Source organism: Mirounga leonina, unplaced genomic scaffold, assembly GCF_011800145.1.
Source record: "Mirounga leonina isolate KUSES-001 unplaced genomic scaffold, KU_Mleo_1.0 Mir_418, whole genome shotgun sequence".
Lineage (NCBI taxonomy): Eukaryota > Metazoa > Chordata > Mammalia > Carnivora > Phocidae > Mirounga > Mirounga leonina.
In genome coordinates this window covers 13,456,879-13,528,503 of record NW_023270739.1, presented here as the reverse complement: position 1 = coordinate 13,528,503, position 71,625 = coordinate 13,456,879, and the positions used below count along the sequence as shown (strand labels likewise).

Below are 71,625 nucleotides of genomic sequence, written 5' to 3'. Positions count from 1 at the left end.
TCTTTCTTTCTTTCTTTCTTTCTTTCTTTCTTTCTTTCTTTCTTTCTAAGATTTTATTTACTTGACACACACACACACACACACTCACACAGAGGGAGAGGGAGAGGGAGAGAGCGAGCACAAGCAGGGGGAGCTGCAGGCAGAGGGAGAAGCAGGCTCTCCTGAGCAGGGAGCCCGATGTGGGGCTTGATCCCACATGACCTGAGCCAAAGGTATCCACCCAGGTGCCCCCAGGTCCCTGCTTCTAATTGCAGAGTCTGAATTGATCTCATGTATGTTCCTGGCAATCTATGGAGGATATGAATAGGTGGAAATCACTTCCAATTTATTGTGCAGGGAAATTGAGGCCGTGATCTCTAACAGCTGATGAGAGCTCACTGGATGGCAAGAGAGGCTCAGATACCAGTACTGTGCATTTCGTGGGGACATGGGACTCCCAAGGGGTAATTTCTTCCAATTCCTTTTTTCTTCTTGGCTATATATTTCAAAAGCAAGCGCTAGGGAGACTAAGGAGAGAGAAGTCAGGCAATGGTGCTTGATCTTCCCTGCACAAAATGGCTGTGACCAATCTCTGATCTGGTAGTCTAACTCCTTTATCAACAAGCACTGTGTGTACTAACTCCGTGACTCAGTGAGTATTTATTTGCTCAGCATCCATCGGAGAAATAATAGTTCAAGTTTCTCAAGAGCTCACCATGTGTTGGCTAAGCTCTGGGAATGTAAAGTCAGATAAAACCTTGACCTTGCAGAATTTCTATTTTAGTGGGGGCATGGGGAGAGGGGGAATAAACAAGACATAATGATACAATGTGGTGAAGAGTGTGCCTAAGGTATAAAGGGAGAAAGAATTATTTCTTACCGGGAGGACAGGAGCAGATTTGCCAAGGAGGTGACATTTGATGGGCCTTGAAGGTGGGGTGTGAAGAAGCAGATGGGGGATGGAGGAGAGAGAGGAAGGAGTGCCATCCAGGGGCAGATGTGTGAGCCAAGGTGAGCTGTTGAAAGCCGGAATGGAGTGCTCAGAACACAGTGCTCAGGAAGAGGAGTGGCTGCAGATGGGTTTACAAAGCGGGTAGGGTCAGATGATAAAAAGGCTTTGTTTGGATGCCCACTAGAGAGCTTAGCCTTGGTCTCTTGGCAGTGAGGGGCCAAGATGGGATGCAAAGGAGGGAGTGATGTGCTCAGGTGTGTTGGGAACAGAAGGACCCCGTGGTGGCAGCGTGGGTGTGGCTGCTTCCTCCCGTGGAAAGCCCCTGGACTTCTCCATCTGGTTGGCACTGTTCATATTTAAAGATTCAGCTCCAGTGTCCTTTCCTGTAGGGAGCCCTCCCTGATCTCCCTGCTCTGGAGGGAACATGGATCACAGCACCCGGGGCACGGAATCGCACATTCGTCTCCCTGCTCGCCTGAGCGTTGTTGGGAAGTGGCCTCTCTCCTCTGCTTCTCCGTGGGGTCGGCACCCGGCACAGTCCCCAGCCTTTCACGGTTGCTCGCTAGAAATGTTTATTGTCAAATGAAGGAGAATGAGCATCCCTGCCTTTGTAATTGCTGAAGCTGTGATAGCTAGTAAGTACCATTGATTGAATGCTTACTCTTTGTGAGGCACTTTGTGATCTCCTTCAATTCCCATACAATTATTCGATAACAGTGGCAATAACATTTCTGTTACTACTAATCCTATCACTGCTACAACAACAGCTCCTACTACTGAAATCACATATGGCTCTTACCATGTACCAAATACTGCTATGATTTACATATATTAACTCATTTGATTCTCATAGCAACCTTCTGATGCAGGTACCATTATTCCTTATTTTTTTACAAATAAGGAAACTGAGACAGAGAGTGAGGAAGTAACTGACTAGTAAGTGATGAATTAGATTTGGACCCAGGCAGTCCGGCTTTAGAATCTGGGTGCTGTCTGTTGATTAGATTGCATGGCTTCAGGCTATTCAGTGATAAATGTTAGGAATTGACCCCGTATCTGTCTGGCTCCAGACTCCTAAGGCTTCAATTCCCTGCCCTGTTCCACTGCAAACATAATGTGAGTATTCACCGGGGTTATTACTAAGGCATCCAGAAAATTAAATGTCTGCAGAATTAAACAAAGCATCATAGGGAGAAGTCTGATTCATGGTGGGATTAGAAGCAACCAGTTGTGGGCGTGGCTGGGCAAACTCAAGGTGGGTGGATGGAGAGTTGGTAAGAAATTGGGAATGCAACTTTGATCTAGGAAATTTCCAGCATGAGGCACTGTATCTGAATCACTGTTTAAGATCTTCCAGCTAGGAACCACTATATTAGTTTTATATTAGTTTAATACAAACTTTTTTTGGTCATCTGTTGAAGCATTTAAGATCAGAAAGTGATGTCCTCATTATCTATCTGAATCCTGGCAGATTTTCTCTACTAAAAGAGCTTGAACTTGGAAATCACTTCCTTTAGAAATCCCTTTGATTCCAGACACAGGAGTCCAAATTCCATGTGCTTTAGCTAATGATTAAATGCCTCCTTTTCACCTTCCAGTTCTCTCCCTTTTTTCCAAGCAATTTAATCTTAGCCATTCATGTATATTGTTTAGTTAGTCATGGCAACGAGGCCATTTGATTGACCAATTAGCAACTAAATTTAGATGTGATATTGACAGTCCAGCTGTGTTGGCCACAGTTTTGAGATCCTAGAATAAGGGTTTGACTGATCTTTGTGAATTGACAATGCACTTGGAAATGATGGTGTGGTAACCAAAGAAGTTTCCTTGGTGTGTGAGAATACATCATTTTGGCTTTCAAATATATGTATAAGGCAATCACAGGAATGAAAATGTAGCTCAACTGGTTTCAGCGAAAGCAGCTTGTGAAAAACATAATCCAGAGGGGAGAGGAATTCCTTTTGAAGAAAAGGACTTTTCAAGAAAGATGTAGTTTTCAGAATTTCAATATCAAGCTTCCTTTTATTTTCCTGTTTAGAGAAACAAATATGTAATTGTTAACATCCCACTTTTAAAACTGAATTTATAAAATGACAGTCTGTTGCAATGAAGACTTCATATATACACATCTAAACCATCACTCCCGGTTTTCCCTAAGACTTGATTGTATTTCCTAATTTAAAATATGTGATCTTAAGTGTAATTCAAGTGAAAGAGCATTTACAAGTTTAACATTAAATTTGTAAATGAATATATAACATTGAAAGAGTCTTTCAAGCCATCAAAGATTATTTGGCCATGTTTCAAATCTTCAAAAATAATAAGTTAAAAAAATACAAAGGGGCTCCTGGGTGGCTCAGTCAGTTAAATGTCTGCCTTTGGCTTAGGTCATGATCTCAGGGTCCTGGGATCAAGCCCCACATTGGGCTCCCTGCTCAGAGGGGAGTCTGCTTCTCCCTCTGCCTGCCACTCCCCCTGCTCCTGTTCTCTCTCGCGCGTGCAAATAAATAAATAAAATCTTGTTTAAAAATACACAAAGTGGTGCCTGGGTGGCTCCGTTGGTTAAGCGACTGCCTTCGGCTCAGGTCATGATCCCAAGGTCCTGGGATCAAGCCCTGCATCAGGCTCCCTGCTCAGTGGGAAGCCTGCTTCTCCCTCTCCCACTCCCCCTGCTTGTGTTCCCTCTCTCGCTGTCTCTCTCTCTCTGTCAATTAAATAAATAAATAAAATCTTAAAAAAAAAACCAACACAAACAAAGACAATTTCAGGCAAATCATTTCCTGCTCAGGGTCTGAATTCCCGATTGAGTTCTCACCAATTCATCATCCCCTCCACACAGGTCAACAGATGTCTTTCACATTCTGAATGTTCAGATATCCAAAGAAAATGCTCTCAGTTGCCCCAAGGAAATGAGGATATTTCAATAGTTTGCTTCAGAGAAAAGGACATGACATTATTTCTTTTACATGCACATTAGACTTCATCATGGTGCTGATTCGGTACCAAGCAACAGGTTTGTCACTTGCCTGCTGTAAATCTTTTCCTGGTTCCTCCTCATTATTGTAAATAACCACTGACTTCTGAATAAAGCCTTTTATCCTAGACCTCAGTTAGAACTAGTTAGTCTCTAAGTTCATGGGAGCGCAAAACAATGTACAAGCTTTGATAATGTAAGAATACTCTGGAATAAGCCCAAATTTAAAATGCAGTAACCTCTCCATTTGTATGAAATATCCAGAATAGGCAAGTGTGTAGAGACAGGAAGCAGATTAGCGGTTGCCAGGGGCTGGGCATGAGGGTAGGGAACGGGGAGGGACTGCTCACCAGTGCAAGATTTCCTTTTGGGGTGAGGAGAACAGCTTGGAATGAGATCGTGGGGCTGGAAAGGCTAAATGCCACTGAATTAAACAGTTTAAAATGGTTTATTTGTGCCATGTGAATTTTACATAATTTTTTTAAAAAAGGTAATACATCAAGTTGTGAGAGCAGGCAGTGATGAGTGGTGAGAGAAAAGGGTGCTTTACAAGGAAATTGAAATCACACGCCTACTTTTGGCTTCTGTCCCCATCTCCCTTTAAAAACAGCAAACTAATTAGATGTCAGTCTAAAGAAAAGGAAGTGGGTACATTGTGTGAGCCCTACCATGGGGTCCCACCAGAAGGGCACCAGACATTTCCTGGGGTCCATTCTTGTTCTGAAATCCTAGGAAATATGCTGAGCACACCTCCACTCTTGAGGGCTCTGCAGGTTCCTGGGTTTCAAGCCCCAAGTCTTGGTGCCCTGAGGTGGCCATATATGAGTGAATCACAAAGCCAGGAAACTTAAGAGTCCAGATCCTTCCTTTCCTCAGTGTCACCTTAAATATCACCATGACCACCTAGGCATCTTCTCTACTTGTGTTTTTAATCTTGATCTGTTGTGTGGATGAATATCTTCATTTACCCCAACTGATGATTTTGGGGCATCTTTTTGATTTGGGGATTTTTTTTTTAAGGTCTGTCTCCTTCTCCTGAAGGTCAGCTCCACAGTGGTATGGATGGATGCTCACACATACTCCTGGGGCCCTGCTTTGGTCCAAACACTGAGTGAGGTGCTGGAGAAGCAATTAAGCCAAACCAGGCCTGGTCTCTGTGCTAATGAACAAATTCTAGTGAAAGAGACAGATGTTAAGCCAAGAATCACGTAGAAACCTAAGACTGCAACTGTCACAGCTGTTCGGAGGACCTAGAGGCTCTGTAATAGGGACATTTAACCTTGTCAGGGAGGCGAGGCAGGCTTCTCTGACGAAGTAATACTTGAGTAAAGCTTGAAAGCCAAGAAGAATTAATTAGGCAAAGAGGATAGAGACCGTTCCAGGCAGTGAGAGGAGCTAGTGCAAAGACCCAGTGGTGGCAGGGACAGGAGGAGAACAAGAAAACAAAGAATGGATGGAGAACAAAAGCAGAAGTGGATAGAGGTCAGAGCAGGCGAGGCCCTGTAGGCCAGCTTTAGGATTTTTTGTGTTTATTGTGAGAGTAGTGGGAAGCTCTTGAAGATTCTAAGGAAGATGGGAAGGGTTGACTTGATCAGAATTACATTCTGAAAAGGACTCTAGTGCAAGGAATGGAGAGGGAAGAGAAGCCGGCCTTGATGCCTGGCTAAGGTCTGGCTTCCCGTTTCCTCACTCTTAGCCCGGCAGTCTGGACAGAGAGATGGGGGTGGTGTAGGCTTGCCAATCAAACTGTCGAACCCTTTTGTCCTCAATGACTGGTTCATGGAGGAACAGGGGATGGAAAGCTGGCTCAGTCAGCGTGACTAGGGGGCTTTCTCTTTGGCCTTGAACCCAAGCACACAGGAAGAGCTGCTACAGCTGTCTTGCCACTGTGATGTGAAGAGTCTGATGCTACCAGGGCCGCCAAATGGGACCTGAGAATGAGGTCACACTGAGAGATGGTGCGAAGCTGAGTCCCACTGGCTTTCAGTATCTTGTCGAAGCACGGCTAAGTTGTCCTTGCTTATGTACTTTTGATTGCATGAGCCAATGTTTCTGGTTTTGCATTTGCCACCGTACCCCCAAAGACTGAGAGGGCCGATGGGCAATTAGGGGAGCATGGAAGCCGTCTCCATGTGCCCATGCCCCTCTGCTGCTTTAGGACTGTGCAAGAGAACAGGAACTCCTGATTCGACTACTCCTGCCAAGCAGAGGTGGCATCCGAGGCGGAGCGGGAAAGAAATGGCCCCATTGCCTGGGAAGATGTATTTTTGGGTATCTGAAATTCCAATCTAGTTAGGAGAGTTTGTGTAAATTTACCCTTCCCTGTGCTGGAAAGGGTACTTTTGTCTTTAAGGTTCCTAGTAAAGTTCCTGTTGGAAGCTTGGGGCTACTCTGGCTGATGTAAAGGGGAAAGGGAGGGAGCCAGGGCACCAGAAAGGTCAGAAAGCCCTGGAAGCTGCAGGATGGAAAAGGAGAGGTGTGGCATCCACTGAGGCCAAGCTTCATCTCCAGGGAGACAAGTCTGTGGCCATGCCCAGGGAGAGATGTGATCATCCTTCTCTCCCACCCAGGATGGGCGCACCCTGCTAAGTACCTTCCAGCACTGCCTCCCCAGCCAGCAACTCTGGGCTTCTCAGCCAACTCTCTAGATTTCAGAGGCAAAGCCACCTCCCAAATCGGATGGTTATTTGAGACCCAAAGGTTGGCCTTCCTCAATCTTTCCTTCTCCCAAAGGAGGAGGAGTACCTGCAAGGGAGGATGAGAGTCAGGGAGATGCCATTGGCTCAGTCTGTCTTTCAGGATGAAAGAGGCAGAACGGTATCATCGAGAGAGTGGAACAGGAAATGAAAAGCTCTGGGTTTAAGTTCTAACTCTGATAACAAATAATGGAATGGGGAGCTAGCTCTCTGCTCTGTTTCCTCACTCTCGAATGAAAGCATTGGTTTTGGTGTCCTTAAATCAAATGTTAAACATGTTAGGGTGGATAACTGCCTTTAAAGAACTCAGGAAGTGAACCCTCTCTCAAGTTTTGGGGAGATCTCCTGCTGTTTTAGTCACGATGGGAAGCAGAGCTCCCCACTTCTCTCTCAGCTGAAGGGAGTGACGCCCTGGAGGTTTTATGAGGATTAAATGAGATAATTCATCAAAGGAGTCAGCATTGTGCCTGACTCATGGGAAGAGCTCAAAACATTCATAATTATTGTTTTCTGAAAGATGATGCAAATTGTCTTGAAAAACCAGCCCTGGGATTAATAATGGTTGTTGAGCTAAAAAATGTTTTTATGATTCTGTCTCTTACTTTTCTCTGTTTATACTCACACAAAGACATTTACTTGCTCCCCTAGTGCAGTAACAAAGCAGAGTGTAGGACACCATCCCTGTCCTCAAGGAGCTAACAGTTTAATCAGAGACATACGACTTATACGTATTCAACGGTGTCTGTTAAAAAACGTCATTTGTAGGTTGAATAATAGCACATGCCAGAAAAAAAGGTGTTGAAACATGTTCAAATGTTATACATGGAGAATGGCAGGGGAAGTCCCAATACATTGCAGAGCATTTCAGGGTAACTCTCTCCAAGAGCAATCAACATCAATAGTAAAAATATGGATGCATTTAAAAAAGAAATTCATTTGGTAACAAAAAGTTCTCAATGATTTATGGATTAATAAGTAACAGAAGTTACAAAGAATTTATATCTGAACAACAGTGAAATTAATGAAATATCAAAATTTTGGATGCAACCTAAACTGTATTGAGAAGAAAAGAAAGGAAGGAAAGAAGGAAGGTAGGAAGGAAGGAAGAAAGAAAGAAAGAAAGGAAGGAAGAAAAAAGACTTAAAGGAGTTTGGTGTTTAAGAAAGTATACAAGTAAGAGAGTAATCTCAAAGAAATTAGAAGAAAATCATAAAGATAAGGGCTGAAAATAAATAGAACACAAAATAAAAAGAGATGGTCAAAAAAATTAAAAATGGATTCCAAAACTCCAATAAAACGGACAACTCTATAGCAGAGCTAATCAAGAAAGAAAACGTGCAAATAAACACTATAGGAAGGCAGAAGGGGGCACAACCACAGATAAAAAAGAGATAAAAATCACCACGAGTAAATACTGTGGTCAATTTTATGGCATTTGAAATTAAATTAACATTAAAAATGTCTGTCACTGCAGACACAGCTCTGTGTTATGATCCATTATGAAACGCTGTGCTCTGCTTTTATATGTTATGGTATGTTATGACAACACATCTCAGTGGCTTAAACACAACAACATCTCAGTGGCTTAACCCAACAAAAGTTTCTTTTTTCCCCATGCTTTAGGTCTGGTGCGACTTAGGGATCCAGGCTGATGGAAGTTGCAACTCTTCCACATGTGCTTCCAGGGTCCTGGAAACTGGAGAATCTAGAACTTTCAGTCAAGAGCTGTTTCTTGTGTGGAGGGCTTGGTGATGCCCACCTCAGATCTCCCTTTGAGAGAACCTGCTCTGAGGAGTGGAGTTGGTTGACAGCCCCCAGCTGTGGGCACTTTGGGTCTGCTGCTGTGTTCCAGCTGAGGCCAAGCTCTCTCTGGGCAGCTCACAGCCCAGCCACGTTACTAGGGCCTGGCCATCTCTGCCCAACAAGGGGCTACCCCACAAGCAGTCCGCATTTGAAGTTCTCTTTGGCCTTGGCCAAGACTTTTTCAGAGCGGCATTATAGTCCGAGCTTCTTCCTACCCACTCCTCTTTATATATCCCTCTTCTTACTTGTCTGATGGGTGTCAGACCTGCAAGGCAGCCTGAAGGCTTTCCCTGCCTACTCCTGATCCCGCTCCCCTGGATCCTTCAGGCAGTACCCATAACAAATCTCTTGTACACCTATCTCCTAACTCTCGGCAGATGGGAACTCACAGAGCCTCTGAGTCATATGTCACTTTTGTTCACATTTCACTGGTCAAAGCCAGTCATAGGTCTGTGCCCATCTCCAAGGGGGTACGAAGCCTAATCCAGAAGAGAACTCATCCAGAAGAGAGAGTACAAAGGGGCATGTATGTACTATGACTATGAATATCTGGTTAAACAGCTATTAATTACTCCCCCTTTCCTCCCAGGGCAGAGCCCCAGTTTTGTTCAGGTGTCTACCCTGCACTCCCTGTCATGACTCAGGGGTAAATTGTAACTTATCAGAGCCAATTACTACTTTTTTTACCTTCCCAGTGGTTGGATCAGGAAAAGTCGTATGATCCAAATCCTGGCCAAAGAAATGGGAGAGGAAGTGTTCCCAGTGCCTCTCAGCTTTAAAAAAGGGACCTGAAGTGGGGGGAAAAAAACATCCCCCTTTTGTTGCTGAGTTCTGTTGTGTGTGGATGAGCTACCCAGAGCTGAGGCAGCCATCTTGCAGCATGTCAACAGGGAAAAGGAGAAAAACAAAAATAAAGCTCAGGCTGCCAAACCTTTTGTGGGGAACCCTTTATGGAAGAAAAACCATGAAAGCTGAGACTTATTTAGCTCCATGTTCTCCTGTGTCTTGCTTTCTTTTCCTTGCCAGATCAATTTCAGTCATGAATATCTTCTCTCTCCCTCACACCACCACATCAGTTCTTGTTTGAAGAATGAAAACAACAGCTCAGTGGTGTGATTTAACTGGCACAGAGAAAGAAGCCAAAACTGACCAGTCAGGAAATGAGACACGCATTAATGATTTTCTTTTGACTCATTGTTTTTGAAAACACCCAAATGCAATTAACTGTTGTTTATAAAAATAAAATAAATTCCTAAAAAAGAAAAAGGAGATGCTAGACTTCTTTCACTTCACATCAGGGAGAGGACTGATATTTATAAGGCACTTACTAGGAAGTTTATTAGGAACTTTGCATACATTGTCTCATCAAATGACTTTGCATTGCCCTTTGAATAAAATTTTAACTCCTCACAAAGCCCATCGTACCCAGTGTATCTGGCTTATCTCCCCAACTACCCTCCTCCATCTTTGCTCTAGTCCTGCCATCCTGGCCTTTTTTTCTGCTTGAGATGGGGCAGCGAGCAAGGTACATGTTCCTACCTCAGGGCTCTTGCACTTGCCATTTCCTCTGCCTGGGATGCTCTTTGCTTGGCCTTCACATGTTTGATTTCTTCTCATCAATCACACCTCAGCTAAAATATCCATTCTTTAGAGAGGTCTTCCTTGATGATCCTACCTAGAACAGCACCTCTCCCTCTACCCCTATTTCAGTGCCCCGCTTTATTTTGTTTCCATCACACTTATAGTATCTAAAGTGATCTTTTGTTTGATTTTGATCTGTCTCCTCCCACTAGATTTTTCCTCTGTACCTTGCTCGCTGCCCCATCTCAAGCATTTAGAAAAGTGGTTAGCACAAAGCAAACACTCAATGGTGTTTGTTGAAAGAATGAATAGATAACACACTCTATAACCTTATAAGGCAGAGTACATATCATTTACAAGGGTCAATGTCCTCCCACCAAAGACCACCAGGAACATGCTGGTAGCTGGGCAAGTTGGGCTTATTGCTTTTGCAGTGAAAGAGCATGCACACCACAAGGAACCATGAGGTATCTCAGTAATGGGATGTTAGAAAAGATTCTATAGGATTTGGGTTCAAGTTAGGTGGTTATGGTTGGGGTTTAAGAAAGCAGGGCTTCTTTTTTTCTGGATTGGGTATTGTCAGGAAGGAGGGACAGTTCTATGGTGGGATATTCTTAATAAATTTCATCTATGAGGCAGGAAGTCTGGGTTGGGGCCAAAACTGTAACTGGTAAAAAAGTAGCAGATTATTCATGTTAGCCAGGATTGAGTGATGCTGTGTTTGTGGTTTGCCAGTGACCCTGTTCTTGTCATACTCAGACAAGATTACTGAGTGGTCTTATTTTTGGTCTCACTTCCTCAGAGTTAGAGAGTGGCCCTGAGATTGGTGTTCTGTGTAACTGTGTTTAACAGAAGAACCCAAAGGCCTCGCTGTGTCAGGCCACTGACTGGATGTCAGGCTTTGTTTTTCTCTTTCGTCCAAGTGTCCTAGGACTGGAGTCCAGCATCAGCACAGAAGTAAGCAAGAGTATTTCCTTTGGTTACTTGATAGTCCTCCCCTTTTACTCTCCCCCGCCTAATTCTGGATTTGTAAGGAGGGAGCCACTGAACCAGGATGGTGGAGGCCAAGGTAGAGAAGCAGGGCTTCTAGAAGTCAGACAACTCAGAAACACCCTTATTTGCCCAAGAATTAATTCCCATCTCACAACACACCCAGGTATATCTAATTTTCAAAGGAGGGATGGTGTATCCTGAATGAGAAAATTACCCCATGCTCTCCATTGCCTCGAAGGTCATGCTCAACAGTCCATCAGGGCCTCGGTTCTAGCTCAAGGTTTTCTCTAAATACGATTGTTTTGTTTTAGAAAATCTTTTAACCAGGATCCCAGCATCCTCTGGGCTCCTGTGGCACCCTGTATTCCTTGGTTAACATCCCTGCTATATTGTAATTAATTTGTTTATAAGCTGTCTGCCTGGTTAGACTGGCTCCTTACATGTTTGTATCACTGGAACTTAATTTTAACAAAGGACTTGGCACAGGCTAGGCTCTCTATAAATATTAAATGGATTTAAAATGGAGATTTAATTCCTGGCTTGAATTCATCTCACAAAACACTTACCGAGTCTGTACTATGAGCCAGGAGGATGCTATGATAAATCAGTCCTTACCTTCAGGGAATAATTATTCAATTCTAATAGGACTTAAGAACAAGAATAGCTGGCATTTATTTGGGATCAGGCACTGTGTTAGGTGTTTACATGTGCTTCAGTTATTCCCGCCATCTCACAGGTAAAACAACTGATACACTGACGGGTTAAGTAACTTTGCTGAGGTCACACAATTATTAAGGGGCAGAGCAGGGATTGTGACTCAGTCTGACTCCAGTAACACTTGCCCAAATATTGGGTTGAAAGGTGCCAAGTGAATTCACAGTTCTGTCATTAAGTGAGTGAAGGCCCTGCAGGCTATCAGAATTGCAGCAAATGCAATGAAAGTGGAGTAGGCTGATATGACCGGCCTGGGGAAGACTTCATGCTCTTTCCTAGTCAAAGTGTGTTGGGGAACAGAGCTCCATTAGCTCTCTGTTAAAGAAGAAATGGGATTTCGGTGTTGACTTCAGACCTGAATATCATCATTCAATAACATTTATTGGGCGCCCACTGTATGCAAAATAGGTGTTTCTGCCGCTTGCCCTCCTGCCCACATCCTGAAGCAGGGAAGGGAAGTGGGGAAGAAAAGGCAAAGAGGGCGTGGAGGTGGGTAGGTGAGCATCCTCGGCCCTGCTGCCTCGCCCCGCTGCCCGCGCCGGCCACGCCCCCAGCCTCGCCCTCGCCCCCAAACCCACTTTAAACTCCCGCCCCCTCTTCACGACGACCAATGCCCGGCCGGAGAGCCCGAAGGAGGCCGGGGATTGGGCGTCGCCGCGGTTGCCGAGGTGACGGGTGGGTCCGGCGGGGACCCCGACCGCGGCTAGGGCGAGGGGTGCCGGGCGGCTTCCGGCCCGGCCCGCGCCGGCCAGCAGCGCCCTGGCCCGCACCCCCCGGCGGCGGGAGGGGAGGCCCCGCGTGTCCCCCGGCCCCGCGCGCCCCCCGCCGGCCTCCGGTCCGGGGCGCGCCGCCCTCCGCCTCCGTCTCCGCCCCCAGGACCGGCGGCCGCCAGCTCCCGAGCGCTGCCTCCCCGGCCAGCGGCGCGATGGGCTGCGGGAACTCCACCGCCACCAGCGCGGGCGCCGGCCGAGGTGAGCGGGGGCGCGGGCCGGGGACTCGGGGGCGGCGGGGAGGTCTGCCGGGCGGGCGGCCGCTGCGGGAGAGGCCAGGGGAGAGGCGGCGGGGCGCGGCGGGGACCCGCGGGAGGGAGGGCGCGCAACCCCCTCTCCTCGTCCCCGTTTTCGGGACGGGGCGGGGGCGGGTGGGCCAGGCCGCCCACTTTTTGGAGGGACCCGAAGCGGGGCATTTCCCCCGAGCGGGGGCGGTCACGCCCGGACGAGGGGAGCCTGCAGGGCGATCCTGCGGAGGGTGCGCGCGGAGGACGCGCGGCGGGGCTCCCCTGCAGCGGGTAGCCCGGTGCCCTCCGGGGGGTGAGGATTCCTGGCGGTGGCCAGCATCCGCTCCCTCACCCCCCACGCTCGCCCCGCAGACCCGCCGCCAGCCCGTCGGAACCCTGAAGCTGCAACGGGAAAGTGCGGCAGAGCAATTCAGGACTTTTTTTGGTGGTGGTGGTGGTGTGAGTGGGGTTGGGAAAAACTGCGAGCCGGGCTCTGAAAATTCATCGGAGTCTGTCCTGATACCTGAGAGCGGCTGGGTTGCTCGTAGGATTTCTCTGAGAAGCTGCAGTATTAAGGATGCTTTAGATTAAGTGTGACAGAGCTTTAATATTAGCAGTGATCTGTTCATATATTTTTCATTAGAAAAATATATTAAAACTTCTTTTATACCACTTCATTTTGTTGATTGGCAGGCGAGATCTTCTAGATTCCCCCAGTCAGCCAGGCTTTGTGTCAAGTGACTTATTACCAAACTCAATCTTCTCTTTTAACCCAGCTCGTGTCTCCCGATTTAAGAATCTGGATCTGTTTTGAGTAATATCTGCTGGCCTCTTTTAGGATCCCTTTGGATAAAGAACTCCCATCCCCACCTGCAGACGGAAACAGCTGTCCGATGCTGCAGTATTTCCTAGCAGACTGGGGTGGATGCCCTCTCAATAACTTCGTGACCTTGGGCCTTCTCTTCTCTTAACCCAGACATCTGTGGAAGATGGCGCTTGAGATTCAAGCCTTTTTCGTTTATTTATTTTAAAGTTTATTTTGACGTTTACTTCGTGGGATCAGATGTAGAAATCTGCTCTGTGAATTGGCCAAGTTTGTTTTTCCTCTTTGTCTGTAACTACACATGGAATATTCTGTTTTCCCCGAGAAGACACTAAAATATGTGGGATTCTAGTCCTAGAGCTGTGAATGAACCCAGGTAATGATTCACTGTAAAGTTGATCTCTGAAAGATAATCTTTACCATCTTAAATGAAATTCTCCTCCTTGGGATATGCAGGGAGCCACCAGAGAACAAATCTTTTCCGTTCATATAACCGTGAGACAGGTTAGTTATCCTAGTTGGCGTCTTATGCCAACAAGGGCAAACGAGATTCTGAGAATGGCCAGAAAGCTCTGCATGGAAACCTGGAACAGTATCCAGGCCACATCCTGCACCAGGCGTTGTGTCTCTCAATCTAACAGGCACTGGGGTCCTATGCAATCCACTGCATGGGCACCCTCTCTTTAAAAAGGCTAAGAACAGTTATCCACATTAAAAAAAAATCATAGTAAGGATTTGTAACATTTCCTTTCAAATGGAGCTAGGTTACTTCATTAACATTTTTATTTATTGATGAAATGCCTGTCAGATTTAGGGATAGGCGGGAGGGGCACTGTTGCTAAAACAGAGTGATGATAAGGTAATTTGGAAATGGTAATGTCAGAAAATGGGAAAATCTGATTCTCCTTACAGATATTTAGTTGACCTTTTTTTTTTTTTGCTGAGGTGCACATCCCTTGCTACGTAAAAGGAGGTATAGTTATATTGAAAAAACCACTCCAAGTGCACGCCTTCTTGTTGAGCAGCCTGTTTTGTTTATGAAGGACAGTTCACGGCAGAGCATGTTGTTGTCTCCTCTAGCTTGCACTTTGCTAAAAATTGCTTTTTGTTCAGGGAAGCACCAGATAGAGAGTGCAGACTGTAAAACATTAAGGAGGGAACATGATGAGTAGGGACTTATTGAATCACCTCTTTGATGGATCTGCCCTAGTCTTTGAGAAGTCATTCCCCAAACATGTCCTTGCTAGAGTCCAGCTGGCTAGCTTTGGGATTTGGTCATTGTTGTTTTGAAATTTTTCTGTCAGCTGGTGGTAGGACTTTAGTTTCAGAAAGGAAATAGTAAGATGAAGAAAAATAAACCACAGGGCAAAGGTATTTGAATATTTTTTCGTTGTGAACTTTGACATCAGCATCAAATATGCTATTGACCAAGTTGCGAACTTGTGGTCCCGAACCCAAGTGGCATGAAATAAATGCATTAAGTAGATGTCCCGGGGGTGCCCCCCCAGATGACTCAGTTCGTCACTGAGTGACTTTTGGTTTCGGCTCAGGTCATGATCTCAGGGTCCTGGGATTGAGCCCCGCATTGGGCTCCATGCTCAGTGTGGGGTCTGCTTATCCCTCTCCCTCTGCTCCTTCCCCTCCTCCCCCCCACCATAAATAAACACAAAATCTTAAAAAAAAATAGATGTTGTTTCTGTCCTCCAGGTACTTTACAGTGCCCAACTCCTGAAATGTCCCAGGATCATACAATTCAATAGTTATACTTAAGCTTTTCAGCAATCAACCAGTCCACCCATCCAGCCAGCCATAGATACATAAATAACAAAGTACAGAGAGAAGGTGGGAAGGGTGCTGAACTTGGAGCCTGGAGAGTGAGGCTCAAGCTTGACTTCGGCTTTATGCTGGTTGCGTTGCTATGGGCATTTCATTTCACATTTCTGAGTTACAGAGTGAAAACACTGTGTAAACTGTAATTATTATAGAATAGTGGAATATTACCATGTCGAAGGTGAAATGGCTTTCACTGATCATTTTTCTAGAAGAACATGGCAAATCTACTTCCAAAGGGTGCATTAGCACATTATAATAATACCCTTAAACCTGAAATCTCCATTATAAGCCCTGTTTTACTCTGTAAGTAATGAGGTAAAACGAGATAATTGCCCTCTCCCTGAGCTATCTGAACAACTGCCTTTCTTGGCTTTTGTCTAGAGAAATTGGTTAATATGACAAACTGATATTTAGTAGTGTGCTTGAGTAAATTGGATTCTGTATGTCCAAGAGGTAGAAAAACTGATGTGCAGTAAAATGATCAAACAGCCATAGAAATCAGCCTCTAGATCACTCAGGCTCTAAATAATTCCAGTTAGATTTCTCCTAAAGATTTCTAACTGTAAGCTTGCACCCAGTCCACCTCTCCATGCAGAGCACTGCACTTCACTAGGAACTTATAAGGCAAGGCTTGGGCATCCAGCAGTGGGTGGTTGAACGAAATCAAACTTTCATGCTCTTGAGAAGCTGATAGTCTAGGTAGGAAGATTAACCATTGGAGAACAATAGCAAGGCAAAGTATGATAGAATACATGTGAACATCCAAGTGCCCAGGAGATGTTGAATAATATAGTTTAATCACAGGTGGCTTCGGGGAGGAGTTGAGCTGTCAGTCCAGATGGGGTCATGAGAACAATTTCATTTGCACGAGAGCTTTCTCCATTTTCATGTTTTAGTAAGGTCACTCTCTCAACATAGGAATTTGATTTCCCCAACCTAGAACTGTATTAGGAGGACTTCTTCTATTTTCCATTCAGTGAAGATTTACTGTATTTGTCCTGCATAGAGTCTAGCCCCTAAACTATAGAGAAACATCTGGATTAAATAATCCATTTTAAAAGTGTTGCATTTTCTATAAGGCAGGGAGCTCTTGATCTGTTTCTCTCTGCTCTCCAGCCCCACCTCTCTCTCTCAGCAGATTCTCTGTCCCCTCGTTTTTCCTTGAACATGGTTTTTAACTAGGCAGAGAAATGAGCAGCCCTGCGGTTGAGCTAATGATCTGAACAGGTCGGCCATTCCCTTTTATACACTTATACATATAGATGGGTAAGCAAGTCTGTAATGTAAGCCAGGCAATCTCTTTTCAGGTAAACCAGAAAATCCCTTAAAATGTTTGGATGGTTCCAAATATTTACAATAGCCTGTGTCAATACAGGCTAAGGCTGTAGAAATTCTTTGCTGCAGAGGACTTATTTCAGATGTATTCTGCTCATGATAGCTGACTGAATTTTTTAGTTGTAGTTTTTCTATCAGAGATTTGTAACTGGCAACTGTCTGATCATAACTCCGTGGCAGTTTATTGTCAGAATGTTTCTGTAATGGTTCTTCTGCTATTTATATAACAATAGTCTGAAGAGGAGGAGTTTAATATTTATCCTATTTTGTCAGTGTACCCAGGGAGTTAATACAATCCTTTTGGGTCCAATTATTTAGATTAGTTTTCTCTTCGTCCTCAATTGGCTAGATAATTGCATTCTCTTCTCTTGATTTAGCTCTGTGGTCCAGCCTTAATTTACATCTTTAAATGGTTTGGTAGGACTGAGATGTTGCTGCTGTGCTTAGCATGAGCCCAGGCCGTATCGGGGACATAATATAAAATTTTGTTGATAGCATCCAAGAAGTCACTTATGTCTCCTGCTATTTCCCTGCCGCCACCCCCAGACCCCAGCCCCACCATCCCTCTTTCAGTTCCCTGAACATGCTGAACTGACTCTTGTTGTTTTCTCTCTGTTTGAAACTCTCTTTGCTGGAGAGCTGATATTTTGTTTATTTATACACCGCCTCTTCTGTTCCCTTCCTGCAAATGTAGGCCTCATGAAAGCCTCCTGCATCTTGTTCAGCTGTACCCTCAGCCTCTAGACTAGGATCCAAACTTTCAATGGAATTTTTGGCTCCCAAAGAAGTTTTTTTGTTGTTATTGTTGAATGAACGAACATACTGGGGAAACAAAGAAGATGCAAAATGATGTCCTAAATTGTGTGCTTGATACAGCAATTGAGAGAATAAAATAAAACCTCAGGCAGTCAGGGCAGCCTGCTTGGAAGAAGTGGCACTTGATTTGGTTCTGAAGAATAGGTCATGTTTGGATAAGCAGATAATGGAAGGGAGGGCATTCTTAGTGCTGTATGAAATCATAGGGACAGAAATCGGCTCCATGCATTTCAGGGCAGTAAGTCTGGCCTGACTGGCTTTAGTAGTTCACGTGTGTTATAGGGTGTTGGAGAGGAAGAGTGGGTAGAATGGAGGGTGAGGAGGACAGACAAGCAGGAAAGCCAAGCCTCGGAGTTGAGGGTGGGCTCTGGTGTCGAAAGACCCAAATTCGAATCCAGCTTTTGTCATTTATCAGCTGCATGACCTTGGGCTAACTTGCTTAAACTGTACCTTGGTTTTCTCAACTGTAAAATGGGGGAGTAAGAATAGAACCGACTGCAATATGAAATGAGTTAATGTTAGTAAAGTGCTTAGAACAGTGCCTCGTACATTGTGAGTACTCACTATGCTATTTATTATGAATATAGGGACAGACTTTTGTAACTGGTGTAGAAGGAAAGAGTGGGCATACAGCAGTGGCTGTCTGGGGTCAGGGCAGTGAAAAGGGTCTGGAGGCGTTGATGCCAGAGACCCCTGGGAGAGCCAGGCTGAGGATAGGCTGAATGGGAGGGAGAAATAAACATGAACCCAAACTAATGCCTGGGTAACTGGAAGGTTCTGCTGCCTCTAAAGGGAAGGCAGCTTCGAAGAGGTAGGTGACCAGTACACTCTTGGAGGTTCCATGTTGGAAGTGACAGTGAATGATGGGAGATGGAAATACCTCTGTCCAGGCACTTATCACCTATGTGACGGAATCGGGACGTTCATGCGTCCCAGCTCCCTGAAACTGACCTCACGGCCACGTGCAGGGGTCGTGAAGGTGACATCAGTGAGGTAGTCAGTTCAGCCACAAGCCACTTACCGCTCAGTGTAGACATGGCTTAAATTATAATACAGTAGCCAGGTGTCACTGCCTTATCTATGTCTGTCCTTATGTGGCTGCCTTTATTAATTTTTAGCTCCCTAAAGTGTAGATGCTCAACAAGGACAACCTGCAAATGAAGAGATTTTCTGCAAGAGCTTCCATATTCATGAACAGAATTTTATATTTCTAGGACATATTGACCTGATTTTTTATCTCCTTTATTGAAAAAAATGACTTATGAATCTAGTTCTTTTATTGGCTTCTTGAAAAATAACATTGCTTTGGATGAACTGAGAGCTGTTTTTCTACTTCTTTTGGCCAAACTGAGACTATGATGTAGTTTTGGAACTATTATGGGTCAGAGAAGACATCACGAGCTGTCAGAATTAAAGAGAATTTTGTTTATTTTTCTGCAGTTATGTTTATACAGTTCTCTCTTTTTTTTAAAAGATTTTATTTATTTATTTGACAGAGAGAGACACAGCGAGAGAGGGAACACAAGCAGAGGGAGTGGGAGAGGGAGAAGCAGGCCTCCCGCAGAGCAGGGAGCCCGATGTAGGGCTCGATCCCAGGACCCTGGGACCATGACCTGAGCCGAAGGCAGACGCTTAACGACTGAGCCACCCAGGCGCCCCATGGATAAATTGGGTTTGCTATGTATTTTTAAGTGACGGAGACTTTTGACTTTGAGACTCGAACAAAATATTAAAATCTTTTGAAGTGCGTAAAGTAAAAGGTATACACGGTCATGGTGAAGTGATGTTTTGAACAACCAACAATGTTTAATTGTTTCCTACTTTTCAGAAGGAAATGTTCTTCCTTACAGACCTCTAACCATTTATAATTACTTTTTTTGTCACTGAAACTGCATATAATACTTTTCTGAGAGCAAACCTTCCCCCCTTTTTCTTTTTTAGGAAGATACTTAAAATTATCATTCTTTATATAATCATCAAATCTTTAGTCTTATGTACTTTGTGGTGCTTTCATTCTACAAGAAGCGTTGTTACATTACCCCCATCTCTGCTTCTTCTAAGCCATTATGTTAATACATCAAGGCTATGTTTAAACAGTAAAAAGTCATTTTGGCAGGAATGGAGTGGTGCTAACAGGAATCAATGCTCTATCCCAGGGGCCTAGAAAGAATTAGATACCATTATAAATATTTGTTTAGCAAAGGGTAAGTCACACAACCATAAACACAACTTAAAGCAAATGGGATTTTGCCACTATCTGAATTGTTCTAGATAAAGTGTTTTTTTTGCATAAATTCTCTAAGAGTAGAGATCTCCATCTGGTTAATTACAATCAATATATAGGTGAAGTGTGATTACAAGGTTGTAGTGAGGGTAATAATTTTTCTTCTGTTTATTAATTTTATGATTTTATACTTTTGCAGAACAAAGAGATATTCTATCTTTTATATACCTACGTATTCTGATAGTTTTCCAAGGGTTTCTAACAATTACACATTTTTTTTCCCCCACTCTGAGAAGTTTTATGTTCGGGAGTCATGTTCTACCTGTCCTCGTTATAAGCTGATCATTAATATCATGCTCCCTTGCTTCTAAGATGCACATTTTCTTCCCTTTTAAAAAAAACAAAAAAACGGAGCCCATATTACAGTCACGCGTATACTGCATGTAGTTTCTGACGTCTTTGCCCACCCCCATTGTGCGTATTAAATAGACGGTACCCTTTAAAGGAGGGACATTTGAGAACAGAAGAAATGGTGTGCTGATTTCCTTTTGGAAGGTAACACCAGGCATCTGCCCAGGGCCCACTGGGATGCTAGGTGGTGATCCCAGCGGGGAAGCAGCTTTGAGGGTGCCTGGAGCCCGGAGCAATCAGGTGAAATGGATGGAGGGTTCCTGGTGGCTGATTAAAATCAGTATTCATTAGACAACATGTTGCTGTTTTGAAACTAGTTCCACGCACGTTTTTGTGCTTTGTCTTCTCAGCTGCCTTTACCTGCCCAGTATTAGAAACTGAAGCACTGATTTCGTGACCTTTGGATGAATGATCTGAGCAAGGACTCTGTGTGGGTCTTTGCCTTCCTGTTCCCTGCTGTTCTTTCCCTGCCACTCTGGGCCCCCCCTGAGATGAAGTGGGATGGCTTCTGTCCCCTCTGCTCTTGCTGTGGATTGTATTCGATGGCCCTTCATCTCTCTGCTGAGGACTCACTGTCCTCATTATGATCTCTGCTTTCTTCTCTCTGTAAGACTTTGCAGAATCAGAGTTTGTGATCCCTCTGGCTCTCCCATCCCCTGTCCACGACAAAACCCCGGAACGTTCTCCGTACTTTTCCCATGAACATGAAAATATGAAAATCAGGATATTACTTTCTTTCTAGACTTTCTTCCAGATTTTCATGCTTGTTTTGACTCTGAAATAAAATATTCATCTGCACAGGTTTTTTGTGTTACTAATCCTTTGCTTATCTTTTCCTATCAAAGTGCTCCTTTGTTCTTATGTTAAGATATTTTTTTTCAATTTTAGGATTTTTGTTTTGTTTTGTTTTATGATCTCAGATTCCAAAGCATGCATTTATTTATTTATTTATTTATTTTAGAGAGAGAGAGAGAGAGCATGAGCAGGAGGGGCAGAGGGAGAGGGAGAGAGAGAATCTCAAGTAGACTCTATGCTGAGCACAGAGCCCGATGTGGGGCTGGATCCCAGGACCCCAAGATCACGACCTGAGCTGAAACCAAGAGTCGGACACTCAACTGGTGGTGCCACCTAGGCGCCCCAAAGCAGTTTTTATTTATATAATTTTAATGATAGTTGTGACATAGAAATGTTAATCTTTCATAAAGAAAGGAATGAGGTTTGTTACAAAGTTAAGGTTTGGCCAGAGCCTTACAAGAATTTGTTTGAGGCATAGTGTTTATTATCTTTATCCTCTGCTTTGAATTTGCAGATTAACGGATCTTAAATTAATATCACCAGGGTACAGTTCTTGCAGTTTTGGCAATAACCTTTCCTGCAGGCTTATTTGCTTACTGTGTAGCACATCTTTCTTTCTTTTCACATTTCCGTGACTTGGGTAGAGGTTATTTTAATTCCCATTTCGTAGATACGGAAATTGAGATATTAATTTCTAATTAAATTTACTGCTAATAATAACAACTTAGTGAGCTGTTTTTATGTACCAGACTTTGTGCTAAGTGTTGACATGCATCTTTAAAAAAACAAATCTTCACAGTAACGTCAAATAACAAAAGACAAAACTGCAAGCTGCAAAATTACATATGGGCGTTTATTTGGGGTCTTAGGGATTGCAATCCAGGAGACGGGATTCAAACGAAGTTGAAAACGTGCTCTGGAGAGACAAAGGAGGTTAGAGTTTTTTAAGAAGAAAGAGAAGACTTACATAACTTGTTTTGAAGAAAAGGTGTTTGGCCCTGGTTTAAGTACAGTTACATTAAACTGTGTGATTGGTTGCTAGCACTCATGTTAGAGAGAAAGTCCGTTTATGTCCGTTATGACATAAATAGATGCCTTGGCTTTTAGCTGAGTTCAGCAAAAAGAATTCTGAGAATTTGGGGCAGAAGATGTGCATGAGCCCCGCCTCCTTAGTGTCCTCCCAGCTCCATTTTCAATAACTCTCTTAGCAGTGGTCATTTCATTTATTCTCTCTGTTGCACATTGACTTTTGAAAAAGGTACTCTTATTATCCTCATTTGACACAAGTGAGGGAAGTGAGGTTTTAAGAGGTTAAAAGACAATTAATGCTATGTACCTACTAAAGATGGAACCAAGGTCTGTGTCGCTCAGATGAGGATAGTGGGAGGAGGAAGTGTGGAAATGGGACCAAACATGTGTGGCAGAGAATCTGTGATGAATGATAGGAATGGGGTCCGAAAGAGACGGGTTGTTTTTGGCATGTGGGTGGGAAGCAGGGACAAGGGGAGGGGCTCAGTAGCAAATAGGAGCAGAGTTAGAAATGCATGTAACTCCCTTTGGAGCTAGGCTGGTATCCTTGAGACTTCTAATTGAGGATATCACCTCCCTCTGTCTTGTTACGTCACTTCGCTTTGTGGCTAATGCATTGTGTGACTTAGAACAAGGCCATGTGGACACCAGCTTAGAAGGCGTGTGACTTAGAAATGAAAATACTTCCCGACTCTGTCAGTTTATCTGTAAAATGAAGGGATTGGATTAGGTGATCTGTAAAATCCCTTCCAGAACCGACACCTTATAATTTATAGGAATTGTTAAAAATGGCAAAATAAATTCAAAACGTAAGATTTGAATGTAATGGTTTTCCTACTCTTTTTTCTTTCTTCCTTTTGAAATGATCTTTTTAAAAGGCATGTTTTCAACTTGTCTTTTCTAGAACTTTATTTTAGATGGGTATTGGGCTTCACATTTTTGTCTTAATTCTAGCACAATAATGCAAAACCTTTTTTTCCCCCCTAGGCCCTGCAGGAGCAGCTAAAGATGTGTAAGTAGTTAATATTATGATTTTCTAAACTCTTTTTGAGGAAGATGCTGTTTTTCATGATTGTGCCCTTTCGATAGATGTAGGTATGCCTGAAAAGATATGGGAATACATGCTATATTATGCAAAAATCAAGATTAGCATCTGGTTTATAACTAAACTGCTATTTGAAGAATATCATTGTGTTATTACTTATTCTGTTATTATTTATTCTGCCTTTCAGTTGCCCTAGCACTGTAACTCAGAACTTTAAGAGAGGGAAATGTTTAATTGTGCTTCCTTCCCAACTTGTGCTGAGATTTTTTTCTAATTGAAAGCAAGTAGGTATGGGAGAATTAATTAAGCACGTAGCTCCTGTGACTATGTGTTAGGGTGAGTCAGTGGGGAGAGGCTGGGGCAAGCATGTACCAAACACACATTGAATTGTTTTAAAGTTGATGATTGGATATTTGAGTGAATGTATATGACCATTCAACCTAGTCAAACCACAGGACATTTAATCAAGGGGCAGGTATCCCCCAAGGAGATGTTTCTGGAGCTCAGGAGCCCTTCCAGTATTTCCATCATGCCCCTTCTCTGCATCTTTCCACACCTCATCTAGAACAGTAGGGACATTGCAGTAGTTCACTATTTAAGAGTGTTTGTGGTTACTCCGTGGAGAGTGGATGGACCCCTGCCCCACCCACCCACAGTCGGTTTGGATGTTAGGACTGATGGTCACACACACACACACACACACACACACACACACACACACACACCAAGGAGGGCACGAAGATTTCTTACTCACATAAAAGTGAAGGAAGGGGAGGCGGGAGTGGCTTTGGTTTTTATTGCAGTTGGGAGTGAGGCTGGTCGAGGGCTTCTGTGCATGGGAGAGGTTTGCATAGTTTTATCTTCCCCACCAGCACAAAGGAAGGCATTCCCCAGCTTTCTAATCAGCTTGCACTGATGTGAGGCAGAAGGGGGAGTGGTTGGACTTGAAAGCTGTCAGTGGTCAAACATCAAAAATAGAGTCAGATTTATTATTATTATAATAAAGAGGAATTAGAGAAGATGAGAATGGGATTATAAGGTTTTTCAGGAGTTAAATATATATTTTCTATGGGATTTTAGGTACCCAAGAAGCAATATACATTGTTTCAAACTCCTGGTTGCACTGTTTGAGTTTATTACCAAAACATGTAGCAATAACCAGTTCAGCATCCTTACCCTATTTCTTTCATTGCAGTATCTGGGTCTCTCCTTTCCATTTCTATACATTATTGCCAGATTAATTTCCTCAAGCACTCCCCTGCCCTTGTAGGACCTCTGCTCAAAAACTTGTAATTATTCTCCATTGCCCGCTGGACCGAGCCCAGAATCCTTTGGGAACAGGAAGGCCATTTATGTTTTTAGCTTTTCTCTGACGGACTCTGCATGAGGTGGAAGGAAGCACTGCAGTGGGAGTGAGCAAGGCCGAGGATGAGAAGTGAGCTGACATGCTGCACTGAGACCTCTCACAGGGCCCAAACTGACCTCCCATGTTCTGCCTCAGTTTCTGCTATTTCCTCTGCCTGGAATGGCCTTTTTCTCAATTCTGTTTGTAAAAAAATCTTAGCTATTCTTCAGGGCTTCTGTCTTGTTCTTTGCAAGAAGAATTTCTTGGATCTCTCAATTGGATAGAATGTCTTTTTCTTCTGAACTTTTCGAGCATTTTGGACCGTTCTTATGACACATCATATGGGGCTTATATTGTAGTTATTTATCTTCTTGTCCCTCTTGGGCAGTGAGGGAAGTGAAATATCTTACTCATCTGAAGGTCTCCCATAGTTATAGTATCGTGTTTTGAACGTGGTGTTTAATGAACAGTTGCTGAGGAATCCCATCATTTCTATTCAAGGAGAGATTGATGTCTTGACTTCTTTCTTTTAGAGGCATGGACATTTCTAATAAAATTTCGTGATGCCATTGTCAACAAAATTAACTATTCCACGATGGGAGATGCCACTTAATTACTTTTTGAAATCCTGAATTCTCTGGATTTAAATTTTCTGTGACTATATATACCTCATTGTATGTCCTAGGAAGATATAATTTTATTTAATACTTGACCCTTTTAGAAATAAATGTAGTAAACAAGAAAAGTTAAAAGAATATTATAGTATTATTTTTCCTTGCACAAAAGTATATTCAAACATGTTCCTTTTTTAGGTAGAAGGTATAGATTTATAAATCTTGATTATGAGTGAACAAGGTGCTAAGAAATTAAGACAATTTAAACTTTTTATTATGAAGATCTAAAAATTTCTTTTCTAATCTAGAGAGACTGATTCCAAACCAAAAGAAGTGGCCAAAATCACATAATGGGTGCTAAGAAGTACAGAATTTCAAATAGGGCAGCCACCATATTATACAGGCAACATAAGTCTTTTGTGGGGAGTGGGAATTATGGTTATTTTTAGGAGAGAGAAATACCGTAGTTACTCTCTTAATATAACAAAAAATCCATTCTCTAGGGAAGGTTTGTGATTTTTACTCGCTCTCTCCTCTTTCCTGTTTATTTGCCAATTTTCTACAGGCAAGAAGCCAGGATACAATAACAGATAAAATGACACTTCTGCCCTTAAGTAGGTTAGTGTCTACTGGGGACCAAAATACAGTGTGACAAGTGCCATTTATTGACATAGTCAGAATTTAATGCCGGTTTGGGTCTTGATGGATGAATAAGAGTTCGTGCAGAGAAGGGAAGAATGGCAGCCCAGAGCAGAGGAAAGAGCATGACAAGAGGCTCATGGGTGTAAGAGAACCTCAACTCTCCTGCAGGGAGCCTGTCGGTTTGTTCTGGAGTCCATGGCGCGTGCTCTGCAGAGATGAAGGATGAGGCCAAGGGGCTGGAGCTGGCTTGTGAAGGGCCTTTGGTGCCAGACCAGTAATTCCACTCGATATTGCACGCATTCAAGAACCATTAGGAATTTTAAGGTGGGGGGGAGGCGACGATTATATTTGCGCTTTAGGGTGCTAAGTCCCAAAGCAGTGCGGTATGTGAGGTGGGGGAAGGGTGGAGGCACAGGGAGGGAAGGCCGTGAGGCCACCAGAGGGGCAGACCGCGGACAGTAGCAATGGGAGAGAGAAGAGCCGATGAGTTCAAAGTATGCTTGGAATATGATCAAGATTTGTTGAATGACAGAATGGGGAAGGAAAGGAGAGGAAAATCTAAGGATCATGCTGCGATTTCAAATCTGAGCTGAGGGAAGGGATGGCCATTAATCCAAAGAGGTCAGCCGGGCTAATGGGGGAAGAAAAACCACTGGGCACCTGGGGGACTGTAGTTTCCATCGAGGGGTGTGAGTAGTAATTGGGTGAAAGTGGAAGTGGGCAAGGAGCGGGGAGGTGGTATGTGGCCTCTCTTCTTACAATGTTTGCTAGTAAGGGAGGGAAGGGTGTTAGCAGGTTAAAGATGGAGATGGGCAGAAGTGCTGAATCACTGTATTGTGCACCTGAAACTCATATTATACCGTATGCTAACTAACTGGAATTTACGTAAAAACTTTTTAAAAAGTTAAAAAAAAAAAAGAGGAAGCATTTTAAAAAATATATTTCTGTTAGAAAAGGAATACCTAGGGGGCACCTGAGTGGCTCAGTCGTTAGGCGTCTGCCTTCGGCTCAGGTCATGATCCCCGGGTCCTGGGATCGAGTCCTGCATTGGGCTCCCTGCTTGGCAGGAAGCCTGCTTCTCGCTCTCCCACTCCCCCTGCTTGTGTTCCTGCTCTCGCTATCTCTCTCTGTCAAATAAATAAGTAAAATCTTTAAAGAAAAAAAAAAAAGAAAAGGAATACCTAGAAAATTTGAAAAATATTTTTTGAAGAAAGAAAACATCAGCTCTTATCTACCACCAGAGACAGCCACCATTAACATTTTACATGCTTTTCTTCCGTTTCTTCATTTCTTCTGTTTCTGCACCGTTGGGTGCATGGATGATCTTGTGTATGGAAGTTTGTTTTGCTTTTTCTGTTTGTTTGTTTGTTTGTTTATTTATTTATTTAACATATAATGTATTACTTGTTTCAGGGGTAGAGGTCTGTGATTCATCAGTCTTACACACACACACCTGTGGACTCCAGGGTAGGAATCAGTGGAGTGAGACGTGCTGGGGGTGGCTTGGGGAGGGGGTCATCTTTGAGGAGGGGGATCTGTGATGGAAGTGAATCCCAGAACAGGTGGGAAGGCTCAACAACTTAGGAGGTTAACCTTAGAAACTTGAGATGAGGAGGGAAGTAGGGGTGAAGATTCACAGGCACACCCCCTGTTTTATTGCACCCCGTTTTATTGCGCTCTGCGGATAATGCATTTTTTAAAGATTGAAGTTCTGTGTCCGCCCTGCGTCAGGCAAGTCTGTTGGAGCCATTTTTCTTTCTTTTTTTTTTTTTTTAATTTTATTTATTTTATTTTTTATGTTGGAGCCATTTTTCCAACAGCGTTTGCTCACTTCCTGTCTGTGTCATATTTGGGTAATCTCATAATATTTCAGACTTTTTCATTGTTAGGTTTGTTATGGTGATCTGTGATCAGTGATCATGACTTGCTGAAAGTTCAGATGATTGTTTGCATTTTTTTAGCAATAATGTATTTTTTAATTAAGGTATATACATTGTTTTTGTAGACATAATGTTATTGCACACTTAATAAACTATAGTATAGTGTAGTTATAAAAACATAATTTTTATATGCACTGAGAAACCAAAAAATTCATGTGACTCGCTTTATTCCTTTTATGGCTGTTGTTTGGAACCTAGCCTGCATTATCTCTGAGGTATGCTTGTATAGAAATTGAATCACCACAACACAGACTCATGCATATCAGCAAGTGAGTCTTTCTTATTCTCTCTTCCTCTGTCTCTTCAAAATTAAATCACAGTTCTGTAACATGCAAAACAAAATAGACATGAATTCAGTGTGACGACATTTGGCTGCTTTCACAAACCTGGAAAAATCAACCATTTTATTTCAGTGAATTATCTTAGCTATTTGGCACAAATAGGTTGCTTTGGGATATTTTTGGTTGGAAATGGCAGAAGTCCAGCTTAAACTGGCCTAAACAAACAAACAAAAAGGAATTTATTGGCATGTGTAATGGAAAAGCTCCAGGGGTTTGGCCCCAGGCACAGCTGGATCCAGGTGATCAAATGACGGAAGAAACTCATTTCTGCTTTCTTGTTTTGAGCTCCATTTTTAGGAAGCTTTCCCCAAGTGATAATGGAGATGGTCATCTCTTAGCAGCTTAATAACTCCTGTGGAAAAAGAGCTTTTCTTTCCCAGTAGTGTGATCAAAAGTCCTGGGGCTAGGGCTCTCCCTGCCACAACATGAGGTCATGTGCCTCCCTCTGAATCAACCAGTGAGCCAGGGGAACGTGGGTTTCTCATTGGCCAGGCCTGGGTCACATGCCCACCACTGGAGCCAACCAGCACCATTAGCTCCACCTGACCAGGTGGTCAAAGTTTGGGAGAGTGGCTAAAGACAAATCCGGATGCTGTTACCCAAATGGAAGGCACTTAAAACTGGGCAGGCAGCAACAAAGTATGTTCTGCAGTAGGTCAATTTTTATGTTATTAAAAGAATTTCTTTATTTAAAATTTAAGCAATATTTATGGGACTATTACAAACATGTTTTGGTAAGAACAGTATGAAATTAGTTGACACGAATTTAATGTTTGCTGTTGAAAATAAAAGATCATAGCCACTCAGTTTAAACAAGGTAAATCAAATATGTCTTTCACTTAAAACTTGTATGGTGACATTTCATAAAGATTCCTTTCTTGACAAAGCAGTTCTATTGTTATGGAAGGTAGTGACTATAGAGAAGAATATCTCAGAATGAATGAACAAAACACATTGAAGCACCGCCTTTTACATAAAATGAAATTATGAGTCTTTCATCTTGAGTGTCCTTGGAATCCTTTATGGATTTCTCATGCCCATGCACCTGTCAGCTGAGCCCTCTTTAGTGCTCCTTACAAATCTGAGGGTATCTGATGGGCTTACTCCTCCTCCTGAAGTAGCAGGGAGGTTGAGGAGGATGCTGTGGAAATAGCATTGAAAAAGCATGTGTTTTGGAAGCAGGGAGACCTGCATTTGAACTTCCTACCACCATTTACCAGCTGTGTGATATTGTGTCCTCAGTAATCTTGGCCATAAAATTGGGATAATAATAAGTGTACAGGGCAACCATCTTCATCCTTATCATCATCATTCTGTTACTAGAGCTCCCCTTTTTTGAGGACCGCATGCCATATAGTGATTATGCATTATCTCATTCTGTACCCACGACAATCTGATGGAGATAGTAATGCTGTTTCATTTTACAAGCGAGGCTATGGGGCACAGAGAGGTTAAGTAACTGCCCAAGGGTTGTGATAATTATTAGTACAGTATATTTAGTATCCTGGGATAATACTTGGCATTATGCTTTCCTGCTGCCCATAAATAGTAGCTAGGATTATTAGATGTTTTAAGTGTCATTGAAAAGACTTGGCAGAGGCTCTGTCATGAATAGGACAGTAGAAGAACCAGTGCATAGCTGAAGTTAAGAAATACACAGTCCCATTGTTGGTCTATCAGTACATGGTCAGATTCTCCTTAGGTAGGGCCAGTGCAGTAGGAACAGAAAGAGAGAAAACAGATGGGTGCATTCATCCCGGGACAGAGAGAGATGGGTGGTGACCAGCAAGTGTTGCCAAAATGCTGGCTGCAAGGCACATGCTAGAGACGGGGAGCCCTACGAGGCTGAGGAATGGAGAGAGGGGGAGGGTGGCTGGACTGGAGGCTTCTTAGGATGGATGCGGGGAGGGGAAGAGCGGAAGGATGATTTCCCCCCCCCTTCTAGGGAGTGAGATTGTCTACTGTAAAATGTCAGAGGTGAAGTAGTTCCAGGAGCTAATAAGCTCCTCAGAGCAGTCATGGGAGTGAGTTATTAGCGTAGCGATACAAGTTGTTGGAATAGAGTAAGTCAGCAAAATGTGAAGCAAAGCTTAATTGGGTGATTTTCACGGAATTTAAAGTGATCCAAGGTAATGATGGTTCAGAAGAAAACCTTTGGGTCAGGGCCAAAAATCTTTAGGGTGTTTGGGGCTGCAGTCGCAGGGTTCCAATGCCCAGAGGAGAGGGTTTGAGTGAAGGTGAAATCGGTCCCATTTGAAAGCGCTCTGTGGGGAGGTTGGGAGCCTGCTGGCTTCATCTTCTGTTTGGAGACACTGGGATATTTTGAGCAAAGTGATACCATGAAGAAAAGCAAATTTTCTTAAGGTAAGGAGGTGGAGAGAACATTCCTGTCTTTAGCAAAATGATGCTTCTACAGCCAATGCCAAAATAATCCTGAGCACTGTGTGCTTCTTAGAAGGAGAGCAGAAGGAGGGTAGGGAAATTGCAAATTGACTCTTGATCCATTGCCTCCAGACAAAGAGTTAATGTTATTCGTATTTTCCACTAATACGTTCTGGAAGAAAGAAAGGCACCCATATTGGCCAAGGGGCTCATACAAGGAGAGAGATTTAAAGATAACTGTCCAAAGGAATTTTGGAATTTTGAAGAAATGAATGAGATTACATAGAGTCCAAAATAGTCAATGATAAAATATTAATCCTGTCCAAAATCATATGTAATTAAGTGGTAGAATTGCTTGAAATCACCCTTAAAAAGCAGAAGCCATCATAAGAACATATTATAAAGAAAATTAAATGATTATACTTTATCCGGAGAGCTGTAGTGTCCAGGAAATAAACATTATGAATTAATAAGCCTATTCCAAAATATTATTGTGAATGGCATCTAAAAATAATTAGAGCTACGCACATGGTCTCCAGAGGTTTCCATATTAAATTTTATTGTTTGCAAATCAAAATAAGTTTGGCCTCTTTAGTGATACTGCAAATATGGAAAAAGAAAAGACTGCACGCCGCTTTTCTACTTCTTAGATTATCACTAATATTTAGAAAGTTTTTCTTGATAAATAAGTAAAAAATAAATCATTTCTTTGCCACAAAACTGTGTTCATTCTGAAAGGCCAGGGAAATGAGAACTTTGTGAGTTTTAAGGCAAGCTGTAGCCAGGCTGAAACAGGAGATGCTAATTGGAGTGGCCGGCTGCTGGCTAATATTTATCATCTGTATTTGTTCTTGAAAGTGCACATAATGTATCAGTGCCACGGTTCCATTATTTTACCAAGCAAATACAGTGACAAAAATATTTTGACTACCAGGTATTACTGAGGAAGAAAAAGCAGTGGCTTATATTTTATAGAGTAACTCTAAATAAGGTTTCTCTTCATTAAAGTGATGGTTACTGATAAGATGAAAATCACGGTAGAATAACCTAAAAGGTTGAAGTGTTCTCTTTGGGTATTTGGTTTTAAACAGGCATTCACAACTGTATTCATGCAAGAAGGATAGGCAGAAGGGAGCCAGCCTGCCCCAAAGAGCAACCACAGACACATAGCTGGTTTGGAGGCAGCTCCGTTTCTGGAATCTTGACTTTAAAGAAGTCAGCGCTTATTTATGTTTAGAGAGGAATTCAGTCTCTCTGGTTCATTTAGGAAAGGTCTACACAGCTGGTGTGAAGCAGATGGGCGTGCAGTTACCTAGAGATTCTGGATCAGCGTAGACATTTCCATCTGAGAAGGCTTGCAAGAGCACCATGTCGGTGCTAGGGAGTTCACAGGAAGTAGGCTGGAAGTATTTGATGGAAATGCTGAGCTCGAAGAAAGCAGTTGTGAAACCTGAAGTTAAGCTTAGTTGCGGTGGTTGCCATTGGTCGGTTGGTTTTTTGCTTTTTTTCTTCTTCTTTTTCTGACATGCCTGTGAGAGGGCCATGGGTTGGGTCAATTTTGGTGAGATAGATACCACCAAAGAGTCTACTGCTCTGCAAGGGTGTGTCATTTTAAACTATCAACTGAGGATTTATCTTTTCACCCATCTCCAAAGTGGGGGAAATCTGTTGACTTGTGGTCCACCCTCAGTAACACTTGTCTCTGCAAACGTTGGTGGTGGTGCCATGGCCAAGAACCTGAGTCAGAGTCTGTGAGCATGTCCTCTTACTCTATGAAATCATCATGAGCCTCAAGGGGTGGCTTTACCCTCGACACATGCTTTCCCTGTGAATATCTAGTCTTTGATAAAAGAAGCTAAATCTTTGCCAACAAAAGGAGACCCAATTTTAATGAAATGCCCACTGTATTTCTTAAACCTGATCCAAAATTGTTCATACATAAGCCACATGTTGGTTAGAAAGGTTCTTGGGGCTTAAAAGGTTTTCCTCATAAGATGGGATGTGAGCTTATGATTAAGACGATTTTATTGTTAATATTTTTTTCCCCAAGATTATATCACTTTCCACACATTTTCATATGCTGTGTATGATCATAAATAAAATACTGTCTCGATACCAGAGAAAGTCACTTAGCAGCAGGCTTTCAGCCCTGCTCCCTCTGGAGAAAACAAGTGCATCCCGTAAGGGTGCTCTGTAGTGTGGCTTACACGTAGCCAGAAGGTGGAGTGCATACTTGTTAAAATTAATTTGAGTCTGTTAGCACTACTTTGCTCCTTTGCTCTTGGCATTACAGAAGTAAGTCTTCCTTCTAAGACTGGTCCTGGGCACAGCTGCGAAATGGACCCTGTTTATATCTGAACCCCAGCTCCTACTTCTAGCCCCTTCCCTCCGGTCGCCTTCCATTCTCTCTCATGTGCCTCCCCGCCTCACTGAGACCGGGGCCCATGTGACTGATAATCGAGAACTTGAAATTATAACTTGAGCCAGTAAATGAAACTGTATTTAAATCTTGGCCTTTCCAGACCCTTAAACTTATTCAAGTAGGTGTTTGCTTACAATACTGAATAAAAGGAGTCTACTTGCCTCTTCACATTTTTCCTTCCCTCCCATTACTCTTTACTGAGTTGGGGAAACGGCGAATGAAGGGGGCTGTGACTTTCTTGTCTTGTTGCTTTGGGGCACTGAAACTGTGTCAAATGGAAGGGCTTTTCCTCTTAGTTGTTTTAGATTCTGTTCCACACTGTAGGGAGCACTCTGTAGCTTTTTAGTCCCTGGCTTGGCTAGAGATGGCTGTTTTAGCTTCTTCTGGTTCTCACTCCTCATGCGAGGGCACTAGAATGGCCTAAATTAGAATTGAGGTGAAACGAAGCTGACTTACTTTCCCCATCTTTGCCAGCCAGAAACTTCCAGTTTTCCCAGGAGTGCCTTTGGGAGAGGGGTGGGCCAGCTGGGTGGGGAGGCGTAGAGTTGGGTCCCCTCGCCTGGGGAGGTGGCTTTGTTAGGTGACCCTTATGCTCCAGACCTACTCCAGCCACCGCTTCCTGCCTCTAGATACACAGATAGAGTCAGAGCTCCGTGTGCTTCCATGGGACAGACACACACAGTCTGACCTGAAAGGAGTGAGCCTATATTGCAAAGTAATTGCAGGATTTTGTAGTTTATACTACCAGGAACCGAAGGCATGTGTGTGGAAATGGGATTCTAAGGGTGGGAGACCAAATAGGAAGGAGTATATGTACTGAGTTAGATTGAATGTATTGATAGTGTTCTGGATTTAATCCTTTAGGTGCATGGAGGGGACTCTAACAGGTTAATTATCCTGGTTGGGGACCCTCAGACACAGTGAGCTTACACTCTAACCAGGGGCGGAGTAGGCTAGAACTTTTGTGGGATGCCGGGGAGGAAGGAGTCCAAAGGCTTAAGGAGAAGAGGATATTGGTGTGAATTTTTCAAGTATGACCTGCTCCCCACTGCAGAGGATACCCCCTCCACTAAGGCTTTGAGAAATTTGAGGAATGCATAGTGAGAGGGGGTCCCTGATAAACTCTAAGGTGGTCCTCTGTAAGGGGGCTGTGACAGAGGAGTCACTGCCCGAGATGGGCTCTTTATCTCACCGGGCAGGACGGGATCCCAGAGGGCAGGATCACATTTCTACTGAGTGGCAGAACTTAACCACTTGAGACAAGGTAGGCACGCTTGCCATCATGGACAGAGTTGGGATGAAGGGGCACAACGGCTCATCCTGGAAGGAACTTTGATGATGGCTGGTTGATTACGGTTTCCCTAGGGATAAATTAGAAGGACAGCCTTCTATTTTTTTTTAAGATTTTATTTACTTATTAGAGAGACAGAGAGTGAGCACGAGCAGAAGGAGAAGCAGGTTCCCCGCTGAGCAGGGAGCCCGATGCGGGCTCGATCCCAGGACCCTGGGATCATGACCTGAGCCGAAGGCAGATGCTTAACTGACTGAGCCACCCAGGCACCTCTGAAGGACAGCCTTCTAAAGGTTCATTTTCTCCCTCTCTGTATTTTTATAAGAGGAGAACTTCTGGTCTGTAACCAGAAACCTAACTCGAGTCACCACAGTGGAAAGGCATACCCACTTAACCCAGTTTCCAGACCCAAGTCAGACTCCCAGTGATTGAGGCCACGTTGCCTTGAGGGAACTTTCAACACTGCCTCCCGTAGGTACTGTAGATATTTCTCCACGTCTTCCTCAAAGGGACTTGTGTCCATTTACTAGAGCAATTGTGTCCAGAGCAAAAGGAAGGACCTGAACTTTTTAGCGCTTTCTAGATACCAGGTCTGAATTGATGTTAATATCTGAGGACCCAAAATGCCTGTGGCCCACCAGTCCATGGGTGGGCTTATGATAGTCAGGACATTTGGCTGCTGTTCAAATTATACTGTGCCCAGTAGTCTGGAGACCCATGCTTGGTTATTCCCTCAGTTCTTGAATTCATAATCAGAGGAGATGTATCTGGCAATTGGCAGAAGCCACCCATTGGTCCCTTGACCTGTGAAGTAATGGCTGTCATGGTAGGAGGGGCCAAGTAGAAGCCCATAGAATTTTCCTTCCCTACCAGAATAATAAAGAAAAAGGCATACAGCATCTCTAGGGGGGAGTTGGAGAAATTAGTGCTGGCACCAAAGACTTGAAAAAATGGAAGCGCGGAGAAACTTCACACATCCCCATTTAACTTGCCTGGGTGGCCCGTGCAGAAGGCAGCTTTATTTCAGAGAGTGACTTTGATTATTGTAAACTTCATGAAGGGGTGATTTTAGCTGCTATTCAAGGTGTGTCTTTATTGAAAATAATCAACATAGCCTCCAGCTCCTGTTAGGCAACCTTTGGTCTGGCAGGTACTTTCTTTCTGAACCACTTTGCAGGGATTACAGAAGCAGGTTGCTTTTACCTGGCATGGCCGACAGTTTACATCCCTGTCTTACCTCTGTTCCATAGATCCCCCTGCTCCCTCTCATCCTTTGTTCTGCAATATCCTGATCTTACTGATATCCCTCAGCACGGCAGGCTGGTCCAGTACATTGACCTGATAAACAGCAAGGGACAAGTACTTTAGATGCTTCAGTAAGACGTCTTCAATCCAGGAGGTGGGAGATAAACCCCATTCTTGCTACCAAGTAATGTATCGGTTAGTGTCCAGATAGAGAAGAGAAAAACACATTAACTACCCTAACAGAGAGAATTCGCTATGAGGAATTAGTTAAGGGGGTCTGGGAGGATTGTGGATGTACGGAAGCGAGACTGAGAGATCAGGGGTGGTAAAAGCAGGAAGCGGCTACCACACCTCAGGCTGGAGTGACAAAGGAGAGAGGATGGGGGTATGAACATCTAGGAGTTGGAGGAGAAGGAGAAGGGACCCAGACTTCTGAAGCGCACCGCCAGGTCGGGGCTGTCACGTCTGAATTTTGTTATCCAGGGCTTGTTCTGGAAACGAACCAGCGGCTGCGGTGATGCAGACTGGGGCAGCAAGCAAAGCTGGAAAGAGCCGTCTTCCTACTGTCTTGCTTCCCTCTTAAGTGGGGTGATAAAAATTGGAGAGATCCAGCTTGGGAGATGGGGTGTTTCTCTGATACACCTGAATGTGGGCTCACAGTTTATGGAGTGGGAGTTGGAATCACGCAAACTGGTCACCTAGCTGTGTCACCTTGGGCCATGCTACTCAACCTTTCAGAGCCTCAGCTTTTCATCTTTAAAATGTGGCTGGGGCGCCGGCGTGCCTCAGTTGGTTAAGCGTCTGACTCTTGATTTCAGCTCAGGTCATGATCTCCGGGTCCTGGGATCAAGCCCCACATCGGGCTCCAGGCTCAGTTCGGAGTCTGCTTGGAACTCTCTCTCCCCATCGTCTTCTGCCCCTCCCCCCTCTCACACGAGCTCGCTCTCTCAAATAAATAAATAAAAGTTCTTAAAAATGTGGCTCATCCCTGCCGTGCAGGATTGTGATGAGGATTGAAGGAAACCGTATAACAGCACTAGCGTGTGCCTGATCAGTTCCCCAGGAGGCTGTGAGGACGAGGTGATGCTCAGAGCTTTTGCAGGAGTGGTGTGGAGGCAGTCCCCAGGTCAGGAGCAGCTACCAGGCTGGTTTGTCACTGGCAGTGTTTTTAGTTTTCCATCTTCCTATTTGAGAGGCAAGTGATGAATTGGAGTGTGGAGCATGGTTTTTGGTGTCAGATGGGGTCTAAATGTCAGTCTTACTTATTGGTCTTGCATATTTCTTAATTACGTGGCTCTGTGGACCTATTTTCCCAGGTCTAAACTCTCAGAGCTGTTGTGAGAAATTGCAGTGATGCCCATGAAGTGTCCTGCCCTGTATCTAACACGCAGGAGAGACTCAGTGATGCTGCTGTTTTTACCCATGTGGTCTTCGTATTGTAGAATAATTGTTTGTGGAAGGAACGGGTAAAGCAGCAGTCTCATATGTGGGGGGCATATATACAAAGGCAAGCATTGTAACTTATTTGAAGGCTTAAAAGAATAGACATCCAATAAGTCTTCATAAATGGTATTGGTAATGATTTAGTAATATGTCTGAAGCTTAATTTATTATCCAATGAATATGGTGGCTATATTATAATTTCCTGCAAGTTAGATGTACAAGGTTGTTGATGAATTTTATAATGGAGAACACAGAGTGGGTTTCAGGGTATTGAATACTTTATAAGAGATAGTAGATTAAAAATAGTTTACTGTTTTCTTACATTTGGGGGAGTTAAAATATATTTTAAAGCCTTTAGTATATCATTAAGCAGAATTAGGCAAGGGGAGAAAGAATTAAAATAAACAGAGTTGGATATGAAAAGAACAGCTGTGCCAGAAAATGAGACATTGTATGTGTCCAAAACTACCAGTTACATGCAGCTTCAGAAACAATGTCATGATGGCATTAGCCATTTGGGACTGAGGTAGACAGTTCTAATATACTCCAATGAGTTAGTCACCATCATTTTCCTGTTATCTATACTAACAGGTTATAAATCCATTTTAATTAAAAGTAGTGAACAACACTTTGTGATACTACTTCAATAAGCATAACCCCATTTCTAATACATTATGGCTTTGACACCTTTGAATTAAAAAACGATCCAACTTTAGCAGGAGATGAAGGAAATTGACTATTATCTGGTGAATTTAGGTTGTGTGCTCAATTTGGATAAATCAGATCTCAAGATGGATTTTGCACTCTATCAGAATATTAGCTGTGGGCACGGCCAGTGTTCAACGGATGATTTCCAAATCTACACCTCCCTTCTTTATAGGCTGGAGACTTTCCTGACGGATGCAATGAAGTAAAATCTCCTGTACATATACATTGGAAACATTCACAGCTTTTAAATGGGTGAAACCATGACTAGACAATCCCTAAAATTAGAAGATTCAGTGAAGCTGTTTAGATGTTTTTTTTTTTTTTTTCTTTCTTTCTTCTTGGCTGAAGCCCTTTAGAATTACATGTTGGGTTCAGCCAGATACATTTGGATCTTGGGGTTTTTTTCTTTAAGAAAAGTAACTCATGTATGCTAACTAGTGCTTGAAGGAAAGTTTCCTGATCCTTTTAGAAATATGCCAAGGAATATCAGTAGAATATGAGTTCCTCTCATGCAAGGAAAGAGGCTGTGCATTTTAAAATAGTGATTCCCTCTAAAAATTTCCTTTAAACATTTCCTCCTCTGTGCAGATCATGTATAAAATGGCTTTTTTTTTTTTTTTTAGATAGGAGGAAGTCAAATGGATATGAACTCTTCTGCACTAAAGAAATCTTTTATACCTCGAGTGGTGCCACTGAGTGGCATGAGGCTCACAGAATCATAGTCCCCAAGGACCGGAGGGGACCTTGGGAATCATCTGGTTGACCACCTTATTTTACAGATGAGATGCAGGCAAGCAGTTTGCCCACAGCCTCTCTGTGCTGATGGCATGCCCATGACAAGAAACCAGGCTTCCTGATGCCAAGTTAATGTGCCTTTTGCAATCTCGGTGGCCCTCCATATGTCCTTTTTTTAGCACTTGGACTTTTTGGCATTTGCTGAATTTGCACATTTTGTTAAGTAGAAAATGACTAATTTTTTTAATGCATGAATAATTGAGGTAGAAACAATAGTGTGTTACAAAAATATTTGATGACAGAACTTGAACAAAATTGATTCTCAGTTAATAGCCCTCTTTTACTCATGATAAAAAATGAAGTGTCTGACTATGTGACCAAATGGCTTATAGCAAATATTTTTGGCCTTTTAGAACAGAAGAATCTATAACGGAAGATGACAAGAGGAGGTATGTTTGACATTGAAGCTGGCTTTAATTTGAATAATTTTGGCCATCTTCATGGATTAATTTAACGAATGGATGTAATTTAACATTGTATGTAGTACATTACCAATAACATAGATTACACCCGGACAACTTCTGGCACAGAGAATACAGGTAGGAGCGTGTGATCTGAAAAAGGACTTGCTCAGGGTTCATAATCTTTGCCTTCACGCAAGCTTGGGTTTTGTCCTGTCTCATGGCCTGTGCTGGTTTCTGTCCTGTGGCCTTTGGATGTGCTGTTCTCCCTAACGGATGACTTCGTTCATTCTCCCTGCCCACTCCACTCTCCCTCTCCTTCTCTGGTGGACTGCACCCTACTCTCATTACTCCTTAGCTCTCTCTCCGCTCCTTTTATGTTTGTATCTACCTCCAGGGAAATGTTCTGTGTGTCCATAGCACCTATTACCACATTGACCACTATGAATTCTTGATGAATATTGACTGATTAACTGTAACATGTTACTCTGTGGATATTTATTACTGTACTAAATTATAAAAAAATCCCAATCTCTTTTCCTCTTTCCCATTCCAAGTTAAATATCTAAAAATTCTACTCACTCAACTTAGCTTTCTTTTTTCATATAGAGCTTCTTTAACATAGAAAAAATTATATTTCCAAGGGCAGTAATGTTCCAAATTCTACTTTTGAAAAGTCATGAGTTATTTTAATAGTTCTAGAATTGTTGGCAGTACTCCATGCTTCTATCACTTTCTGCAAATATAGAGTATCATTGATATTGGTCTGATTTTTCTCTCTCTGCTTCTTTTCATTAAGAAACTATGGAGGGGTATATGTAGGTCTACCATCTGAAGCTGTCAATATGGTATCCAATCAAACAAAGACTATACGAAAAAGTAAGTAAAATCATGAGATTTACTTTCTCTAAATATTTATCTTTTTGTTTTTTGAAAAAAAATATAAAATTTATATTTCAGCTTGCCTGACTCAACCTACATATTACTCAGTTGCAGTTAACCATGTAGAAAAACCATTATCTGTTCACTGTAATCATTTGTTGAAATTGCCACCTACATGATGAGAGTAGTTCCAGAGCAAAATTTAGCTTCTATTTGTGGCTATGTTCCATGGATGAAAAAAGTTTTTCTCCATGGATAATTTAAATTTATTGTTAATTTCAGTGACGATCGGTATGACAATGAAAGCAAATGTTTCAGTAAGTTTATGGAGTTTTTGTAGAAATAAAGGTAAATTCTTATAACATATTCCTGTAATATACAGATAACAGTCTGAGGATTACAGGAAAATCAACTGCGTATTGTATAAGTAAATGAAGTGAGGCCCCTTTTTGTTTCAACAAGTAGTAATTGTGGGGCTAATGTCATTTTGATAATAGACACAGACAACAACAGCCTCAGAGCTAGCTTCTTGCTTAAATGTGTGGCTCGTGGTAAGAATGCTGGTTTACCAACCACTGTACAGTTGTCTGATGCATAGTTTTAAAGGACTGTTAATATGTTTTATTTACACACAGGCTATACTACCTTATTTGTAACATACCGTAGCTCTTGTTCCTCATTGCTGTTTCTCTGCATTCTGATCTGGACTAGCAAATACATATAAGTCACTACTACTTGTCATTTATTAGGAAACCAGATATGTTCTTTATAATCCAAATATTTAACTTTTCTTAATTTTCTCTTTAAGATTAGAAGAAAATATCATGACTCCATAATCAAGAGGTACTGTATTTTTCTAAATAATTGTACGTATTTAGCCTTGATGATGAATGAACTACAAATATTGTTGCTAGCTGTTTCTAAGAAATCTTGGACTTCAAGATTAAGAGGGGTCTCATCTTGTGGTTAAATCTGTGAAATGGAGCATGTTATGTTATAAAGGGGTCTTTGATAATTAGGTCAACTTTCTTTGCATTTAATTTATTTTTCATTTCATTTTGTTTCAAATGCAACCTAATTCATTTAATAAGAACAAGCTAAGTGTTTGCCTAAAACATGAAGGTTTCACTCTTCATTGCCAAAAGCTGAGGGGCTAAGACTTTGGAAATGACAAATAGGGAGAGACCAGAGAGGCTGGGACTGGCAAATAAGTTAGGATCAATATTAAGTGTTGGCAATAGCCAGGGGTCAGTTAATATACAGAGAGGAGATGTAGCTGTACCAAATGAGATGGGCAGTCATCCTTATACAGAAATGTAGTTTATGCAGGAAGGAATAGTAAAGCCACAGACCAAACTCGGTTGGGTATTATAAAACATGTTCAATGTACACAGAAGAAACCATTGTCTGAAAGATGATGCACTGTGGACCTGGTGTCCTGGTGAAGAGCTTGGAGGTAGAATTATCCTAAGACAAGAACAAGGACAGGAAAAAACAAGCTTTCCTTTATTAACCCTCTGTGTGCCAGTTTCTAAAAGATCCTGTGCAGCATTTCCACAGAGGCAGAAAGTCTCAGTTCATCTGGTCCAAGGACGGACATGACGCTTGGATCCCCACTGCGTCTCGGTCTTGCTGACTGACATCTGGCCTCTTCTGAATGTCCTGTGATCAGGAATGCCCTATCTCCTGAGATAGCCCATTCTCTTTTGGGAGTCAGACAACCTTGGATTTGAATTCAGGCTCTTTCACTTACTAGCGGGGCAAGTTACTTCCCCTTTGTAGCCTCCATTTTATAATCTGTAAAATGGCACCAGGGCTTAGCTTGAAGGGTATTGTTAGGATTCAATATGAAATAAAGGGCAGTTGCAGTGACTGTTGTTTTCATCATCATACTATTCTGTTTTGTATCGAGAATCCAGCCTTTGGCAGACCCAAAGCAAAACTGACTTGATGTTGACTTGATACCCACTTCTTGCTCAAGGCCAGTTACTGGATTTGGGTGTTTGGGATGGGGAGGGAGTCACAGAATAAGCTTACGGGTGGAGACTAACTTTTCCCGCTGGGGGAGAGGGACACAGAGACTGTAAGCAGTGTCTTCCTGACAAGAGATACCACAATCTTGGGTAGCCATTTTTTGAAGACAATCTCCTCAAGGTGAAAGCATTATGGAGCTTTATTCCCTAGGGCCCATGACCACATTATAGAGTGTTGAGTTTCTCTTTGGGAATTTGCTGGAGATTTTCTATTTCTAGTATTTTTAAGAGTTCTAACCCTCTAGGTTCCCTGCTGGTTTTCCACTGTACAGAAGTACATTTGTTATTTGCATCAAATAGGAAAGATAATCTAGTTGAAAACAAGCATATGTTACCCTCCTGAAAGTAGGTTGTATTTCAAAAAGCATGAGAATAGAGTGGAAAGAGGTGCCATGTAGATAGGTATCAGGAGGTGTGGTAACTCCGTCACTAACGTAGGACCTCAGAGGAATCCCTAACCTTCTCTCAGGCTTTCTCAAATTCAGTTTTCTCATGGGACGGTTGGACAAGATGGTTGTTCCACTTTGTGTGTGGATCTCAAATTCCCTGATAACAATTTAGCAATCTTGCTGGTAAACCAGCCTGCAACTTGAGACTGCTAGCTAAAATATCTCTTTATTCTCATGAGTATAAACCTATTTTATTGCTATCCCTGTCCCTTTGAATTGTCTGAAAAGTGTTCTCAGTTGAAAGGCTCTTCTTTTTCCAGAGTTACTAAGCATCCACTCAGGTACTTGACATGTCTGAGCTCATGGCTCTCTGGGCTTAAGTTATTGGTCAGAGAGGTGCCTGGGTGGCTCAGTCAGTTAAGCGACTGCCTTTGGCTCAGGTCATGATCTCAGGGTCCTGGGACTGAGTCCCACATTGGGCTCCCTGCTCAGCGGGGAGCCTGCTTCACCCTCTCCCTCTGCTATTCCCCCTGCTTGTGCTCTGTCTCAAATAAATAGATAAATAAAATCTTTTAAAAAAAGTTATTGGGCAGAAACCCCAAGGAGAAGACTGTCCTTTGCAGAGGAAGCTATTCTATGGAGAGGACTGGAGACACTTTTTTTGACCTAACATGCCAAATCTCTTGAAATAATGCCACTGAACTCCCTTAATGACTGGAGTTCAAAGTTCTTTTGGTGACTTTTTGAAAGAAATTGAGGAATGATTTCAGAATCTCTTACAATACTTATATCACGGTACAAACGTGTAGTTTCTTCTACAGATGACTCTCGGGTGAGCGTTATGCCCACCTAGATGTGTGGAGCATCCCTGGGCAGGGAGGAGCTGAAGTGGTGCTCTCAGATGCTTGTGGAGGGACTGGCTGGAGCAGGTTCCCCTGGGAGAGCTGGAGAGAGGGTGGATGGCTACCCCTCTCCCAGCAGGGGCTGACCCAGTAGGGGAGTCTGTCTTTAATTTGGCTGAGCAGTTTGTCTTTAATTTGGATGATGTTGATGTGCAGCTTGGTCTGGGCATTATCATGCCATATTTTATTTTATTTTTTAATTTTTTTAAAGATTTTAAAAAAATTTATCTGTCAGAGAGAGGGAGGAGAGTACAAGCAGGGGGAGTGGCAGGCAGAGGGAGAAGCAGGCTCCCCGCTGAGCAAGGAGTCCGATGCGGGACTCATTCCCAGGACCCTGGGATCATGACCTGAGCCGAAGGCAGATGCTTAAACGACTGAGCCACCTAGGTGTCCCTATCACGTCATATTTTAATTCTAAGTTTATCAGTCTCTTTCCCCATGGCTCTTCCTCTCTTTATATAAAGTGTCATCAGTTCTTAGCTCTGTGTTGGCCGCTTATTCAGTCTTAAGTATCGAGTGAACCTTGAATGTGTGTTTTACTGAAAAGAAAATCAGTAAATAATTCGTAGGCTGAAAGCTGATTTTTTTTTTTCTAAGTTGTCCTTTGTTAAGCTTGCTAACTCTTTTCCCTCTTGCTGTTGTTGTCTTCACAGCTTGCTCATTAAGATTTGGAAGGAATTGCACTCCATGGGCCGTCGTGACGTGCACAGAAATTTCTAAGGAAATTCTAACTAGTCGCTCGCTCCGCCTCCACTCCCCACCCAAATTCTCAAGTCTGTAGTTGAAACCATGGGTACATGTTGAATGCTGTGGTACTAGAAAGGAATCAGGTAAACAATACATAGGTATATGGAACTTTCTGGGGTTCTGCTGAGAAAGACAAGTGGACAAACCACTAGTGTCTGGAGCCAGCCTGCTGTATCTGGCGGCATTTTCTCCCTGGCCATTCAACACAGCTCATGAAAATCATGTCTTTTCACTGATACTTTTTTGATAGTTTTTATATAATGAAATCTGTATTCTATTTATAACTTCAGCTAAGAAAGCACTATAAATGAACTCCCTAAAGTAATATATTTGTGGGTTACCTTTCACTATTTCTACGTTACATTAATTTTTAGCTGTAAAATGGTTAAATTGATTCTTACTGTTCTCTGTTTCCCTTTTTTACTTTTTGGTTTTCAGCTTTCTGTAAGTGTCAGAGAATGTCTTCCGTTAGGAACGATGTATGACCTTTCAATGTTGAAAAATAAGCTCCTGAAATTTGCATGCCCTACACACGTTTTGATTAACTTTCCATTTTCTTTGGTCGAAGGCTGATGTCACCACAAATTCCTTGCAGTCATTGATTCTCTCATTCTCCTTTGTGGGATCCCAGCATCCCATCATGTTAATCCTATACTGTTTTCAAGGACTTGTGACTGATGGTTAAGGGTATTTGGAAAGCTCTTAATTTGAGGATGACCACGTGTAGCCATTTAGTACTGCAATGTAGATTACTCAATTTACCAATATATTTCAACAATTAAAACATTTTTATTCCTCTTTACCTGGATTTCTTGTTTTTTAAAAGGTCACTTTCAAAGAAGTCACACATGGCATTGTGGAATATAGATACTATATCAGTATATATAGCTAATGAATAAATAGGTTACCATGAAAAACCAAAGTTTTTCATAAGAAGGAAAAGATTATCTTATAAATCTGGTCCATATGACAGCCAACGGGATATCAAATTGGTAAAACGTCAAAGGTGATTTTCTGAGCAGGTGGTGAGAGCTGAGCCTTGGCTCTTGCCTGGAGAGGTTGCTGGCTGTACCTGGGGATGTGACAAGGCATGGGGCCAGCTCCACGGAGAAAGTAAAGCAAACCTAGGAGGTCTGCTTGGTCCTACTAGCTGTTGTCAATATTTTATTAAGAAAGTTTATCGGGAAGAGGTTCAAGATGGCGAGAGAAAAGGATCCTAGTCTCATCTCCTCCCACAGACACAAAATCTACAGCTACATATGAAATAGTTCCCTCTGAAAAGGACCTGCAGGCTAGCTGAACAGCAGCTCCACAACAAAGGATAAAAGGGCCATATTGAGATGGGTGGGAGGGGCAGAGGCATGGTCTTGCAAGAAAGCCCAGCCTCGGCACAGAGACCAGCAACTGGGAGGGATCTCATTAATACAGAGCTTGTCCCTGAGGAGTGAGAGGTTTTTGCTCCACATCAGACACCCCAGCGCTTGGGAAGTGCATCAGAGGGATGAGCCCCCAAAGCACCTAGACCTTGAAAACCACAGGGCTTACGGCCAGGGGAACCACAGGGCTTTAGGGAAGGAAAATCCCCTCTTAAAGAGCTCACGTACAGACCCACTTATCCCAGGACCCAGCACAAAAGTAAGTTTGAAAGATACCCAGAACATATGCTTAGGAGACTCATTTGTTAATCTTAGAGCATCTGCCAAAGAGACAGGAACCTGTTGGGACTCTCGGAGACAGAGGTGCTGGCCAGACACGATTTTTGCATTCTCCTTCTGCCTTGTTGGGACTAGTGCTGGGGGGTGGTCACCATTTTTGTACACCCGGCCCTCCCTGCCCCGGCCTGCTAGCTCTGGTGGAAGTATCCTGCCCCCGTGTGCCACAGCCAAGGGTGAGTACCTTCCCCCATGGCCCACCCCGCCAGCCACAGGGTATGTGCCACCCACACCAGGGGCACCCCTTGAGCCCCTGGCTCCGATGGCCAAGGAGGATTGTGCTTCTGGAACCCCTGAGCCTGAAACAGACAGTCCTTGACGGGTTACCACCCCCAGGCCACTGCACAAACAGCAGACTGAAACACACCCTCAGCATTCATGTGAAAGAGGCATATTTTCTTGTCCTGGAGCTTCAGCCTGAGGGACAGACTTCAGGTTGGCCATATATCCTAGGCCACAGAGGCGCCCCAAGGGAAGATGGGCAGGGAGATAGCCGTATTAGTGCTCTCCCTTGGCCACATAGCAGCTCACTGATACCTCCCCGAAAGGAGCTTATATACATCTAAAGCCACGAGGTTTGCAGTTGTCGCCCTGGGGACACCTCCAGATTTCTTGGTCTGGAAGTCAGCAGAGTTTAGGATTGTAGACCCACGAGACTGTGTCTATTAACGTACCTTGAAAGCTGCTGCCTGTGGATCTGGCTTACTCCATACCTAAAAGAACTAGAAGAAGAACAGACGAAGCCCAAAGTTAGTAGAGGGAAGGCCATAATAAAGATCAGAGTGGAAATAAATGAAATAGAGACTGAAAAGATCAATGAAATGAAGAGTTGGTTCTTTGAAAAGATAAAACTGATGAACCTTAAGGCAGGCCCACCAATTAAAAAAGACAGGGCTCAAATAAAATAAAAAATGAAAGAGAAGTTACAACTGATACTATGGAAATATAAAGCATCATAATACCAGACCGCTCACTATAAGCAATTATATGCCAAAAAACTGGACAATCTGGAAGAAATGGATAAGTTCCTAGAAACACACAATCTTCTAAGACTGAATCTTGAGGAAATAGAAAATCTCATGAACCAATTGCTAGTCAGGAGATTGAATCGGTAATCAAAAACCTCCCAGCAAACAGAAGTCCAGGACCAGATGGCTTCACTAGTGAATTCGACCAAATATTCAAAGAAGATGAAATACCTATCTTCAGGCAAGGACGCTACTGAGAAGAAAATTAAAGGCCAGGCCAATAACCCTGATGAACATAGATGCAAAAAGTCCTCAACAAAATACTAGCAAACCAGGGACACCTGGGTGGCTCAGTTGGTTAAGCATCTGCCTTCTGCTCAAGTCATGATCTCAGGGTCCTGGGATTGAGCCCTGTGTTGGGCTCCTTGCTCATCAGGGAGTCTGCTTCTCTCTCTCCCTCCGTGCTCTCTCTCTCTCTCAAATAAATAAATAAAATCTTAAAAAAAGTACTAGCAATCCTAATTAAACAGTACATTAAAAGGATCATACACCCTGATCAAGGTTGATTGATCTCAGAGATGCAAGGATGGTCAATGTCCACACATCAATCAATACGGTACATCATATTAACATTTGCACATGAGGATAAGCTGTTGTGTGGAAAGAAGCACTAATGAGAGGCCACAAGACTCCACAGCAAGTGCGGAGGGAGAGCCGCCTTAGTTCCCAATGACTCAACAGCCCTGGCACCAGTCTGCCCAGGCGGTGTGACTTGGCTTCTGTGAAAAAAATTCATGGCACTACTGTAATAAATTCCCCCCTTTGCTTTAGCTTATGTTGGTTTCTGTCCCTGGATACCAAGACATAGTCTCACTCTTCCTTTTACACTGCCCACCACTCTGGTCTTCACTCTCATAAACCTAGAATTTTATAAAAGCCTGTGGAACTTCAACATGAAAAAAATATATATTTAAGTAAGAATCAGTAAGACGTGATCATAATACGCATACTCCTGTCCCATAATGGCATGTAGGTGGAACATCAGCAGTTTCTCCCATTAAGGATAGCAGATTACTTTTTGAAAACTTATAATTTTGAAATAATTTTAGATTTACGGAAGAGTGTAAAGTTAGCACAGACCGTTCCTATATGCCCTTCACCCAGCTTCTCCCACTGTGAATATCTTACATAAACTTGTCAAAACTAAGAAATTAAATATTAGTGTAAACTAAACTACAGCTTTTCATTGGATTCCTTTAGTTTTTCCATAAATGTCCTTTTTCTGTTCCAGGACCCAATCTGAGATTTCATCGCATTCTATTGTATTTGGTCTTCCTGTCTCTTTACTTTTCCCATCCTGATGGTTCCTCAGTCTCACCTTGTTTTTCCTAACCCTGACATTTCTGAAGCCTCCTGATAGATATTTTGCAGTATTTCCCTCAATTTGGATTTGTCTGATGTTTTCTTATGATTAGACTGGGGTTATAGATTTGTGGGAAGAATACCAGAGGCGATGTACCCCTTTATCACATATCCTACCTCGCAGTTTCACCATAACTTGTTGCTGGTGATATTAACCATGATCACCCGGTAGGTTAGGGGGGCATCTGTCAGGTTTTTCCACTATAAGATTTCTAGTTTTTCTTTTCCAAACTCTGCCCTTTATAAGTGAGTCACTAGGGTTTTTTTTTTTTTTTTTTAAAGATTTTATTTATTTATGTGAGAGAGACACAGCAAGAGAGGGAACACAAGTAGAGGGAGAAGCAGACTCCCTACTGAGCAGGGAGCCAGATGCGGGAGTTGATCCCAGGACCCTGGGATCATGACCTGAGCCTAAGGCAGATGCTTAACCAACTGAGCCACCCAGGCATCCCTAAGTGAGTCACTAAGTTTATAACATACTCAAAGGAAAGGAGAATAAAGCTCCACCTCCTGGAGGGAGGAACATCAAGGAATTTTTAGACATTTGTTAAAAGCACCACAGTCAAGTATTTTGAGGGAGATACTTGGAGACCCTGACAATGTCTGGTTTCTCCTTAAAGGTTTGCCCACAAATTTTAGCATTCACCCTTGGAAGTTGCCTGCAGCATTGATTACTGTGGTGTTCCAGTGGTGATTTTCTGCTTCCCTCATTCCTTCACATGTATTACTCAGAATTCTATTCTAAGGAAGAATTATCCATTCTCCCCTAATTTACTTACTTATTCAATCCCTTATTTATATCAGCATTGACTCATGGATATTTATTTTGTTCTTTATGTTATAATCCAGTACTGTCATTATTTTTTTGCTCCAAATATTTGAGTTTTGACCATTGGTCATTTGTTTAAGTTGGTTCTTGACATGGCCCAAGCTTCCCCCCAAACCCCCACCTTAGGTTGACTTTTAACAGCAAGCTGGCCTATAAAATAAAAATCCAATTCAAAAGTTAAAACATATTCCTAAAACTTCATCAAATTTTATTATAAATGAATAGTGTTTTCCATATTATGACAAGTCTTAACATTTTCCTTCAACTAGACATTATTTATTTAGAACCTTGTGATTCTTACATGCTAATAATACTTTCCACCCACTTACCTCTGTCTTAAGGCTAATTATTATAATCTTTATTAAGTACTTCAAGAATCTTGAGTGAAAGACTTAAAGAAGGAGAATTATTAACATTAAAATCTTTCAAAGGAGAGTAGGAGAGGAAAAGATGGTGGAGGAGTAGGGGACCCTATTCCAACTGGTCCCCGAAATTGAGCTGGATATCTACCAGACCACTTTGAGCACCCATGAAATCAGCCTGAGATGTAAGAAGATCTGGATCTCTACAAACAGAATATCGCAGGTGGTTGGTTCCAAGGTACGAAGTGGGGAGCCGTGATTCCATGGGCAGTTATCAGAGAATAAATGGCAGCGGGAGGGAGCCTGTCCGTGGGGATCCTACACTGCCGGTGAGCGACAGCCTCACTTGCTGGGGACGGGCCACAGACTTGCAGACCTGTAGCGGCGGGGAAAGGACTTTAGACGGAAACCCGAGCGGCGGGGCTGCGCTTGTGAACTGGGGGCAGCTGGCGGTTCTAGAAGCACAAAGGGCAGAGATATGCCCCAACCTGGAGGTGAGGACTGGGAGCGCTGCGAGGGGTGCACAACCCAGGACGCTGCAGTTTATAGCAGCACAGACAGAAACAGAGACAGTGTGACCTGGAGAGCTCACTGAAGAACAGACTTCTATCTCTCTGCTCTGAGACAGAGGGTTGGAAATGGTCTCTTCTGCTCTGACTCTTGGAAGAGATGCGGAAAGCCGCCAGGGAAAGCTGCCAATGAATAAAAGCGCCCCAAAACTGGTTTTCACTGAGCCCATCCCCCGCCACTGGGGGGCAGGGCAACTCTGCCCAAACAGGGTTGCCTGAGTAACAGTGTGGCAGGGCCCTCCCCCAGAAGACAGGCTGGGAGAACAAGAGTCCAGCAACCCTAAGGTCCCTAGAAAACAGGTGCATCTTGCTTGGGTTGTGGTCAATAATTTGGACTCTATACATTCCCTCAAACACCCATCAACAGAATGACTAGGAGGAGGAACCCCCAAAATAAGAAAGACTCAGAGATTATGACTTAAGCTGCAGATTTACAAATGGATTCAGATATAACCAAGATGTCGGAGATGGAATTCAGGCTAGCAATTGTGAAGATAGTAGCTAGAATGGAGAAATTGATTAATGGCAACACAGAGTCTCTAAGGGCAGAAATGAAAGCTGAATTGGCAGAACTTAAAAATGCTATCAATGAGATCCAATCTAATCTAGATAATCTAACAGCTAGGGTAAGTGAGGCAGAAGAATGAATTAGTGACCTGGAAGACAATTTAATAGATAAAAAGGGAAAAGAGGCCAGGGAAAAACAACTCAGCATCCATGAAAATAGAATCAGAGAAATAAGTGACACCATGAAATGTTCCAATGTCAGAATTATTGGAATCCCCGCGGGGGTGGAGAGAGAGAGAGAGGACTAGAAGATATATTTGAGCAAATCGTAGCTGAGAACTTCCCTAATCTGGGGAATGAAACAAACATTCGTGTCCTAGAGGCGGAGAGGACCCCTCCCAAGATCAAGGGAAACAGGCCAACACCCCGGCATGTAATAGTAAAACTCGCAAATCTTAGAACCAAGGAAACCATCTTAAGGGCAGTTCAGGGGAAGAGATTCTTTATGTACAGAGGGAGGAACATCAGAATAACGTCAGACCTATCCACAGAGACCTGGCAAGCCAGAATATGGCAAGACATATTCAGGGTACTAAACGAGAAGAACATGCAGCCAAGAATACTTTATCCAGCAAGGCTGTCATTTAGAATGGATGGAGAGATGCAGAGCTTCCAAGTCCGGCAGAAACTGAAAGAATATGTGACCACTAAGCCAGCCCTGCAAGAAATATTAAGGGGGGGGTTCTATAAAAGGAGAAAGACCCCAAGAGTGATATACAACAGAAATTTAGTATTCTGTTGTTTTAGGGTGGCACATGGAACTTTCTTCTTGAGTGCACATGGAACTTTCTCCAGAATAGACCACATACTGGGTCACAAATCAGGTCTCAACCAATACCAAAAGATTGAGATTATTCCCTGCATATCCTCAGACCACAATGCTTTAAAACTGGAACTCAATCAGAAGAAAAAATTTGGCAGAAATTCATACACTTGGAAGCTAAAGACCACTCTGCTCAAGAATGTTTAGGTCAACCAGGAAATCAAAGAAGAACGTAAACAATTCATGGAAACCAATGAGAACGAAAATACATCGGTCCAAAACCTATGGGGTACTGCAAAGGTGGTCCTAAGACGGAAATACGTAGCCCTCCAAGCCTCACTCAAAAAAATAGAAAAATCCCGAATTCACCAACTAACTCTACACCTTAAAGAACTAGAGAAAAAGCAACAAACGATGCCTAAGCCACACATTAGAAGAGAAATAATTAACATTAGAGCAGAGATCAATGAATTAGAAACCAGAAACACAGTAGATCAGATCAACGAAACTAGAAGCTGGTTCTTTGAAAGAATTAATAAGATCGCTAAACCACTGCCCAGACTTATCCAAAAGGAAAGAGAAAGGATCCAAATTAATAAAATTATGAATGAAAGGGGAGAGATTACGACTAACACCAAGGAAATAGAAACAATTATTAGAAATTATGATCAACAACTATATGCCAACAAACTGAGCAATCTGGATGAAATGGATGCCTTCCTGGAAACCTATAAGCTGCCAAGACTGAAACAGGAAGAAATTGACAACCTGAATAGGCCAATAACCAGTAACGAGATTGAAGCAGTGATCAAAAACCTCCCAAAAAACAAGATCCAGGGCCTGATGGATTCCCTGGGGAATTCTACCAAACATTCAAAGAAGAAATAATACCTTTTCTACTGAAGCTGTTTCAAAAATAGAAACAGAAGGAAAGCTTCCAGACTCATTCTATGAGGCCAGCATTACCTTAATCCCCAAACCAGGCAAAGACCCCATCAAAAAGAAGAATTTCAGACTGATATCCCTGATGAATATGGATTCCAAAATCCTCAACAAAATCCTAGCAAATAGGATCCAACAGTACGTTAAAAGGATCATCCACTACGACCAAGTGGAATTTATCCCTGGGATGCAAGGGTGGTCCAACATTTGCAAATCAATCAATGTGATAGAACACATTAATAAGAGGAGAGAGAAGAACCATATGGTCCTCTCAATTGATGCAGAAAAAGCATTTGACAAAATACAGCATCCTTTCCTAATTAAAACTCTTCAGAGTATAAGGATAGAGGGAATATTCCTCAAGTTCATAAAATCCATCTATGAAAAATCCACAGCGAATATCATCCTCAGTGGGGAAAAGCTGAGAGCTTTCCCTTAAGATCAGGAACACATCAAGGGTGCCCACTCTCGCCATTATTGTTCAACATAGTACTAGAAGTCCTAGCAACAGCAATCGACAACAAAAAGAAATAAAAGGTATTCAATTTGGCAAAGAAGAAGTGAAACTCTCTCTTTTCGCAGACGACATGATCATTTATGTGGAAAACCCAAAAGACTGCACCCCCAAATTACTAGAACTCATACAGCAATTCAGTAATGTGGCAGGATACAAAATCAATGCACAGAAATCAGTTGCTTTCTTATACACTAACAACACAACTATAGAAAGAGAAACTAGAGAAACAATTCCATTTACAATAGCACCAAAAACCATAAGGTACTTTGGAATAAATCTAACCAAAGAGGTAAAGAATCTATACTCTAGGAACTGCAGAACACTCATGAAAGAAAGTGAAGAAGACACAAAAAGATGGAAAAACAGTCCATGCTCATGGATTGGGAGAATAAACATTGTTAAAATGTCTATGCTACCCAGAGCAATCTTTACCTTCAATACCATCCCGATCAGAATTCCAATGACATTTTTCAAAGTGCTGGAACAAACAATCCTAAAATTTGTATGGTATCAGAAAAGACCCTGAATAGCCACGGAAATGTTGAAAAAGAAAAACAAAGCTGGGGGCATCACGTTGCCCAATTTCAAGCTATATTACAAAGCAGTGATCACCAAGACAGCATGGTACTGGCACAAAAACAGACATATAGACCAATGGAACAGAATAGAAAGTCCAGATATGGACCCTCAACTCTATGGTCAAATAATCTTCGACAAAGCAGGAAAAAATATGCAATGGAAAAAAGACAGTCTCTTCAATAAATGGTGCTGGGAAAACTGGACAGCCACATGCAGAAGAATGAAACTTGACCATTCTCTAACACCATACACAAAGATAAACTCAAAATGGATGAAAGATCTCAATGTGAGACAGGAATCCATCAAAATCCTAGAGGAGAACATAGGCAGTAAACACTTTGACATTGGCCATAGCAACTTCTTTCAAGATACATCTCCAAAGCCTAGTGAAACAAAAGGAAAAATGAACTTTTAGGACTTCATCAAGATAAAAAGCTTCTGCACAGCAAAGGAAACAGTCAACAAAACAAATAGGCAACCCATAGAATGGGAGAAGATATTTGCAAATGACACTACAGATAAAGGGCTGATATCCAAGATCTATAAAGAACTTCTCAAACTCAACACCTAAAAAACAAATAATCAAGTCAAAAAATGGGCAGAAGACATGAACAGACGCTTCTCAAAAGAAGACATACAAATGGCTAACAGACACATGAAAAAATGTTCATCATCACTAGCCATCAGGGAAAATTCAAATCAAAACCTCATTGAGATACCACCTTACACCAGTTAGAATGGCAAAAATTGACAGGGAGAGAAACAACAAATGTTGGAGAGGTTGTGGGGAAAGGGGAACCCTCTTACACTGATGGTGGGAATGCAAGTTGGTACAGCCACTTTGGAAAACAGAGTGGAGATGCCTCAAAAAATTAAAAATAGAGCTACCCTATGACCCAGCAATTGCCCTCCTGAGTATTTACCCCAAAGACACAGATGTAGTGAAAAGAAGGGCCATATGCACCCAATGTTCATAGCAGCAATGTCCACAATAGCCAAACTGTAGAAAGAGCCGAGATGCCCTTCAACAGATGAATGGATAAAGAAGATGTGGTCCACATATACAATGGAATATTACTCAGCCATCAGAAAGGATGAATACCCAACTTTTACATCAACATGGATGGGACTGGAGGAGATTACGCTAAGTGAACTAAGTCAAGCAGAGAAAGTCAATTATCATCTGGTTTCACTCATTTGTGGAACATAAGGAATAGCATGGAGGACATTAGGAGAAGGAAGGGAAAAATGAAGGGGGGTAAATTGGAGGGAGAGATGAACCATGAAAGACTATGGACTCTGAGAAATAAACAGGGTTTTAGAGGGGAGCGGGGTAGGGGGATGTGTTAGCCTGGTAATGGGTATTAAGGAGGGCACATATTGCATGGAGCACTGGGTATTATACGAAAACAATGGATCGTGGGTCACCACATCAAAAACTAATGATGAATGGTGACTAACATAACATAATAAAATCAAAACAAAAAATAGAAGATCTTTCAAAAGAAAAATGAGAGATTAGTGAAACCTTAAAAATGCCTGAAATTTAAGGTAACATCTTTTCAAACAATATATCCTGGTTTTTTGCAAGATTATTATTAAAAATATATAGATGAGTTTTAGAGAATTTCTGATTAATAGATTAGAAAAGGTTTTCTTAAGCAACTTTCTAAGCTTGGAGACATTTATTCCTAGTCTTTGTTAAGAAAGATTGCTTGAGTTTAGTTTTAGGAGAAACTGCTCCAGTCTGGAATGAAGAAGTGTGGTTTTGGCACGTACAGCCAATATCTGGGGTGTTATATAAGAGTGGCGGGCCTGATAAACTGAGTACTCAAAAATGATCTGGAATAGGCTTTGGGGAGAGAGGCAGAATGATAGACAATGCTAAGTTAGCACAATGGAGAAGCTGTCTCTGAGTGTTTGAATTGGCAAGAACTTGAAGAGGAAGAGAAAACAGGTTCAGTTTTGCAAATGGGAGAAGGGTTATGAGGAATTTCAGGAGGGAAAAGTTATGTAAGAGACTTTCCCAGGAAGATATTTGCTTATTTATACTTGATGCATATGATAAATTCAAGCAGTACAAAGTGATGTGCTTTTTTCCATAGATTGCGTTCTAATACCCAGTTTTGATTTTCAGTTACTTATCAACCATCACCAGTCAAGTTCTTGCTGTGTCCCAGGTGGGTACTAGTTACTAAGGGTATGGCTGAAAGCCCCAGTCCCTGCATTCTTGGCTTTTTATTTTTTAAAGATATTTATTTATTTAAGAGTGAGAGAGAGAACTCGAGCGGTGGGGAGAGGCAGAAAGAGAGGGAGAGAGAAGCAGACTCCCGGCTGAGCAGGAAGCCCAATGCGGGGCTCAAACCCAGGACCCAGAGATCATGACCTGAGCCGAAGGCAGACACTTAACAGATGGAGCCACCCAGGTGCCCCCATTCCAGGCTCTCTAGAATAGTGGGGATGTACTGGGTAACCTGCGATGTACATACAGAGCAATGCCCGGTGTAGGCGTGGTTTATTTTGGGAGCACAGAACAGGAGCAGCTAAGTCAGACTTAGGGTTAGGAAAGACTCCCCAGAGGGCATCCCCTGCAGAACCAGGTGGGAGAGCGAGAGTTGGCCAGCCGGAGGTGGGAGAAGAAAGAGACTTCAGGCAGAGAATCTTAGGGGCAAAGAAGGCCCTGAAGGCCCTTGGTGTGTCCTGGGAACTGCTAGGAGTTCATCCAGGTGGGAGCTGGTGGTAAGAGGGTGGGTGGGGTGACAAGGTGAGCTGGTGAGGTGCTTCATGAGCCATGCTGGAACTTCTGAAGGCGGTGGGGAGCCACTGGGGAGAGAAGCAGTTGTGGAACTTATGTGCTGGGTCCTTCCATTTACCCATTGTTTGGGCGCCATTGGAAGGTTTGCTCTTGCCATCTATTCCAACTCCTGGTTTGCGGGTCTCTCTGTGGGAGCTCACAGAGTAATACTATTAATAGTATTTACTGTGGTAAGTAGTATTTACTATAATAGTAATTACCAGTAATAGTAATACTATTAGCTCTATATGGTGAAGGTGGGGCCTTCCCATTTAATCTATAACACAAAATACTTGGAGTTTTCAGACACAGTGCAATTTATGGAAAGGTTGGAGAGATAACCAAGAGTTTGATAAGGTTTGTGTCCTACACAAGACCACATCTTCAAGACTGGGAGAGGTGGCTCTTTATCTAATGCATAGAAACCAACACAGAGGGTCAAGGCAAATGAAGAAACATAGGCATCTGTTCCAAATGAAAGGTTCCATCAAGAATATCAGAAACATTGAGGCACCTGAGTGGCTCTGTTGGTTGAGCATCCAACGCTTGGTTTTGGCTCAGGTCATGATCTCATGGTTGAGGGAATGAGGCCCATGTCTGGCTCTGTGCTTAGCAGGGAGTCTGCTTGAGATTCTCTCCCTCTGTCCCACCCCCTGCTCTCTCTCTCAAGTAAATCTTTTTTTAAAAAAAAGAATATCAGAAACATTGCCTTAAGACAGGGTCATGCCCCTTCCAGCACCAGATATAACCAGATACCTAGTCATTAGGAACTTGATAATGTTGAGGTCATCCTATTGTTTCACTCATTTCTCTCATTGCTTTTTCCACAAAAACCATTCCATTAAATGAAGTCAAACTTTTTTGTTCAGCGGAGACTTTAACACTTAGATAACTTAGCACTCAATTACATATTTTGCTTATTCTCTAAATATTTAATATTAAAGTACTGCAGACTCCTTGGAAGACAGGTGTATTCCTGTATATGTGTATACAATGATACGTTCTTTTCCATTCTTCTTAGAATTGGGTCCCATAGACCCACACTATGAGGAAATGACCTTATGTTGGTAGTGAAAGCAAAATAATTTGTGGCTCTCTCCCAGACAAGGAGCAACTTTGGTGTCTTCTCTAGAACAGTAGTACCTTTGAGACAATTTTAAGGCCTTTGGCAAGTCATTTGGTTTTTCTGCACCTCAGCAAATTCCAGTGAATGGGACAAAAATCTCTTCTAATTCTCTTCTAAAATTGTTAGCAGAATTCATTCATTGCTTGATTACTTATCCAACAATTATTTCCTGAGCAGCCACTCTGTCATTGCCTTAGGCATTGGAGATGCAGCAGTGAACAAATCAGAAAAAAGCCCATGACATCGTGGGGCTTATGTTTTACAAAGGAGAGACACACTAGATGAAAAAAATATTATATACGTACTTGTCAGAGTAATAAGTTCCATGGGGAAGACTAACCCAGAGAAAAGGGAATAGAGAGCTAGTTGGGGAGGTGGGAATTGCAACTTTAATCTTAAATAGGATGATCAGGGGATTTCTCACTTCAAATATGATGCTTGAAGGCAACGACCTGAAGAAGAAGTAGCTACTTACCCATGTGGGTATCCAGAGGAAGAAGATTTTAAGGAGATGGGAGGGACAAGTTAAAAGGTCCCATGCAGACGTGCGTCTAGCATATTTGAAGAGAGCAAAGAATTCAGTGTGGCTGGGCAAAGATTGCAAATGGGAGAGAAAAGGGAGAGGTTGGAGGGCTGCTGGGAAGAGATTTTGGAGGGAGATGAGATCTATTGTTGACCAGTAGCTTTGTAAGTTATCTGTATATTTTAGAATAAAAATTGTATATATTAAAGTTATACAACACAATTTGATAAACACACAATCAAGCTAATTAACACATCATCTCCTCAGATAGTTACTTTTTTTCATGTGTGATGAGATCACTTGAAATCTCTCTTGCGTATTTCCAGTATTTAATACACTATTATTAATTATGGCCATTATGCTGTTCATTAGATCTCTAGACGTATCCGTCCTACACAATTAACTTTGACCAACATCTCCCCATTTCTCCCAATCTTCTAGCCCCTGGCAACTGTCATTCTACTCTCTGCTTCTCTGAGTTCCACTTTTTTTTTTTTTAGATTCCACACATAAGTGAGATCATATAGTATATATCTTTCTCTGTCTGGCTTATTTTACTCAGCAAGACATCTTTCAGTTTCATCCATGTTGGTATTAGGGGCAGCATTTCCTTTTTCATAGCTGAATAACATTCCATTTTATTCCTTTATATATAACACATATATAATAATATAAAAACATAATATTAGAATAATATATAATGGAATATTGTGTATTATATAAACTATATATTATTATATATCTTCTTTGTTCTTTATGCCCTCATCTGTTGATGGACATTTGGATTGTTTCTATGTCTTGGCTACCGTGAATATTGCTGCAATGAACATAGGAGTACAGATATCTCTTTGAGATATTCATTCCATTTCCTTTGGATATATACCTGGAGGTGGGATGGCTGGATCATATGGTAGTTCTATTTTTAATTCTTTGAGGAAACTCCAAGTTTGCCCATAATGGCTATGCTAATTCATATTCCCACCAATGCTGCACAAATGTTCCCTTTTCTGCACTTCCTCACCGACGCTTGTTATCTCTTGTCTTTCTGATAAAAGCCATTCTAACAGCTGTGAGGTGATATTTCATTGTGCTTCTGGTTTACATCTCTTTGATGATGTTGAACGTCTTTTCATATATCTGTTCATATATCTGTTGGCCATTTGTATGTCTTCTGTTGAGAAATATGTATTTGGGTGTTTTTTTTTTTTTTTTTTTGCCAACTTTTAAATTGGGTTATTTGCTCTTGAGTTGTTTGAGTTCCTTATATATTTTAGATATTCACCCCTTATCAGATGGTTTGCAACTATTTTTCCCATTCTGTAGGTCCTCTCTTCCCAATGTTGATTGTTTGCTTTTTAGTTTGATGCAATCGCATTTGTCTATTTTTGTTTCTGTGTGTAGACTCTTGGCTTTCATTCTGTGAGGTGGGAGGTCCTCGGGTGGTTTGGAGTAGAAGAGTCATGTGATCTAAGCTTTAACAGAAGTATGGGTTGCTGTATATATATAAAGATTTTATTTATTTATTTGACAGAGAGAGAGACAGAGAGAGGGGGAGTGGGAGAGGGAGAAGCAGGCTTCCCACTGAGCAGGGAGCCCGATAAGGGGCTCGATCCCAGGACCCCGGGATCATGACCTGAGCCAAAGGCAGATGCTTAACGACTGAGCCTCCCAGGCGCCCCAGATTCTAGATATATTTTGAAGGTAGAGCAGATAGAATTTGTTGATGCATCAGACGTGGGACACAAGAGTATAAGAAGAGTTAAGGAGTGCTCCTTGGATATTGGCTGAGCAACTGGGAAAATGGGAGTTGCCATTTGCTGAGATGAGGAAGATCGTGGGAGGAGCAGGTTTAAGGGATAATCAGGTGGTTGGGCGCATTAACTTTGAGATGCCTCTTCCACTTCAAAGTGGGGACATAGAAAAGGAAGGTAAGATGGCAGGAGGGAGGATGTATATATACAGTGTACTCATGGAATTTATAGTCACAGGGTGATGGGATCACCAGCTGAGTGAGTAGATGGAGAAGAGATTGAAGAGCTGAGTCCTGGCCACTCAGTGTTTGGGCGCAGAAGGTGAAGAAGGACCAGCAAAGGAGAGTGAAAAGCCGGAGATGGGGGGAGGGGGAGAGAAAATGTGGGAGAGTTTGGTGTCCTGGAAATCACACGCAGAGAGCACTGAATGGGCTACTGTATTCGAAGCGCCACACAGTGGTCAATGGTTAGGAAAACCATACTCTCACAGGCACAGATTCCCATAGAAACAAAGCCATTAGGAACAGAGAAGAGAGTCTGGAGATTCTGATTTCGTTTTAGGCAAATGGTCTGTTAAAAAAAAAAAACAAAACTCCTTAGATCTAAGATAATTGTTGACTCAGGTATATTTTCAACTGATGTACATACTGTTTGAATAAAGAATGAAATCCATAGTTCAGGATTTCCTACTTCTGTACACAAGGGTGGTATATTGGGAGGGAATGATCGAAGGAGACTGTGTCCTTTACGGACAAGTTGTTATCTTTCCATAACTGCTTGTAGCTTTAGTACAGTTACAATCATAAAAAAAACAAAACCATGTAAACTGGGAAAGTGATGAGTGGACCATGAACATGACCTCCTGGATCTCAGAGCACTAATTAAGCCAAGACAGCCATAATAGGGCTGGTCCAGGAATAGATAGAATGTATGAAACAAGAGAAAACATATACAGATCAATATAAATTTTGCATATGATAATGTCATTATAAATTAGAATGTAAAGGAAGATTTATCTTTTTAAAATGCTGCTGAAAACAATTCACTAATTGGGTGGAGAAACAGCAAGAGTCACCAAATAACCTATAAATATATTTGAGTGCATGAGAGCATTATGTAAATGATAAAAACCGTACACAAGGAAAATACTGGTGACTATTTATCTGACCTGGACTGGAAAAGAGATTTATGTGAATGACACATAATGCTGACTCCGTAAAGTATTGTTGGATCTGACTATGTAAAAAATGAAAGCACATGCATGTTTGAAAAAACAAGCCTGGAAACATTTAACAAGCAAATAACTAAAAAAAAAAAAAAAAAAAGCAACATTTGTGACAGGGTTAACGGGCTTTGTAAAGTGCTCCTAGATGAAGGGTTTAAGAAAATTATGAACAAAGGAACAAAAAGGCAATTCACAAAAGGAATACAAATGGCCATTGAATCACTGCGGGGAAAGTTCAGCCTCATTAAAATCAAATGTTGCAAATAAAAGTAACAATGTTCATCTTTCAAACAGTACCCCCACCCCCTTGTGGTCATCAGTTGCACTGCAAGCACCTGCGGCTCCATTAAGAGGGCCGGTCTTGGTCACGTGACTCTCCAGCATTCCTTGCTTTCAACATCCACGCGTGGCCTCCCAGCTCCTTGACCTTATCTTCCCCAATTAACTTGTCCTCTACCCAGCCTCTGACACTCACTCCCACCGCATGCCCCAACTCTTGTTATTTATAACCAACTTTTTTTTACAGTGACACTTTCTAACATCCCACACTTCCCTCCTTCACTATCCCTTCTCTTTCCACCTCCTGACTCCATTAATGTTTCCACCCCAGGAGGACCACTCATGGCTGCTTTCAAGGCTAGCCTCTCTTGTGCCTTCACGTCCCTCCTTACCCACCTGAAACACCGAGGTGGATCAATATCCTCACTCTGTTGCAAACGTCATCAACTCTCTGGTTCCTGTCTTTTTGCTGCAATCACTTGACTAACTATGACCCGGGCTGGAGCCATTCCCCTGCCTGCGCAGGTGCAGTTGAATAGAGCTGCATAAAAATAGACAATCAGCTAACAGAGACTTCCAGTGGGTCCACAGCACTGCCTGCCCTTCACTTCAGTTTCCATAGTCCATTCATACTTCCATCCTCGTAGATGGCTATTTCATATTTTCTCACTCCACCACATCCTCCCCCATCCTCACTCTTAGCTGACCCTGTTGCTTCCTATTTCACCAAACAAAAATAAAAACATGGAAACAATCAAGCCCCCCCATCCTCATGTACCCCATCTCTCCTTTCCCTGGCAACTCCAGATACTGCTGGAATGCACTGCACCCTGTTCTCTTTTACCCAATCAAGGACTTTGCTCCCACAACTCTCTCCAATTCTCCAACAATTCCCAATCAATTCTCCCCCCTTTACCAGATTATTTCCATCATTATAAAAATGGGTTTTTATTTCTCCTACCTTAAAAAACACCCCTCTCTTTTGACCTAATACCCCCTTCTTTCATTCCCTTTGCAGCAGAGCTCCTTGCAATATTGGGCTCTACTCACTGTCACCAATTTCTCTTCCTATTCTTGAACCTACTCCATCCAGGTTTTCACTCCTGTCTTTTCAACTAAATCTGTTGTTCCCATGGTCACCAATGACCTCCTTGTTGCTAAATCTCATGGTCAGTTCTTGGTCTTCATCTTGCTCTTGATGTTCCCAGCCTCCTTGAAACACTCTGCACTTGGCTTTCAGGTCACCACATTCCCCCAATTGTCTTCCTGCCCTTCTGGCTGCTCATTCTCAATACCCTTTGCTGATTCCCTGTAATGATCCAAACCTCTCAACCTAGGTGTGCCCACCAGCTTTGGTCTTTGGATTGTTTCTCTTTTCTATTTATTCTATGTGCTGTCGATTCCTAAGTGTTTGTCCTCAGCCTTGACCTCTCTTGAAACGTGAGTCCTCTATGCAATTGCCTGGTCTATATCTCCACTTGGATGCCTTAAAACATATCTTGGACTTAACACGTCCAAATCTGTATTCTCTATCTCCCCTCCCAGTTTTGCCCCTGCTGTGGACTTCTCCAACTTGGTAAAGGGCAAATTCTTTCTTTAAAAAGCTGGGCGTCATCCCTGACGCTTCTCTTTCTCATCTATCTTCCTCCTGCTGCATCAGCAGCTCTGGTAGGCAGAGGCACCACCTTCACGACGTGTCTACAGTTCTGTTTCTTCTCTCCATCGCCAGTTCTGCTATCCCAGGCCACACTGTCATCTCCCTCCTGGGTTACTGCAATAGCCTCCTGAGTCCTGACACAGCTCGTGCATCTTTCCTCAGCCCACTCCAGCCTATTGTGAGCACAGCATCCAGAAGGTTCTTGTTAAATGCCAAGTCAAACCTTCTAGTGCTCCCCATCTGTTCCAGGGAAAGAGCCAAAGTCCATACAGTCCCGCACAACCGGCTTCTTACATGACTCCTAATTCCAGTTGCCCTTCTTCCCTCCCCCTTTTTTCTAGCCACACCGATTCTGCATTACCTTGAATTTGCCAACCAGGCTCTCGCCTCCCATTTTCACACTTGCTGGGCCACCCATGCCTGCAGTCTTGTCCTCTAGATAGTTGTATAACTTCCTCCTTCCTTCAGGGCTTGACTCAAATGCCTTCCCATGAAGGCCCTCCTTGCCCACCCCATCCAAAACTCACCTCCTTCTTACCCACGCACGCTTCTAGTCCCACTCCCCGGGGTTATATGTTTTTCTATTTCTATTTCTAATTTTTCTCCTTAGCATTTATAACTATCACATTCTACACTTTACTATGTATTTTCCTTATTTATTTGTGCCCGCGCTCACTGGGCTGGAAGCTCCAGGAGGCAGAGATCTTTGTCTTTTTTGCTTACTGCTTTATCACAGCAACCAGAACGGTGCCTGGCATATAGTAGATGCCTCATAAATATTTGAGTGACAGAGATGTCAAATGCGATAACGCTCAGCCTTGGCATGAGTGTGGTGAAATGCACACTCTCTATCTTTGCTCGGGAGCTTTAATTAATAAAGCTTTTCTGAGGGCAGTCTGGCAGTTTGAATCAAGACCATTTAAAAATGCCCATATCCTGGACACAGAAGTTCAACTTTAGGGTTTTATTTTAAGGAAATAATAAGGGATGTAGAGACTTACATGAAAAGAATGTCCATCAAAGTTTTTACAGTAAAGAGAAATTGGAAGCAATATAATGTCCAACAATAAGGGAATTGCTTAAAAATTATGAATCAGCTATTCAGGAATATTACATAGTCATCAAATCATGCATTTGAAGAATATGTAATTTAATGGGAAAATGTGCACAGTATATTTCAGAAAGCAAAGGTACAAAATTTATACGTATACAGAATTATTATTTCTTCCCATTAGCAAAAACAGATACTAATTAACCTAAGTCCCAGATACAATTTGGGTTCCATAGGTGTCTTTTTTATGGAGCACTTACTATGTAGTCAGGCCTGTGTTAGATCCTTCTAGGTACTATCTCATTTAATCCTTAAAGCCAGAAACAGGGGCCCCTGGGGGGCTCATCAGTTAAGCATCCGACTCTTGATTTCAGCTCAGGTCATGATCTCAGGGTTGTGGGATTGAGCCTTTTGTCAGGCTCCTTGCTCAGCAGGGAGTCTGCTGGAGATTCTCTCTCCTCTCTCCCTCTGCCCCTCCCCCCATATATGTGTACACACACATACACAGAGTTTCCCCGCCTATCCAAAAGTTAAGGCGTTCCTATGAAAGCTTTTGTAAGGTGAAACGGCATAAGACAAAGAAGCAATTACTATTAATTTATATGGAAACATTTTCGAGTGTTCCCAGACCTAAAAGTAAGCTCCCTTAGACTTTTCTGATACCTTAGGACACACCTTGCTAATGGATGCACAAAACGAATCGGGATAAAGGACAAATGCTCCCAGACACAGTTCACAGCTCTGGGGGCCTGAGGATGAGATGCTGAGTGTAGTTCCTCGGGGACGGAGCCTGCCGGGCCCACTCTCACCGCTCAGCTGCTGGGGGTCCGCACGGCCTTCAACGGCTCAGCTGGGCTGCAAAACAAATGCTGAATGCTATTGTCCCTTTTCGCCTTTTTTCATAAAAGGAAACAACCTCTTTGGATTTCTTTCCATTAGCAAAAACAGATACTAATGGAGATCTTTGGTAAAAGTGAAGTGACATAATGTAAACTTTCAAAAAGCGGGGGACACCTGCATAAATATAATAATGTCTATAAATGAGACAATAAAGAAATACTGCTTTTCTGTGAATGACAAAGTGTATACTCTTCATACATTTCCCAGAAATGTTCGTGAGACTTTTGTACTCAGAAATACATACACTTTATTTTAAAGGCAGAACATTACTCTCCCACCTGTCTCGGGTGTGTCATTTTCTGACTTGGGGGCAGGGGCATGGAAATCTGTCCTCCTTCCCCTCCAAGTCATCCCGCAGGGCTTGCCGAACATCCTCTAAAGGCACAAGGACCTTCCATGCTCTGCAACCTGTGTCCTGAGTATTTCTTCTTGGACTATTTCCCCATTTCCCTCCATCTGACTTGCAAGCTCTTTGTGATCTTAATGCTGAGTTCCGATGTCATCTCCAGGCGGAACTGGTCGTCATTCCCTCTCCTGCACTCCCGCACTGCTTGGCTTGTGGACTTCAATACAGTACTTGCTACAATGTTTTCCACATTCAGTTTTGTCTGATTGCCCCAAATACATACTGAGCCCACGGACTTCGCTCTCTGTTGCCACACCACTCCACCACCATCGTGTGCTCGGACTATTGCTATAATCTTTTCACACAGGACAAGAGAGAGTGGTACAGTGGTAGGGCCGGTCCTTGTCTCTCCTTGTCCAGTGAACGTCATGCCTGGGACACCCTGACCCCCAGAATTAGAGCAGTGCCAGTCTCATCAGAGTGAGTAACAACAGTTTATTGAATGTTGATGGAAGGAGTCCTTTCATTTGCTTGTTAACCAAACACATTATTTTAATCCTCACAGAAGTATTTTTCACTTTAAGGTAATAGAGAAATAATTTGAATCAATTTCTTCTTTAACAATTGGCATAAAATCTGTGATAAAACTTTCAGTGTTTAATGTCTTAAAAAAAAAAAGAAATCATCCCCTGGGTAGGTGTCATGCTCGTTTAATGCATGCATCTACTGCCCCCTAGTGGAAATAGCTTATCCTAGCAGCTCTATTCCGCCCCCTTTATGCCGGTGGAAGTAATCTGGGATCTTTCCTTAATGTATTCGTGGATTCCAGGATTCAGCAGGAATAGCAGGGAATTTATACCCAGACTTTGCCACTTATTAGCTGTGTATCTTTGACAATTTACTTCTCTGTGTCTCAGTTTCCTAATCTATGGAATGGAGACAGTACCAATGTTGTCCTTAGAAAGTAGTATGTATGGAGTGCTTACAACATGCCATGCATAACTCATTGAATTTCCACAACACCCATATTATATAGGAACAAATAGTATTTCCACTTTACAAACAAGGAAACCAAGGGCCCAGAGAGAAACGGTTCCTACTTCTCAGAGAAGTTTGAGAATTAAAGAAGTTAATACATGTAAAACGATCATAGATCACAAGGGAGTCGGACACGGAGTGAGTGCTCGGTAACATCATCATTAGTGTCACAAGACTGCATCTGTGCCAAAGACCCTGCTGTGCACCACACGCACCCTTATTTGCATGTGGGTTGCTCTCATTTGTAACACATGGCAGTCACTTGCATAAGGAAACATACACTATATCAAATGGCAAGCTATGTTGTTTACACATGTTTCTAGACATTTTTCTTAAGACATACTTCCTTCTCATTTCTCCATATCTGATATGAGGTTGGCCTGCACAGGGGCAATACTTGGGACAGGGTAAGTAAGAGTAAAAGGGCAGATTTAGTATATATTGGTTTGCAGTCTTCTGGAGGTAAGTGGAATGCCCACACATTTCCCCAGGTCTGAGTCTGGGGAGTGGGGACGAGAGAAAAAAGATGGCACCCAAAGCTCTTCATGGAGCTCCTTAGGCTGCCCACTCCTTCATTCATCTACTCAAAAAACATGTACTGAGCCTTTGTGTGTCTTACGTTGCTCTAAGTGCCGGCCTCTCTCTTGGTTCTACCTTATCACATGCTGTTGACTCCAACAGAAATACAAGAACCAGAAACACAGATTAAGTTGTGAACACTGCCAATGTATGGATTTTCTCATAGACACATTTTTAAAAAATATTTTATTTATTTATTTGACACAGAGAGAGAGATAGCAAGAGCAGGAACACAAGCAGGGGGAGTGGGAGAGGGAGAAGCAGGCTTCCCGCGCAGCACGGAGCCCAATGTGGGACTCGATCCCAGGACCCTGGGATCATGATCTGAGCCGAAGGCAGCCGCTTAATGACTGAGCCACCCGGGCGCCCCATCATAGACACATTTTTGACATTGCATTTTAGAAAGATAAAAAATAGGTATGGTGTTAAGCAATTCAATAGTGTGAACATGTTGAATTCTCCATGTCTGATACTAAATCTGATTCTTGATCAAAGGGCTAATTATGCAAAATTAAATATTGAACTTCAAATGAAGTAAGTTTAGATAATCAAGTTCAATATTTATGGAGGCAGATTCTTGGGGGGTGGGACATTTTGGAAATTGATTAAAAAAAACAGGGCACTAGAGGACAGGGCATGGAAAGCTGAAGAAATATTAGATAACGCTCCAGGGAATGACCGGGACACAGGTGTTCCATGGAAAGCTGGGCTTGGTGCCAATTTCAGTGCAAAGATCAGTGGTATACTGATAGCCCAGGCTCCTTCAGGGGACACAGGCAGCTGCCCCACGGGCAGTTTACCTCAGAGCACCAGTTCTCACCAATGCTGACTCCGGGAAAGTGCACACTCAGTGCAGTGGGGGGCAATTTGTTGCCACCCAGCGTGCTACCCAGGACAGAGTAAAATTCCATTCTCGCTCATTTAACTTACCTGATAATTTCTAGAACCTAAGTCCCAGATACAATTTGGGTTCCATAGGTGTCTTTTATTGAGCACTTACTATGTAGTCAGGCCTGTGTTAGATCCTTCTAGGTACTATCTCATTTAATCCTTAAAGCCAGAAACAGGGGCCCCTGGGGGGCTCATCAGTTAAGCATCCGACTCTTGATTTCAGCTCAGGTCATGATCTCAGGGTCGTGGGATTGAGCCTTTTGTCAGGCTCCTTGCTCAGCAGGGAGTCTGCTGGAGATTCTCTCTCCTCTCTCCCTCTGCCCCTCCCCCCACTAGCACATGCATGTGCTATAAATAAATAAATAAATAAAATAAATAAAATCTTGAAAAAGAAAAGCCACAAACAGATTTATCAAAGCTGCAGAGGGTGTCATAATGCAGCAGGGTAAGCCTTCTAGGCAAAGGGTTAGGAAGAATAAGATGTCACCCCTAATACTGATAAAGCTGATTTTAGAAATTGTGACCTTTATCTGCGGGCTAGTAGCTTTCCCAATTCTGAACCCCACCCAGAATTAGAGATGCTTGCTCACCCAGCCACAGGCAGTGCTGGACCGCTCGTGCTGGTCTGTCCCTGCAGAGCCTCCAGGGTGGAAAGGGGAGCAGAAGGTGGATTTCCCACGGGCAGTCACATCCCAACAAGAAAGGGCCACAGGGGTGCGTGTTCCTGCTTTTATGGGGAGCCTGAGTCAGCGGACACTGGCTTGTGTCCATCTCTGCCTGACTTCATGCTGGTAGCTTGGAACCAGCCATGGGAGTCTCCATGCCATGGCTGTCAGCAAGCACTATGAATCAGGGCTTCTGCCCCCCAGAGCCAGTTGTTAAATACGTACCCGCACACCACTGTCTGGGCTCCCCGGGTTTCCAATCAAAAGTTTCTCTTCTTTCTCAGCAATGAGGTGAGTGAGGAGGCTGGAGTGAGGAGGCTGGATGGACCACACATACCCATCCAATGAATGGGTATTCATTCCACATGGAAGGGATATCAGGAGATTACGTAGAGTTAAATTGATCTCAGGGGTTCCAAAGTGCAATAGGCTTGAGAATGACCCCCTCCAGCTGGTACCTACACTTTGTGTCTTCAGAACTTTCCTCCAGGCCAGACCATCAATGGGGTGGGGGACATTAAGCTGCTTACCCCACTGGGAGGCACTGTGAAGTTACTGGCTAAGGGTGGTCATCCTTTCTCTTTTTCTTTTCTCTTCTTTAATTGCTGTGAGGATAATTCATCCTTTTAGAGAGGAATACAGAAGTGGAGACCAGGATCCATTCTCTCACCCACAGTCCTTGAATTCAGTCCGTCACAACGTTCAGGACAATGGCCCTGTGCCCCTCCCCCCCAAAGCTTTACTTTTCAAGGACAGTATGTTTTGAGAGATGACAGGTAATAATTTAATTGCTGGATTTACCCACGAAATGCCATGTACTGCCAGAGTCCTATCCTCCAACTTTAGCTATTTTCTCTTGACTTCTGACCCAACCAAGCCAGAAAATCCATTCTTGATACCAATGTCCTTGAACGTTTGCTGCCTGGGACCATCCTGATACTAATCACTGTAACAGGCAGGCCTGGTGTTGAACTAGCTGAATTTGCTTTAACTAATTTTAGCAGAAGATGCATTTACTAGAGGATATCAGGAGTGCCCGGTTCTGGGGGGAGAAGGAAGGCAGAGAGCGTCAGGCTCTGAGGCTATTTCGGCCAGAGGCAACCCCCAGACCAACCCCCAGCGGCTGTCCCAGGGAAGACCCCACCATGCCACTGTTGCTCAGTACAGACACGGTTGCTGATGTTGGGGCTGGACACCCAAGGCCTGGCCTCTGCTGCCTATCATGGGTTTTCTTGTCACCGAGCTTTCAAACGAGCTTCTCCCTTTGCCTGAGATGCTCGCCTCACCTCACCACTGCTCCTTCATTTGAGTTACCCTGAGGTGGCCTTTGGGGTCAGTTGTCACCTCTTCCGGGAAGGCTTCCCTGGCCCCACAAGAGCCAAGAGGAATACTGTGTCCTCCATCCTGCCCTTCCCTGGTAGCCTGTGTTAATGTCGCTGTGGCATTCGTCATCATGATGGCATCTCCCCAGACACGCCGTGACTGTCACCGAGCCCCGCAGACAGGGTGCTCCGCCTCCTGCAGACGGTTCCCCAGGTTTGCCCTCACACTTCTGCTTTGCTCTCCTCTCAGGCTCTGGTGCTGCAATTATGTCCATTTTCTCCTTGCTGATGCCTTAACGGAGAAGGGTCTTTTTTTTTTTTTTTTAAGATTTATTTATTCATTAGAAAGAGAGAGAGAGAGAAAGCCAGGGGGTGGTGAGGGGCAGAGGGAGAGAGAGAATCTCAAGCAGACTCCATGCTGCGCATGGAGCCTGACACGAGGTTCAATCCCAGGACCCTGAGATCATGACCTGAGCTGAAACCAAGAGTCAGGTGCTTAACCGACTGAGCCACCTGGGAGCCCTGAGAAAGGTCACTTTTAAAACTAATCCAGAACTCCATTTGAGAGAAACACATACCAACCAATTCCTACTTCAGTGGCTTTGGTGAAGAGTCAAATTGTTTTTCAGGAGTGCTTCGAATGCCCAAAACAATAGCACGTGGAAAGTTTGCGGTTGGAAAACCAGGAGGCTCGGGCCTGTGTGTGGGAGTGCAGAGGGTGCTGTGAGGCAGGCACTCAGGCAATGGAAGAGAAAGAGAGGGAGAGGGAGAGAGCGCAAGTGAGCACACTACAGGAGTAGCTCCTGGTGTTGGACCCAGCTTGGAAGGTCTTTAGGGCTGCCCTGTTTATTATGGTAAAGCTCTTGTGAGCTCTCTTTATACCTAGAACCGGTCACCAAATGACATCCTGCTTCCTTGGTCCCGCTCTTACAGAACTGTTATTTCATGATGAATGGTCTCTTTCTTCAAGCACAGGGGGGCTCCACCTGTGATGTTTATTATTATTTCCACATTTCTGATGAGGAAGCTATGATACAGGAGAGCAGGTTGCTTGCCTCAAGGCCTCGTTCAACAGCGGATTCAGTCCACGTATTTACTGAACACCTATGAGGAGTCAGGCCCTAAGGGCTAGTAGGTAGGATGGAATTTGAATCCAGGTTTGTACAACCTCAAAGCCTTTCCACTACATCGTGGCAATATTTGTCAGACCCCTAACCAACACAAGAGTGGTTAGGGAGAACAAAGGTAGAGAAATGATGGGAGGAAATGACAGGGAAGAAGAGAAAAAGGACGGAGCAGAGAAATGACCTAATTATGGTGTAGTTTCACTGCTAACATCCATGAATACTGAATATGGCTGTTGGAGTTTGAGATAAAGAAACAATAGCCCTTGTTTTCTCTCCCAAATGGAACCGGTTTAGAGAGAGAAGCAGGAATCAGACAGGTGGCGATTAACATGCAATTCTTTTAAAAAATAACCTATTCTTTTGAGTTGAATTGTGTTCCTTTCCTCCCTGCCCTCCCCTCACATTCGGGTCCACTCAGACTGTGATCTTATTTGGAAATAGCGTCTTTGCACATGTAATTCGTTCAGATGAGGTCATACTGGATGAAGTGGGTCCTAATCCCACACGACTGGTGTCCTTATGAAAAGAGAAGGTCATCTGGAGACAGAGGCAGACATAGAGTGATGAGCTGCAAGCCAAGGATGGCCAAGGATCGCCAGGAGGCACCAGGAGCTGGAAGAGGTAAGGAAGGATTCATCCCCAAAACCTTCGGAGGAAGTATGGTCCTGCTGATCCCTCGGTTTTGGACTTCTAGCTTCGGGAACTGTGAGAGGATTTAACACCCACTTGGTGGCACTTTGTTACAGCACTAGCAGGAAGCTCATGCTCCAATAAAGCAATCTGGAGAACTTGGTTTTCTGTTCACAAGGAAGTGGGTTTGCAGGTGCCTCATCCCGGAATAGATGGGCTTTCCCACCCACCCTGAGCAGCAGAAACTGTACACTTCCCGAGGCCACGCTGGTTCCCCAGGAGGGAGATTCCTGCGCATGTCCAGTTCTCCCTCTGAAACTCACCAATCAGGGGGGACAGACGGGAAGTTGGGCGTGGCCTCGCTAAAGTTCCTCCCACCGGAAACACGAGGAGTGCGGAATTAGAGTTCCTGCCTAATGGTGGACCGCAGGTGCAAGGTTTTCAGGCTGCACAATGTTTTCTTAAAAGTATTTGAATCAGTGCCCAACATTTAAAAGTTGGGAGATTTCGTATAAAGTCCAGATTTCAAGCTTCTCTTTGGAAAGTGAAAACTGGCCACACCGGGCCACATATCCACACGGCTGTGACTGGCTGTAGCTGCAAATGGGTGCCTTCCCCAGATGGGGTGCAGGCTTTCTGCCTCGCATTCTGTTCAGCATGCCCCGCGTCTTCCTCCCAGTCTGCATCACTCTTTTCTGTTCCTGCCTGAAATGGCTGCATGCTACAAAAACCAGCGCTTGCAAAAAGGTGGATTTCTTTGGAAGGCTACTAAAGTATTCCAAAGAAACCAAGGACAGCAGGACCTCCCTGCAGACTAGAACCAGGATCTGGGAAGGGATCTGGCGCTAGGTGTGAAATATGGATGCAATTTAGCTATTGATATAATAGGTGGCTACCTGGTTGTTCAAACACCAAGCATAGAGCAATCTACCTTTTCTCAACTGGTTTGAAATGCCACATTTATCACCT

At 43.0% G+C, this 71,625-nt stretch overlaps 1 long non-coding RNA gene across 1 annotated transcript; it reads left to right on the top strand.

Annotated features, from left to right (window-relative positions):
* Positions 1-12,505: 12,505 nt before the first annotated feature.
* Positions 12,506-44,324, top strand: LOC117998783. The gene is made up of 6 exons (XR_004676081.1): positions 12,506-12,663; positions 22,943-22,967; positions 38,522-38,557; positions 39,369-39,448; positions 40,260-40,294; positions 43,429-44,324. It is a non-coding gene; the product is annotated as an uncharacterized LOC117998783 (long non-coding RNA).
* Positions 44,325-71,625: the final 27,301 nt, after the last annotated feature.